The sequence below is a fragment of the Magnolia sinica genome, chromosome 8, assembly GCF_029962835.1.
Source record: "Magnolia sinica isolate HGM2019 chromosome 8, MsV1, whole genome shotgun sequence".
Taxonomy (NCBI): domain Eukaryota; kingdom Viridiplantae; phylum Streptophyta; class Magnoliopsida; order Magnoliales; family Magnoliaceae; genus Magnolia; species Magnolia sinica.
This window is the reverse complement of record NC_080580.1, coordinates 23,924,404-23,996,492: the sequence shown is the minus strand read 5'-3', so window position 1 is coordinate 23,996,492 and position 72,089 is coordinate 23,924,404. Positions and strand designations below refer to the sequence as shown.

General features: G+C 40.6%; 1 protein-coding gene and 2 long non-coding RNA genes across 4 annotated transcripts; 1 reads left to right on the top strand and 2 right to left on the bottom strand.

The window, feature by feature from the left end:
• Window positions 1-22,864: 22,864 nt before the first annotated feature.
• On the bottom strand, window positions 22,865-24,379 carry LOC131254177 (protein FAR1-RELATED SEQUENCE 5-like). Its single transcript, XM_058255178.1, has one exon. The coding sequence runs from the start codon at window positions 24,377-24,379 to the stop codon at window positions 22,865-22,867; it is 1,515 nt and encodes a 504-aa protein (XP_058111161.1).
• Window positions 24,380-24,434: 55 nt separating this feature from the next.
• On the bottom strand, window positions 24,435-54,725 carry LOC131253102 (uncharacterized). Of its 2 annotated transcripts, none has more exons than XR_009174917.1 (3): window positions 54,409-54,725; window positions 24,754-25,216; window positions 24,435-24,616 (listed from the first exon to the last, which is right to left on the bottom strand). It is a non-coding gene; the product is annotated as an uncharacterized LOC131253102 (long non-coding RNA). The 2 variants fall into 2 exon arrangements; XR_009174916.1 differs by having other exon boundaries at window positions 24,754-24,999.
• Window positions 54,726-56,332: 1,607 nt separating this feature from the next.
• Window positions 56,333-57,620, top strand: LOC131253104 (uncharacterized). Its single transcript, XR_009174919.1, has 2 exons — window positions 56,333-56,689; window positions 57,032-57,620. It is a non-coding gene; the product is annotated as an uncharacterized LOC131253104 (long non-coding RNA).
• The last annotated feature ends 14,469 nt before the right edge of the window (window positions 57,621-72,089 follow it).

The following is a 72,089-nucleotide window of genomic DNA, read 5'->3' as shown; positions in this document are numbered from 1 at the left end:
CGGTACCCTTCTTAACCTTCATTTCATATTGATTGGTTGTTAATTAGTTTAATTCCATTGTTTACTTTGTCTCCTAGGCATTGTTTGGTGATGGAATCCATTCTAATTTACACCTGTCTGATCTCTTGAAAACTAGATTAGATGAAGTTCAGTCTTGATTTTCAGGTTATATCTTCCAATTGGATGAAGATGGGACTCGAAGTCTAGTTGAGTTCATGAATCGACCGTAGATCTCCCTGATCTTTACAAGTGAATCCTCTGAATCCCTAGCTTCCTTCCTCTGAATCCCTTAAGTTTTAGATTAATATTTCACTATTATTCCTTGAAATCATTTGATTTAGATTTCATCTTAATTTAGTTCTAGTTCTACTTAGTTTCAGATAACGTACAGGTGGCAGTCCCTTGGGATTCGACCTCGGTCTCACCGAGTTTATTACTACATCACAACCCTATACTTGGGGAGTGAACACCATCTGACCCTCTATCATATGTGGATCTCCCAAACGGGCCACCCGAATATCATAATAAATCGATCATTTCGAAGATCTTAGGGTGTATTCCAAGACTACCGGCTAACTTCCCTATCAGGTGTATAAAACATTATTTTTTGACTTCGGAGTGGTATTATCCGTTAAAAAGACATCTGAGTCATCTATGAGTGATCAAAGCTCAAGCTTAGGCGTTAGAAAGAGCGTGAAAAATAACATGAAATTTCGTCTCATTTGCACGGTGCAGTCAGGAGATACGGACGACAGAAGATTTGACAAAAGAAAGGATAGAATTGTAATTAAGGGGGATGCCAAGTGCATGGCATTGTTGGACGATTTTAATGGAAGTTTTAACGGTGAGTATTCTCGCTACTTGGTGGGACCGTGTGGTCCACCTGATTAACTAAACCACTTCATTTTTTACAGAGTTTCTTAAAAATGGCATGACAAACCGGATAGACAAAACAAATCTTCAGAATAAACATGTACGTGGGCCCACATGATGCCACAGCCAATTACGTAAGGCTTTAGGAATGTGTAACGGTTGTTGGGAAACATCTACTTATCAGATGGATTGTGGCCCACCTAGAACTCGGTTCTGCCTCATCTTGTTAGTGATAGCTTAAAATGACTATAAGGCCCGTATCCTAGACCGTACCGTTCCATAGGCCTCCACGCTCGAATTCCGGCGACCCTCGACCTGTATTCGATGTTTGCCCCCGATCCTAAGCCGAGTCCTGCATATCGAAGTCGACTTGACTTGAAACTTGTACCCTACTGACCGCGCGTCGCCGCGGTTCCAATGCCGCGACTCGCGCATCGATCTGATACCCGGTCCAGGAGATGTGGGCCCACGTTCATTCTGAAGAAATGCCGCACATTGCAGTTCCCCAGAGAATTTATCAAATCAATCACATCAATCAAGTCAAGTACAATAGGTACAACACCCATGCCTCTCTTACCAACAAGGCATGGCACCCCTCTCTCTCCCATCCCCAAAGTCAACCTTCCTTACACACCCATCCCTCTCTCCTTACATCACCCCTCTCTCTCTCATTTCTCTCTCATTTTCAAGCAACTCCGATGGGAGCAATCGTCCAAGCTTCTCATGAGAGAGCTAAGAGTGTGGCCCACCTTCCTATCCCAAGATCTCTCATCCCCACCATCAAAACTTCATCGTCCTCCATCAAGATCGAAGCCTAGGAGCCTAGAAGTCCAGGGAGCTAAAGAAGAAGGCCGATAAGTGGGTAATCCACCGTTGATTTTATGATTTGAGGGCCCACATTCAATGGGATCCATTTGATGTAGGCATTGTAAGAAAGGGAGGGGCCCATAGTGGCGAGCTCCCTCTGCTACTCCGATCTCCCTCTCTTGCTCTCTATCTTTCCCTCTCTCTCTATTTTTTTCCTATTGCGGCCCACCTTGAAGGATGGATTAAATCCATACCATGGACAGTGGAAACCCCACCATGATGTATTATCCACATCGTCCATCCATTTTTTTTTTGCCAGATCACGGCCCCACCTCGTGCTGGGTCATCTAGACTGTCTAGCCTTGGATGTCTGCTAGACCATATAAAAAGGAAAAACAATATCAGCTTGATATTCTGGTGGGTCCCACACGTGTGGACGTCCCAGACGTGTGGACCCACCTCATGTGTGAGTTGAACCCAAGCCGTCCATCAGTTAGACGTCCAGCAGCATGTAGCTGCTGGACCGTCAGCTAGATCTGCGGGTCCCACTAGATATGGGCTAGATCCACCGTCTAGATGTTTGGACGGTGGAGCACTATGATGTATTCAGAAGTCCACCCGTGCATGTGGACCCCACCTATGGGAAGCCGATTGGTTGATGATTGACGTCAGCGAGTTGGTGGGGACCACCGCGATGTATTTTTTTTTAGCCGCACGTCTTGCTTGGATGGTGGAAGCCACCGTTGATGTATGTATTAAATCCAATCCGTCCATCACGTGGGACCCACCATGCAGATTGACGTTAGCAAGTTTTGGGGTCCCACATGATGTACATTTTACCAGCACATCCACACCGTCCAAGGCTTGGAAGTGAAGCCCAGATGATATGTATATGCACCGTGCTGCTGGAGGGAAATTACAATGCCTGATTGATTTTAAATCTGGTGGACCACCACGTGGACTCCCTTGATGTTTGTGTTATGATCACTGTCCATCTAAGGGACCCACCAAATGTATGGATTTAATCCATACCGCCAAGTGATTCTGTGGACCCCACTTTGATTTATGCATTTTATCTGGATCGTCTACACATTTAGCGATTTAGACTATCTCGACCGTCCTGATGGTACTGACCCATCTGGTGCATGCATTTTATCTACACCGTCTATTCATGGGTCCACCATGGCATGCATTTCATCCTCCACCGTCCAGATGTTTGGGACGGTAGGCCTGCTATGACGCATGTGCTGTCCACACTGTCCAGGTGGCTGGACGGTGGGACTCACCTTTAATGAATATGTTGTATATCCACACTGTCTACCAGGTGGGACCCACCTTGTTGCTTGTATTATGTATCCATAACCGTCCACTTGTGGACAGTGCTATATGGGCCGCACCATGATGTATGGGTATATCCCCACCGTCTGTCCATTTTGATGGACGTGTAACCCACCTTAATGCATGTATTTTAGCCACGCCGTTCATCTGTTTCATCTGCACCATACCTAGCCTCGTGGGACACCATGATATATGTGTTGTGCATCCATGATGTTCATTTGGTGGGCCCATTTGGAAGGTGCAAGCCCACCTGCTGGCCGTGCAAGGCCCACCCAATATGATATAATTAGGCCTATGAGATGCAGCTCACTTGATGTAATGAGGGCCCATTGATATATATATTTGAGGGCCATGTGCAGGGCCATCTGTTGTGTATTTTAGGCCCACGTGATACGGTTCATTGTGATTACTTCTGGCCCATTTGGTAAGGCCCATTATGATGTATTTACGGCCCATTCATTAAGGCCCAATATGATGTATTTGGGACCCATGGGTTGAGGCCCATTGTGATATATTTAAGGTCCATGTGATGTGGCCCATTTTGATGTATGAGACCCTTGTGTAAAGCCCATTATGATTGTATGAGGCCCATCACGAGGCCTTTGTGTGAGGCCATGGGCCCACATTATGTATGGCTCTATGTAGGCCATTTCTTGGGAGCAATGTTAGTTGAATGTCCACATTGATGGGCAATGATGGTTGGATGTCCACATTGTGACCTTCCCTTAGGCCTTGTTAGGCTCATTCTCATTGATTCTGATTATTGAGGCCGATTTTGATTTCGATTGTCAAGGCCCAATGTGATGAATATGTGGCCCATATTTGAGACCCATTGTGATGTGTATTCGGCCCGCATTTGAGGCCTAATGTGATGTATATGCGGCCTGTATTTGAGGCCCGCAATGATGTGTATTCAGCCCGTGTTTCAGGCCCAATGTGATGTATATGAGATGAGGCCCATTGTGATGCATTTGAGGCCAGGGGATGGAGCCCATTGTGATGTATGTTAGGCCTCATGTGAAGGCCCATCGTGATGTGTATTAAACTCTTGAGTGAGGCTCATGGTGTTGTATATTTAGCCCTTGTGTGAGGTCATGGGTCCACTATATGTTAGGCTCTATGTGGGCCATTCCTTGGGGGCAATGTTGGTTAAATGTCCACATTGTCGAGGTCGATTGTCGATGCCAGTTATTGATACCGATTATGAGTATGTGACAGCATAGCATTATGATACATGCCCAAACGCATCATCTGCATGTTTGTTATGGGATGTGGTTGACCATTGCATATGTCATTGGGCAGGTTATTATGAGACTCCCTGATAGGCGGAGGTTATCTCACATGAGCGCACGGTATATGCAGGATTAATGCATGATTGAATTGTATGACTCATGCACCTTGCATTGTGTGTGGTGATTACTATACGCCCTAGCGACATCAGGGCCGTAGCCTCCACAGGCATATCGTGGATGGTCAGATGGGACACCATAAATCTGTTATTAGCATCAGGCTGCCATAGATGGCCCTGGTTGAAAAATCTTAAACCCTCTCGGTACCAGAGGATGCACCAACGTCGAGACTGAGTGGATACATGAGCGCATGAGGGTCATATAGGCCGTGTCTCCCACTATATTGTGGTCGGTTGGGAGGAGGTGTGGATTTACCCACCTAAGGGAGTAGGCATAGCTAGGTTGAGTTTGACCAACTCGTGAATGGGTCCGCTATCGACGTGCTAGGTAGATATTGGCTGATTACTGGTCATGCGGATAGTGAGGTCTCTTCCACTTACCTAGTTGTGCCCTTGATAGGGCGGCAAGCTGGTGTAGAGTGTACTAGACCTCAGTGATGATCACAGAGATGACCAGTACTGATATGTGAACTTATTGAGTAGGAGTTACATACTCATTTATTCATTCATTCACTATCCACTTGGGCTGGTAGTGCGCAACTATTTGTTACGTGTACATTCGCAATGGCTAGGATTTCAGTTGCGGCGCGTGACTAACCTGAGATCAGGAGTTTACCACATTGAGTCTGACTATCCAAATTAGGTATGAGATTGGTTTGGATAGAAGTCCTTTGTGATGGAACCCATAGCCTACGATACTACGTACTATCATCCCGACTTTACACTCCAGCATAGTCATTCCATTCGCACCGCATATTGCATTACATTCACGGCATATGGTATTTTGGGTTACTGTGTTTCTACATTTATATGGTCTAGATACGGCTGACGGTATTCGTAAACTCATCAGGAGTTGTATATTGCATTGCATCCTCAGCATCTGATATTTGGCTCTTTATGACTCCTCATTTGCATAATTGATCTATATTGCGTACTCTGATATTGTTTGACTCATGGACTTGTCAGTATTTTCGCTTACTCTGATATCGTATGATTCATGATCTTACCAATATTTTCGATATTGTATGATTATGACATTATATTGAATACTTGACACTTACCTTGTGCATACACTTACACCACCCTCTAAGCTTTCTATAAGCTTATGCATGATAATGCATGCAGGTGATGTTAGGTTGTAGCAGCGTGGAGCTTGGAGCATGTAGCTGACTTCTGGAGTTTTGATTTTGACATATGTATTTTCCTTTTAGCATTGTATTCAAATATTTATATTAGTGGATATATGATGATGATGTTGCCTTTGTGATTTGGGTAAACTTGAGGTTATGCTTCTTACGAGATAAATGTACGTTGCAAAATCTTCATTGTAGGATCTCAGGATCGGAACCTGGCATATAGGCGCTGGGAGCCGAGAATGGGGCACTATGGAGGCTGTCGGCACCGGATTCGGCAATCGAAATTCCTGTGAATTCGATTTCCGGGTTCAAGGCATGACAAAACATGACATTAGAGCATAACTTGAGAATAATTAAAGATAACATCACATATCTGCTGATAGCTACCCTGCACTCTATGATTGTTGAGAACTTAGCATGGTTAGATCCCTGAGTTCGAATAACTTAGAGATTTTCTAACATAGCTTCCTACCATTGATATTGTGAGGTTGCATGGTATTCCGGTTTCAATCGTTTCTGATCCAGGATTCGAGGTTCAGTTGGATCATCATAGTATTGATGATGCGTCTTAGGAGGACGAGATCCTTTTATAGATTAATTATGCCTTGTCATATATACTTGATGATGTTTTCTCTTCCCTTGTCTGTTCTGTAAATTTCGAGAATGAAATTTTTATTAGGTGGGGAGTGTTGTAAGGCCCGTATCCTAGACCGTACCGTTCCATAGTCCTCCGCGGTCGAATTCCGATGACCCTCAACTTGTATTCGACATTTGCGCGTGATCCTAAGCTGAGTCTTGCATATCGAAGTTGACTCGACTCGAAACTTGTACCTAGCGACTGCGCCATCGCCGCGACTTGCGCATCGATCAGATACCCGGGCCAGGAGATGTGGGCCCACGTTCATTCCAAAGAAAGGTCGCACGTTGTAATTCGTAAGAGAATCTATCAAATCAATCACATCAATCAAGTCAAGTACAATAGGTACAACACCCATGCCTCTCTTACTAACAAGGCATGACACCCCTCTCTCTCCCATCCCCAAAGTCAACCTTCCTTACACACCCATCCCTCTCTCCTTACATCACCCCTCTCCCTCTCATTTCTCTCTCATTTTCAAGCAACTCCCACGGGAGCAATCGTCCAAGCTTCTCATGAGAGAGCTAAGAGTGTGGCCCACCTTCTTATCCCAAGATCTCTCATCCCCACCATCAAAACTTCATCATCCTCCTTCAAGATCGAAGCCTAGGAGCCTAGGAGTCCAAGGAGCTAAAGAAGAAGGCTGATAGGTGGGTGATCCACCATTGATTTTATGATTTGAGGGCCCACATTCAATGGGATCCATACCGCCCAGTGATTCTGTGGACCCCACTTTGAATTTTATAAGCTTTAGATTAAGATTTCACCATTATTCTCCTATGTTCTTCTGATTTAGATTGCATCTTCTTCTAGTTTTAGTTCTAGTTACTTTCAGATTACGTACAAGGTTCAGTCCCTGTGGATTCGACCTCAGTCTTACCGAGATTATTACTACATCGCAACCCTATACTTGGGGTAGTGAACACACTCCATTTGTGAGATACACCATGAAGAACTTGAAAATACAAGTGTGTGAGGACCCGCACATATACGCACCTCATATGGGCTTGAGCCCTTAACCCATGGGTCCATTTGGAGAGAAGATCCAAGCCATTTAGCCTGAGGTGGTTAGATCTATCCATTTATTTATTTCTTTTCTTTTTGTATATTAAATTGGGCCTCACCATGAGAGTATGGTGGTTTTTGGGTGGCCCTTTTAAGAATGTATGGGAATAAAATCCCTTTAAGGATGCATGGAAATGAAATCCATCATTAAATCCCATGATGACCACTTCTATATATGTATTTTAATATGATTCTCTTTTATATGATTTTTTATGGGGCTCAAATTTTGTGTGATAATAGTTTACTTGAGAGAGAATGCATGTACCAAATTTGGGGTCAATCCAATATGTGTAACCCATTCATCTGATTTATGCAATGTGGCCATCCTTGTTGTCAAATGCAGTGGTCAACATTGATACTCTTATGAATGATTCAGATTTAAGATAGTTACTGAGATCCAATTGTGCCCAAATTTTGTGTGATGATAGAATGCTTGATGAAGAATGTATGTTTCGAATTTGGGAACAATATGATCTATTTGACCTAGTCATCTGATTTATATAATTTGATCCATGTTTGTTGTCCAGAGTGGTGGTCGGCACTGATACCCCTCAAAATAGACCCGATTAGTGGGGCCCACAGATATATGATAGATCCAACATTTTATATGGTGATATTAGACTTGATGGACCATGCATGTACCAAATTTGGGGTCAATTTGATTGGTCTAACACATTCATTTGATTAATGTAATTCATACTAGATTTGTTTTTAGTGTAGTAGTCAACACTAATGCCCTCTTGAATCACCCAGATTTATGGTATCCAAAAATCTCTAATTGGTCCCAATTTTTGTGTGGTGATATTATACTTCATATAATATTGTTCACTCCCCAAGTATAGGGTTGTGATGTAGTAAGAAACTCGATGAGACCGAGGTCAAATCCCAAGGGACTGAAACCTGTACGTTATCTGAAACTAAGTAGAACTAGAACTAGGCTAAGACGAAATCTAAATCGAATAAATTTAAGGAATAATGGTGAGATAATTATCTAAAACTTAAAGAATCCAGAGAAAGGAAGCTAGGGATTCAGAGGATCCACTTGTAGAGATCAGAGAGATCTTATGCCTGTTTCAAGAATTCAACTGGACTTAGAGTCTATCTTCATCCAGTTGAAGGGTGAAAGGTATATGAATTAGAATGGATGATCTTGGATTGTTGTAGACGCGGTCCACTGATGTTTTTCTTCTGCCGTCCATCGTACTTTTGAACAGTGATCTGCCTTTCTTTATGTGCATGAACCAAAAGGAAACCTAAACGTCGGTTACACCTGCCCTATGAATTCAATGGACGGTCTGGATCGTTCATTTGAATGATGAATGGGGCCCACTAAGCAAAACCGACGGGCGTCATTCGTCTGCTGTTTCCTTTCGCAGGAAGGAGACGGGTCTCCTTCCTTTGACCGGTTGTCCTAGTCCGGTGCACGTCGAGTGCACTTGTTCACTGTGAACTGTCACTGCCAGTGGGGTCCACTCATGATGTTTCTATCAAATCCGCTCCATCCATCTATTTTACAACCTCATTTAAGGGGTTAAGACTAAAACTGAAGTACATCCAGATTTCAGGCGGGCCCCAAATCATGATTTTAGGTGCTGAACTGTCCGTCGGGCCACTTCCACAAGGATCCAATGGATAAAATTTGATGTGTACGGTTAAATTATGGTCCTCAGGCCATGTATGAAGTTTTGAGCTGAACAGATTTTGAGAACCTTGTGATCTTGCATTCTGGCTGACTTTTCGGCCACTTGAGCTTTAGTTTCTTGATTTTCTCGGATCTCTAGCATGTAAATCCGTCAATCTTGGTCCCCTGGAGTCCGTCCCATGCTCTAGTGAATTCTGAGGGTTAAATCTCAGCTTTTAGCACCTACTTCAATCCAAGCTATTAAATACACCCTGTATCACAAACACGATTAAATCGGGTTCTTAAATAGTATCCTGCTCATAAAATCTAGTAATAACTGGGGTCTAATATGCAATATTTGACCCTCAACACAACCCTCAACCAGCATTTTGCTAGTCCCGAGCAAAGTATGCGAAAAATAAATTGAGATTTCTAGGACGATTTCTAAGAACTCGAGTGATTTTCGAAAACAATCCAGATACCAGAAGTCTAAAATTCATGAATGTTGGGTATTACATTCACCGATACTCAAGCGCACAGTAGACTTCATAATCATGATCAAAGTATTAATCCAACAATTAGCAAAAATTTTAAACATTAAGATCCATGAGTGTATAATGTAATCTCCGCTTTATCATTAAGGTTCACTTCTCTATTTCGTGATATCATTGGTAACTAATAAGAGAATTCATGTCAACCAAAACCTAAACCCAAAACCTGCCCCATAGATCAACCTACCAACTTGTGATTTTTCCATCGATGAGCAGGGGAGTCGAATCCGCACCTATAGGGAGCAAACCCATGGTGAAGACCATTCACCCAATCCTTTTCCGAATGTCAAATGTGGGGAATCGAACCTTCACCTACAGGGAGCAAACCTATGGTGAAGACCATTCGCTCAACCCTGGATATTTTCTTTTTCTTCAATTCTTCTTGTTCTTTTTCTATTGATCATGATAGGCAAATTTTCCAAGCTGGTTTCTTACATGCTTAGTGATTACCAAGTTAACCCTTCAATATCAAACTGAAACCTTAATGTGAAAGCAAGATGTGACGTGTGAAATCATGACTCAAACAATGTTTAAAACTTCTAATCATGGATTAACACTTCAACTTAACTATGAAATCTAATAGATAACTGATTCCAAGAGTCATAAATTACCAACTTCTCGTATCTTGGAATTCTAAATCAAGGATATCCGTCAAAATCACTTCGAATTCACACGAATTTTCAAAAAAAATTTAAAATTTAAAATTTTCACAATTTTCACAATTTTTGCTCAAGACTAAGAAAACACTAATTAGGTAACTTAATCTCCCACCCCCAACCTAAAATCTACATTGTCCTCAATGTAAAAGATGTGAGCATGCAATGCACATGAGATAATGAAATTGAGAGAGAAGTAATGGGAAGGTAGTACCTGGATAACGAATCGAGAGAGATGTTTCCATAGAGATCAGCATGAAAGCCGGTCAGCATGAAAGTGAAGACACGAAAGCAAACTATCCTAAAACAATGCAAACTAACCTAATGGCATAAAACCGTCTATCCTAGAACGGCATAAAGCAAACTACCCTAGTCCTATGAAAGCAGGGAAAAACTACTTGATCATGCCGCAAGGTTCCTCTTCCGGCCAATATCTTGATAAGTTTCTCAGTAAGTTCCTCAACAGGATCATCCAAAAGCCCTTTTTGCAATAGGCTTGGACGCCCTGGAGTATGACTTTCCAGAGGAACTTATGTACCTCATAAGAAATTTTTCGTTGAATTGCTTAAGGTATCCAGAGTATATACGATTCACCTGTGACCGAAGAAGTTTCAACGTTAGTATCCCATGGTGAATCAGAGACTACAAGTAAATAAAGTTCGAAAAACTTCGCAAGAAGTGATGTAGTCTCAACACATTCCGAAGTATCAGACTTTGGTTCCATTATCAGCTCCTCCTCCTTTAATGGTAAGCATTTAGGATCAAGGGAAGAAGGGGCTTCAGAATAAGGGTTCTCTCGGTCATTGATGACTACCGAGATGTTGTCTTGCAAGGCATTTACTTTGTCTTTTGACATGAGATCATTTAAATATGCAACGTGTGTTAAGCAATCATCCAAAGAGTTGAGAAGTTCAGCTGAGCGTGACTTATTTTTCATATTGGAGCTCATGATGATCTGCCCAAGGAATTTATCATCCTTAAAAGTGGATGAAGGTACGCTCTCTTGCTTCAGTCCTTCACAGACAGATGGACAAACAATAGGCGAAGAATTGATGTGAAGACTCTGGCCATTGAAGCTTCTCAGTAGAGGCATTGAATCGTCTAAAGTGTATAGCTCAGATTGTGGCCTCAACTGGGTAGTTTCAAATTCCAGAGTCATATCAAGCAAATCGTCCATCACCCGAATCATATCATCATTCAATTCAGGGCAGTGGTCCAAACATGCATCATAAGGGTTGGAAGGGTCAGTTGAAATTGGTTTATTCTCCACATTCAAATCAGTCATGTCAGACAGGTGGAGTAGATCATTATGGTTGACAACTTCCTGAACCTCTTGATCATTGGCAGGGGCCACACTTGAGATTGAATCCCAATACTCATCATCGTCAAGTTCCGTGCAGTGTGCACTTGGGATGGGATCACATTCCTCACATTCTATTCCTAGATTGGGTTAAGGTTCGAATAAACTAACCTCTACCTCATCAGTGTAATCATGTGTGTCATGTGAGTGAAGTGTGTCACTATCATTATATTTGAAAGACACCCACGTCTCTTGATCATTCCTTTGGACAATCATCGAGATCGACTCATCGGAAAATTGAACCATATGATCATTAATAAACTCTAACTCTTCATTCGTAATTTTAGTTTCTTCCACAAGCGAGTCAGGATCACTTTTCTCGTATTGTGTTTCTAGATTGAGTTGTAATTGGGACGAATGAGCCTCTAATGCCTGATCAATGTGCAATGCCAGTGCTTCTATTATTTTTCTAAGGCCCGAAAAATCATATATGTTGCCCTGAAGTGTCTCCTCTTGGGTCATTTCTGATTGAGTTTCAAAGGTAGAAGATCCAAGAAAATGTTCACTAGGGTGTATTGCTGGTTCATCTTTTCAATTTTGATGTTTTCACTGATCATAGTCATACGGATCATATGTGGGAGAATCTGGTGGTTGGTAGTACATATTATCACTCATAATATAATCACGCATTATTTTCTTTTTGTCGGATGGGTGATAATAATTCTCACTCGCATAGTTATGATAACCCCAACACTCACGTACTGTTTTGTTAATCCGTGGGGTGTAATGGTTCTCCTGCACATGATCATGTAAAGACTTCTTAACCAGTAGATCTTTATATTCTGATCGGTTCTCGATGATAGTTTCAGAAAATTTTTGAGACATAGGTTGATTTCTATCATAATCATCATCCCAATATATGTTATTCTTCTCAGCATACTGACGTTCCCACTCGTGCATATACATGGTAAAACCCGAACTCCGAATCTAATTCTAAGAAAAACAAAAGAAAAGATCCTACAACAATATGGAAAGTAAGAGGAGAAGAAGTTAGAAGGAAGGTACCAAGTTAGAAATTCATATGTTAAGATCCTGCAAAAGAAAACAAAAGAAATTAGTTCCTAAAAATAGAAATTCTAAAATAAATGAAAGCCTAGAAATAGAAAATTCCTAAAAATAGAAAGTTAGTTTCTAAAAAGGAAACCTAGAATAAGAAAGTTTCTAAAACTAAAATCCTAATTCTAAGAATAGAAGAAGTAAAGAAATCAGAAAGAGATTACCAAATTAGAAGTTTATGTCAGGATCCTACAAAACAGGAAAACAAATTAGTTTCTAAAAATAGAAAAAATTCTAACCTAAAATTAAAAAAATACTAATCTTAAACTAATCCTAAAACTAGTTAATCTAAAAAAAAAACGTAACCGTTAGTCCCCGGCAACGGCGCCAAAAACTTGTTCACTCCCCAAGTATAGGGTTGTGATGTAGTAATAAACTTGGTGAGACCGAGGTCGAATCCCAAGGGACTGAAACCTGTACTTTATCTGAAACTAAGTAGAACTAGAACCAGGCTAAGACGAAATCTAAATCGAATAAATTTAAGGAATAATGGTGAGATAATTATCTAAAACTTAAAGAATCCAGGAAAAGGAAACTAGGGATTCCGAGGATTCACTTATAGAGATCAGAGAGATCTTACGCCTGTTTCAAGAACTCAACTGGACTTAGAGTCCATCTTCATCCAGTTGAAGGGTGTAACTATGAAAATCAAACTGAACTTCCTTTGATATAGTTTTAAAGAGATGAAAAGTATATGAATTAGAATGGATGATCTTGGATTGTTGTAGACACGGTCCACTGATGTTTTTCTTCCGTCGTCCATCATGCTTTTGAACGGTGATCTGCCTTTCTTTATGTGCATGAACAAAAGGAAACCTAAACGTCGGTTACACCTGCCCTATGAATTCAATGGACGGTCTGGATCGTTCGTTTGAATGATGAATGGGGCCCACTAAGCAAAACCGACGGACGTCGTTCGTCCGCTGTTTCCTTTCGCAGGAAGGAGACGAGTCTCCTTCCTTTGACCGGTTGTCCCAGTCCGGTGCACGTCGAGTGCACTTGTTCACTGTGCACTGTCACTGCCAGTGGGGTCCACTCATGATGTTTCTATCAAATCCGCTCCGTCCATCTATTTTACAACCTTATTTAAGGGGTTAAGACTAAAACTGAAGTGCATCCAGATTTCAGGCGGGCCCCAAATCATGATTTTAGGTGCTGAACTGTCCGTCGGGCCACTTCCACAAGGATCCAATGGATAAAATTTGATGTGTACGGTTAAATTATGGTCCTTAGGCCATGTATGAAGTTTTGAGCCGAACAGATTCTGAGAACCTTGTGATCTTGCATTCTGGCTGACTTTCCGGCCACTTGAGCTTTAGTTTCTTGATTTTCTTGGATCACTAGCATGTAAATCCGTCGATCTTGGTCCCCTGGAGTCCGTCCCATGCTCTAGTGAATTCTGAAGGTTAAATCTCAGCTTTTAGCACCTATTTCAATCCAAGCTCTTAAATACACCTTGCATCACAAACACGATTAAATCAGGCCGTTAAACAGTATTATGCTCATAAAATTCGGTAATAACTGGGGTCTAATATACAATATTTGACCCTCAACATAATCTGTATGTACCAAATTTAGGATCAATTCAATTTGTTTAACCCAATCATTTGATTTATGCAATTCAAATCAGATTTGTTGTCTAGTGCAGTGGTTAACATTGACACTCTCCTGAATGGCCCAGATTTATGATGTCTACAGAGATCCAATTGAACCTAATTTTTATGTGGTGATATTATACTTGATAGAGCATCTTTGTACCAAATTTAGGGTCAATTCGATTGGTCTAAACTCTTTATTTGATTTATGCAATTCAGACCTTGTTTGCTATCTAGTGTAGTGGTTACCACCAACCCCCTTCTAAACGGCCCAAATTTATAGGGTCCGTATATATCCATTGAATCCCAAATTTTATAGTATGAATGTAGACCTTATAAATTAATGTATGTACCAAATTTGAGGCTAATTTAATTTGTATAACTCCTGATGCGGGCCCCACTATGATCTTTGTTTGCGATTCAACCTGTCAAATGGTCACATAGACCTACACAAAGGAACCATACAAATATCAGCTTGTCTTAAGACTTTTTGTGGGACCCACTGATCGTAAACTGAACTTTGATATTCACATGCCACCTGAACATTCACATAGTTATTTCTACTAAGCTAGATAGAAGAATTAGCACTATTATCAGTCATAACATTAAGTTTAAACCAACATTAGATACATAACCATTTTCTACAAAGGTACCTTTTTTGATATTATACATTTCCCATATTTGAAAACTAACTTAAAACCCATTCTTGTCAAGTGTAGAAGTGGATACAAGATTCTTATGAAAGTCCGATACATGGGGCATGTCAACTTTTGCCTTTTATATATATATATATATATATAAATGAAAATGTCCCTTGCTTCCTTAACCTTCTCATAAAAGAGAAAGACACCTTCATCGTATTAAAGGTGCTTGGTGGCTCCTGAATATATTCTTCACTCATTTGTGTTACAAGTAATGAGTGCTTTGGTGATGACCTCCACAAATGGCTTAGCAACATGAGCATGATCTTTCTTCTTCATGTCACATTTGCAGAATCTATATTCATTTGCAAAGTGATCTTTTTTTTTTTTTTTTTCCACATACATAATATCCTTCTTTCTTCCTCTTATTTTTGTCAATTTTCTTGTTCTTTTGGGCATGTGAGTGTTTTTTCTTTGGTGGACTAGACCTTCGATTGTCTTGCCCCTTTTAATTACTCTCAACAAGGTAGGCTTTTGTCATGGATTCTAATTTCAGAAAATGCTCGTTACGGTTCCTTGCCTCTTCTTCAATTCGCGTGTGAATGATAAGTTCATTCAAATCATATATTTTCTCTTTTGCTTTAGAGAATTTTTATACTCCTTTCAAAATGATGGAAGTTTTTCAATTATAACTGCATCTTGGAAAGCCCATCAATCACCATACCTTCAGATGAGAATTCATGGACAATCTTTTATAAATCATGCACCTGATTTATTATAGATTTATCATTAGACATATTAAAATCAATATAGTGACTGACTACATATTCCTTGTTCTGACATCATCTATTCTAAATTTCTTTTCAAGGTGATCCTATAGATCTTTGGCAGATGAGTGATGACAATAGATATCATAGTTATCATTCGCCATTACATTGATAATATAGTTTCGGTATAGGTAATCATTGTTCTTCCATTTGGATTGTTCATAAGGATGTTGCTGGTTTATTGCCTCAAGCAATGGGGAAAGATCCTTGATTACATAAATCAGCTTGACGGAGGTAAGATAGAATTCCATTTTCTACTGTCATCTTTTAAAATTCTTCCCATAAAAAGTCTCGATTCTAGAATTCTCAGAAACAACTACCATATTAATTGAGATTTTGAAGGAAAAACCTGTCTTTAAATCGTTAGTTGTAATAAAGAAAAAAAAATTACAGACAAGAAAAATATAAATATGATTTGAAGAGCTTAGGCACATTACAATTGTTGTCTTAAAGATAGATTTGCTCTTACAAGAAAGATCATTGATGCACTGGGTTTCAGCAAATGTCTTCGAGATACAACTCTCTTCCAAGATGAACAACTTCGATCGGGTGCACACACGATCTCAGCCACACAAACCTAAGATTGTTCTTGTTAATTTGCCCAAATTTGAATAAATGTAGACAAGGAAAAATCGAAGAAGAACCAAAGAAGAGAGAATGGAGATTGAAATTTTTTTTCATGCAGTTGGAATAGAAGGACGAGAGGCCTTTATAAAGAAAATAATTGAACCGCAAGGCTCAAGGTGCATGTGGGTAGCACAATAATATTATGTTGGTGCATGTTGGCTCATTTATTGTTGCATCAGTACATGATGGCTCTCTTCCCATGTGCACATGCAAAGATGTTACTAGAGTAGAGAAACAAAATAGGCCGAATCAACCACACCGCGTCAAGGTTAGGCTCATGGCATACTATTGGTTTTCAATACAAAGGATTAATTAGGAGTTCTAAGATAAAAATTTATTTTTTCTATATTCTTTCTAACGTGGGACTAAACCCAACAAATGAAAGGAAAAATAGTTTTTTTTTTGTCATTTTTAAAATTCATTTTTCCTAACATTTTTCACACACAAGTACGTGTTGAGCCGAGATGAGCTTGGGCCCTGTGTGTGTGTGTGTATTTTTTTTTTAATTTTAATTTTAAATTTTAATTTTTATAATGGGCCTCCTTATTAAAAGTCTTTTTTACTCTTTAATCTAACCATTCTTTAACATTTCAAATTCTTCTTAATTAAGACCCATTATAGAATTTCTCCAAGCGTTAATTATTCTTCCTAATTGCAATTAGTTTATAAATGCCTATTTTGCTTTTAAAAAATACAAGAAATCTATAGCTATGTCCTTTTGAGGTTTCTTTTTTCCTCAATTGAGCAGGTAGCCCATCTGTCGAGTCCCTGGACGGACTGACAATGCATCTAGGGTCGATTTTCACACGCACAATGCGAGTGTGACTTGTATCTTGAGGGCATGCTGCTGGAAACCACAACACCAAAATCTAACGATTAGTGGGTAGAACTTGTCCTAATTAAGTTTCAATAACTGTAGTTGCATTTGTAACTTACAAAGAAAGAGCATTCATCTTACCTTGACGAGAATCCATCGTCTAGGCATTCTCTACTCAATGTGACTTTAAGACAAACTTGTACCAACACCATGCATGATGCATTTTTATTGAGTCATGTAGGAGTAATAGGAGATTACTATCAACCTTAGTCATAGGAAATTCATATTCATGAAAAATGCCTTGTGTGCCTGTTAAAGGTAGGATTATGGTGAGAATAAGTTGCTTATAGCAATCCTTAATGCAGAAAAGCTAAACCGATTGAGAATTTGTTCTGAAAGAAAAATGAAACTCAAATCTTATTCAATGGCAACGTGAACACTTAGGCAATACAAGTGCAGTATTTAAAATCAAATTACAATGATTCAGTTGTAAATCAAATAAAAAAGGAATCCCATGAAATCTGGTTTTAGACGTTTGACAATCTGTTCTACACACCATTTGTTGCAATGACAGCTAGATAACTGGGCTTGATAACAGGGAAAGTTGTTATGTTGACAGCTTGATAACAGGAGAATTTGATAACAGAGAATCCCTCTTTACTTTGGGATTTGCTGAACTGCCATGCAGATTTAAATGCAAATTTGAACTTCCCAACTTTATAGGCTCGATTGGATTGCCATCTTGGTCTGAACATGTTGCCGTTAGAGCTCCAAGATTACTCAACTTCTCTCCACTAATTGAGGCTAGATTGTGAGAGTCTTCACCCTTTTTTCTCCAAGAATCTCGTGTATCCTTATTTTTCCATTGACTCTCACAATTGTTGGTAGTGCTGAGCTGTGATAGGTTGTTAATACTTAATAGCGGGAATGAGTTGCTTATGGAAATCTGACGCAGGGATGAGCGTGATGAGGTCGATCACTGTCTTCCTCAAAAGGATAACTACTCCGAATCCATGGAGCTTCTCTGGACTCCTCACGGAGATACCTCAAATCCATGAGGGAAAACAAGAAAATAGAAATAAATTCTAGAAAATTTGAAATTTCATTGGTAGATAATAAAAACGAATTTATAAACCTTTAAATAATGATACCAAACCTTGCAAGAAGTCAAAGAATCAAACTCCAACTCAAACTCCCTAAAATTCATAACTTGCTATAAATAGTAAATTTACTATTTTATAGTAAGTGTGGCTTAACCACGTTATTCTCCTATTTTTTCTAAGCAATTTTCATGTTAGACACAACTCCTAAACTCAAAGGATGAAGAATTATAATCAAACTAAAACTTACTATAAATAGTAAAAATGGAAATAAAATGGATTTTCGACCGTCAATCTGATAGAATCTCACAAATTCGGTGTGGGCAACCCCGCATAGCCGGGTTGATTGGCTTTAGCTTCTCCTACCCAAAATCTTATATGGTATGTCGAGTAACTTATTCCGATTTGCGAGATACGCCTATTGTAAGGTTCTGACAGTCCGGATCACCTCCACCTCCTATTGGGCCTTCTCTGGTCCATCTTGGACATGAAAGTGTCCGCCACTCGCTCTACATCACAATCCTTAATAGCAGCTACTAAGAATGTGATTTTCCCTTCATCGTAGACAGCAATGTGGATGGAAAACTCTAACATCCTTTGAAAACCGCTAGTAGCTTGCTTACTTTGGGGATCTGGAGGTTTTGAGGGAGATCTTTTTCTCCCCATGTGGCATGCATTCAAAGACTGTAGCTGGAGAAGAACTGAAAGAAACAAGAATGTCAGAAAAAGAAAGGATAAGTTAAATAAAAGAGTAAGTTGAGAGAGAATAAAAGTTAAGGTGGATGGAATTATAAAAGTTACAATAAATGCATATGTAAGGTATTGTCCCTGGATTGGGTTTATTCCATGTTTTCTAATACTATGTTTGGAATGTATGCATTAAAAAATAAATCTTAGGATTTACTTTCAAATTGCATATGGATTGAACCTGTATGAAGCAAAAATCTGTCATCCATGGGATTAGTAATCCCATCTCACACTTTCCAACACAAGGCTCATTTTCCAAAGCCTACAAAGTTAATTTTAATCCCATCTCACACTCCTTCCAAACATGCCATTCCGAATTTTAAAGTGGGATTAGTAATGCAATCCCATTTAATACAACTTAATACCACTGTCCAAACAGGCGTGTGCTGCTTCATGTTCGCCATACCTAAAGAAGATAAGCTCGATCCAAAACTAACGTGGGTCATACTATGAGAACAATGTAAATTCATGGCTAAAACCTCTAAATTCACTTGATGTTGGCCACCTAAGTTTTATATCAAGCTAATTTGTTGATTTCGCTTCATCCATGTTATATGGCTTGCAAACAACATGGTGGGGCTAAGATGGTTTCAGTGGTATGCGTCCCATTCCACTATTTCCTATGGTGCAACCCATTTGAGTTATTGGTTTCGAGTGCTAAAATTATACATAGGAAGACAAAATTGCATATCTCTAATTTATTAAATTTTGTTAAGATGGGCTAATGGTTTAGGGAAACAAAATAAGAGGTAGTAAGTTTTGATTTTGACAATGTTTTGTTGAAATAGTCGAATTTTTTAATTAAACAACTAGTACAATCTTATCCTCTTTTAGTTGGACACATTTTGGTTGAAAATGGCTTCACCTCTAATTATTGCTCCCTTTTTTTGTGAAATGCGCATATTGTTTTTTCTCCAAACATGTTTATTTTTGCATAAACAATTTTAATTTTAAAGAATTGTTTACTTAAGAGTTAATTTCACAATTGCCAGAAGCAACCCCAATTGGACTCTTTAAAGGTTTTAAACAAAATTTTACGATGTCCTCAATGGTGTGGCTGGGATTAAGGCAAAAAATAGGTGGGAAACCTAGCAGATGGATTGGATCTCATGAACATAAGGTCATTTGCACTTGAAATTCCAGAACCCGTAATACATTGAGAACCAAAGCCCATTATGTGTAGAGGCTGCCAATTCTCCCTTCTTAAACTATGCTTCAATCTCACGGATGATTCTCTCATGCATTATAAATTTTGTGATTTACAGTATGCAACTTCCTTTCGCATTGACGCCAATCTGATGTGCATAAACTACCATTTAATGCATGGTATCAAGCATACAATTTATAAGATTCAGGTGCTAATTAATCTGGATAAATACTAGTCCACCCCAAGGATGGGGCGTAACCGAACATTGACCTATAGTACTACCAAACTTGGCTTGAAATCATTTCATTCTCCCCGTTCAATTGTGTGGCCTTTGTAGCTGCGGAGGCTAGACCAAATTCCCAAAATGCTACCAGCAACATGGCTTCCAATGACCAGGCTTTATCAAATATAATTTGAATATGGCCCTTAATTTCTTCATTAAGATAATGGACTATTTATAATATCCTATCAAGGATAATTTATGGCATGGTCCATCCACAGTGGGGTCCCATGAATCCATGGTCTGGATTATTGAACTATGGTTCAAAGCCTGTAATTCCTCTTTTAAGAAAGAAGCCACTGCTGTGGTATGTTGAAACAAATCCCTGCAGCAATTCAAACCAAAAAAGAAAAGGAGGTCAAAGCATAAGCAATTTGTACATCACTTACTGTAACTTTTTCAAGCTAATGATTTCCTTTACATCCACTTAAAAGAAAGCGTTTATTCATTTACATCCTTTACAATAGACACTGCCATGATAACTTCCATCCCCCACAAAAAAAAAAAAAAAAAAAAACACCTCCTAACAAGGATTGAAAATCTGTTTGGGTGTGTACACACTGGTAACCACTGAAACATGCCCGCATCACCCCATATTGCCTCGCATCGGGCTGTTTCAGTCCCTTACAAGCCCAACACGACCGTATCTTCATAGATGAAACCAGTTTGTATCAAGCCGTACATGCAAGTCTCGGACAATACTGTAAACCTTGGCTCTTACGAAATCGATTTCCACAAGCATCCTCAAAACAAAGCTCGATACACAGCCAACCAATTACTCTGCTTCATAAGTTTTGAAAACCGACCATCAAATTTTGCAATATATATGGAAAAGGTTTGTTTGTCAACAACTGAATACATTCAAAACAGCCATTTGTTGCAATGAAGCTCTCATAGCATCCTCTAAAATGCAATTAAATCATTTACGCTCTCTAGGCAAGCATTGCCCTTTGGACGCTTGAGATTCCTGGAAAATTATAATTCAAAACATCCAGAATCTACCAATGCATATCAACTATTATTTATAAAAATAATAAATAAATAAATACAATTTAAAATTAAATTTTTTTTTTTTAAAAAAAAAACACTAATCTTAAAAAAGTTACCACTACAAGTGTGATTAAAAAGTTTAACTGGTCATGTGAATAGGATGGTCAGAAACAAAAGCAGGGATGCAAAAAGGACCATTTAAAGGTACAGGAACAACTGGGACACCAATAGGACTATATGCACGAATGCTAAGGGGTTGCAGCGACAACCTATCACAAGTAAGAAAAAATCAGTTAAGAGGGTTCATAAGAGTTTATACACTAGTATTTATTATTAAACCTAACAAACTAATTACTTACGGAAGTCTGGCAAAATATTGAGGTTGTTGCCCAACTGCACACCCATACCAACCTGGATTGCCTCTTCCCATATGGACGAAAAAAGTAACAAGAGTAAGTAGCCACGTAACCACAACAATTGTATTTTGCATTAGTTAGCCCTAAATGCATGAATTTCCATTCCTTCGACCATGCCCGAGTGGGGTCATGTATTTGTTAATCTTGAGATCATGTTGCAATTACCCAATAATGGAGGGGTGTGAGAGCCCATGTAAGCACCTAGTTGTGCATCCCTGGTTTAAGCAACCATCACAACATGAGATTCTATAATATAATTGTTAAAACCTCTATATGCATGTACATTGGATGAAACGTAAACGTAAAGACAAAGGTGGTCATCATGCAACCTTTGTGGCCCTGCATCAATAGCTCCATGCTTTTCCAAATCACATCCTACTGTATTTTCAATGAAAGAACAAGCAACCCTTGTGGCCCTGCATCAATAGCTCCATGCTTTTCCAAATCACTTCCTACTGTATTTTCAATGAAAGAACAAACAATATGCACTTACAACTACTATGGAAAGAACAACAAACAATAAGCACTTATAACTACTATGGAAAGAACAACAAACAATAAGCAGTTATTAGTCATTACTATAGAAAGAACAAACTATTTTAATAAGACAAAATAGATTTCTTTAAGGACAAACATATCGTAGACTTACTCACAGACCTGTAGCAACACTACACTGTGTAGTCTGGGTCACAAACGGCCGCTTTGTGTGGTCATGTGCCTCGCAAGTGCCACACCGTTTTTCCTTTTCGTTCTCCTCAAACGAAGATTCAAGTCGAGCTGAAGATTGCCCTTCTGTTTCCACACTGTGGGAGTCATTTCGGGTTATTTGATCTGTTGAGCAATCTGTTCCATTCCTCAGTACTGCTACTTCCTCCAAAGCACGTTTTAGCGCGTGCTTAGCCATGTTATATGTCGACAGAAGTTGCCCCTTTTGCAAAGGTAAGTAATTGGGGACAGAGATCATTGTACCACAACGAGGTACATTTATCACAATCATCTTGCATATTAATTCCCACCTCATCTAATACAATGCCGGACTTTGCATTTTTTGTCCACCTTCTTAAAATATAATGAGATGGGAGTGTCATGACATTTGACATCCTGAACACCAAGAGAATGTGTCTGCACAGAATGCCTTCAACTTCAAACGTACGGCAATCGCAACTAGCTCAAGTCTCCAAAGTGTTAAAGGTGACACTGTATGTTGTGATGTTTTCTTCTGAAGATCTTTCAATCTTCTCTTGATATTTAGTCACCTTATATATGCAACTTGTGTCATTCTCTTCAACTTTCTCTGCAATGTATTGCTCTCTTTTGTCCAATTCCTTTTTAAACCTTTCAAACATTGATATCGTATATATTTGTGCTGCCTCTTTTTCCATGAGTGACAGTGACTTCAAAACTGGTTCACTGTGAATTGCCTTGAAATCTTCCTCAATTTCAGCCCCACGGCGATCTTTAAGTGCTCTTTCATATTGATTAACAAACTCATGAAAAGTGGTCTTTGCATGAACATAACCATAAAAAAAGTTAGTCATAGACTCACTTCTTTTTGTCATCAACATGTTAGCAAAGAAAGTATCTCGCAGAAATACCAGCACCCATTGATGACGTTTATCATACATTGATCGGAGCCAATGATTGTCACTCAAATTATAATCTATTAGCAATGACACCCAACGTGATTCAAAATTTTCAATTGAACCTTTTGTAGAGACCACTTTAGAGAATGCTTTTGCGAAATCATTACCTTTCCTATATAAATGTGATAAATTCTTAGCCACATTTTGAGAGATGTGGCACAAACAAAAACAATGACGTATATTTGGTAGCACCTTTGCAATTGCTCCTGCTATGGCTGCGTCTTCATCTGTAATTATAGAGACGGGATGGCGCCCATGCATTGCTTTCAACCATGTCTGAATTAACCAAATAAATGAAGATTCCGTCTCATCTAACAACCATGCACAACCAAAAAAGACAGGCTGTCGGTGATGATTTACTCCTGTGAATGGTGCAAATGGCATACCATACCTATTTGTCTTGTATGTCGTATCAAATTTCACCACATCACCAAAGCAATCATAATCCATCCTTGCTCGTGAATCGACCCAAAACAAAGTTGTCATACGATTTTCATCATTTACTTGAAATTCGTAAAAGAAATTTGTATCTTTATCTTTCATTCGCACACAATAGTCTAATACAACTTGTTCATCACCTGTTTTAGGAATATTCTTTCGCTCAGAACCCATCCAATTTTTGCAGTCTCTACTGGTGATTCCAATATTTCTATTTCTTCCTATTTCTTCAGTTAAATAGGACATCACGACATTTGTTGGTGCGCCTGCATTTCTCAAATTCTTTAATTGAGCTGTCACAATATCACCAAAACTTCTATGCGATCTAAGCAAATGAACCATTGGGGAAGCAACAGTTTCATGGTTATGCTCCTCAACAAACTCCTTTACAATCCATTTACCATTCTTTTCCTTCACTGCTGTGCGTGATGCCTTACAACCTACTCTTGTAATTGCTCTTTCCTTCCTTACTCCATTGGTTCTACCAAAATGTCTTTTATCACGATAGCCTTCTCTCCAGCATACCCATTGACAGAAATATATCAAGCCATCATGCTTTCGGACATGTTCCTTTCGAATGCTAAAATCAAACACGCTTAGCATATGTATTATAAAATTTCATGGCATATTCTTTAGAGTCAAACTCCAGACCCACCAGACAAGGATTTTCCAAAGGCGTGTCATGTCCCGTCACTAGATCTTCCATTTTATCACTCTCCTCTGTACATTTTGCAACACTTTCGATTTCACGGTCCATTTCAGAATTACATGATTCTATCAATTCATCATCCTCACTCTTTGAAGATGCATCATTCTGATGTTCCACAATAGCATTTGTGCCTACAAGTTACGTACCATCACAACAAATAAATTATGAAAATGATTCTGACATCAAAGTAAAACAAACGAAGTATTATCTCTATCTATCAAGCTGCGTGTAATAATGAAAACAAACTAAAACTAACACAATATACTACCTGTGGTTACTTCTGGACATTGGGAGTATGAACAAGGCATCTCATCCAATAGACACTGAGTTTGGGACCCTCCATCCATCTTCTTCACAATTACATGAGACCCCTCTAGCTTCTGATACAACTGGTAGTTAGGCCCACCTCTGAAACCTCAAAAAAGGTAGCAAACCTGATCAACCTCGCCAGTCTCAGATTTCCTGTCTTGGATGCTTTATCAAAGTCTGGTCCTACATCAAGGCCCACAATCTCCTGGATCCGAACAACAGAAATGAAGTCAATTGCAATGATAAATTCAAGAGAATGATGTTGGGAAAGTCCCAGGCTGAGCTGGCAGAACTTCCAAGTGTTATCAAGCTCCACTTTCCCAAAGTACCCAAGTACGATGTAATCATGAAAGTGGGCCTCATATTCAAAGATCGTTCAATTATGTCCGTAGATTGTATTCCAATGTTCTTACCAAGATGAACTGTCAAAAAAAAAAAAAAAAAGAAGCCAAAAATCTGATTAATGAAGTGAGAAAAGAAGACCCAACCAGTCCACTTATCCAGCTGGGCAACATGACAACTTTAAATAAGGACCATTGGTTATTATATCTTAACTCTGCATTTCTTCTATGGGTATGGCCCAAATTATGACTGGATCTATCTAATATATATATATATATATATATATATATATATATATATATATATATATATATATATATATATATATATATATATATATATTAAAAGCTGGCACTGAGCACACTATTATCCTCTGGCCAGCTTGATACATGGATTTGGACCATCCTAGAATAAGCATTGGATGAAGCTTTTTTTTTTTTTTTTTTCAACTAATTTGGTAATGCGGGTATTTATCTCTTCAAATTCATGTATTTTACAGGTAACTTCAATGTGACCTCACATATCCAAGGTGACCACAACCATGCCCACAAATGTCTTCCCCGTGTACAGATTAGTATGCACCTAGGAGGTGGTTTGTTACGTTTAGAACCTTATACATATTAGTATGTAATTACCTCATTAAGAGTAGATAAATGTGACAATGTAATCACCATTTACTAGCTATTGCTTAGGACCATCTTAATAGCAGAGATGCATGATCTCCATTTAGGCTTTTTTTTTTTTTTTTTTTTCTGGTTCTTTGTTTAGCTAAACCAAATGATAGCTTGCTTATCCACATAATCAATATTTAGGATGAAATGATATGGTAGAGCAATCCTTTCGCCATTCTTGTGGCAGAGTAAATGATGGATCAGAACCATGCACCAACTGAAACTCAGCATGGCTGGACTATTGTCACGCCCCAGACTCGGTAACCGAACTTACAAGGAATACGATAGCCGGTTTTGGCCGCAACAGCCTCCGTAGTACCCCATTCTTGGCTCCTGAGGTAGATTCTGATCTTGGGATCCCACAAAGAGGATTTCCATAACTGTATAACCATTTCCAATATGAGCATATCCAAGATTACAACAAGTATATCTGAGAATAACAAAGGCACACATCACAAAATTCACTATGAATTTGAATTTTTACAAGTACAAAGCAGAAAAGGAATACATCTTATAGCAAAAGAAGTAGGAAGAAAATCTGCAACACTGGGGGGTTCTCAACTCAACTCTAATCCAAGCTCTGCCGCTACGATGCTGATCTAGGATCACCTGCACGCATCAATCGTGTATAAGCTTATAGAAGCTTAGAGGGTGGTGAAGGTGTGTGACAATGGTGCATAGAAGAATAATAGGAGATACAAGAGGGGAAACATAATCAATGATAATATCACTAGCCTTATTGAGGCTTAACATGAATATAATGCAATGAGTACTGGGTGCCTTACCAAGGCGATGCATAAGGAGGGCTTATACAGCCGATGCGAATGCAATGCGATGCGAGGTGATGTCAATGCTCTTATCCAATCCACATATCAAGTACATTTCCAATCATAAGGAAATCACCGGGGTTTAGTACATTGCTAGATGACTGCCGCTCTCCAGACCCGCACAGTCAAACGAGTGTGAGAGACCTCACTACCCGCTTGTGGATAGCCAATCGCCAACAAGGCTTGATGGCAGCGAACCTATTTTGAGCTGGTCAGACTTAGCCTAGCAACGCCTTCTTACACCAGGCAGGTAAGGCCACATCCCTACCCAACCAACTACACGATAGTGAGAGTCGCAGCCTAACGGTACGAGGCCCTCGTGCGCTCATAGTTTCCACTCGGTCACCGCGTTGGGGCAGATCCTTGGTACCATGGAAGTTTTGGGAATTTCACCCATGGGCATCCTATGCACCTTGTATGCTCAAGTACCATTTCCAATGTCCACACACACGGCCATCCACGAATGTCCCTGCGGAGGCAAGGCCCTGATGAAGCAAGGGCAGTATCATCATGAAATGTGATGCTAATGCATGAGTCACGCATACAGATCATGCACTAGCTTCAAGCACTTGATGTGCATAAGGGGAGAAACTCCATCTCTCTATCATGTCGACCCAATGACCACACACAATGCAATCCATTTACGCAGATGATGCATATGGGCCATAATGGTGTAAACGCGCTACTCAACGGTGATGATGTGGATCATACTCCTCCTTCCCAAGGAGGGATATGGTCTAAATACATACACAAGTACTCTAAGGAGAAGTCCCCTAGTGGGGGCTCAACACTTTAGGGTAACCCACAAGCTAAGAGGGTCATAAACCCAAGGAAGAAGTGGTCCTAATCAAGGGCCTAAGGTGAACCTTCAACCACCTATAGGAACCCTATGGGCCTACCTTAGGGCCACCAAGGAGGACATCCAACCTCAACTGGGTCCCAAAAGGCAGCCCACTACGCATATAAAGCAAAACCCAAGGCTTAAGCAATCCATGGCCTGGTGGGCCATACATTAAGCCTAATACTTAGGCAGCATGATGGGCCCTAAGCAAGGTTTGGGCCCAACCATAAAGATCATAAGACTACTCATTGTGGTGGGTTTAATGGGCAGCCCATTATTCCAACATATGGGAAATCCTTACATTTAAAATAAGTAAGTTGGGCCTCACATCTTGGCCCAAGTATGGATTTATTTTAATGGGCAAGCAAGGGCCCAACTACTTGGATATTTAGCCCATAAAATCTATCACAATGGCATGATAAATGTAGGCCCTAGGGGTCCAACGGGCCTATTGTTGAAATTCCAGCCCACCCACAATCTGGCTTGCTGGAAATTCAAAAATTAATTAATTTATATATTCATTTTAATTCCTGGTGACCCATACATGTCACAGAGGGTCCACCAAATGAAGGGGGTAGATTAAACACATAAATCAGATGAGCCATGCTGCTGGACTGGACGTCCAGTAGCAGCCCAATGGGCTGGGCGTCCCATGTGTAGGTAGCTTTATGGGCCTGGGTATTTGGCCCAAAAGCTCATCCAGTGGGCCCCAATTGGATGCTACTGAAGGGGAGGATGATCACGTCCCATATGGACCCCACATGGATGAACGGTGGGATATAAAATACATTAAGGTGGGCCCACAAAGTGGCCTGGACAGCTAGCCAAGGCTAGATGTCCCAGCCTGGTGGGCCACTCCAGGCCGCACTATGGTCGGTATAGGAGCCCGATGGCCCTAAAAATTTACAGGGTGGTCCTTCCATGGGTGGGCCACACCTCTACAAAATTTTGTGAATTTTGGATGATTAAAAGTATTTTAATTAATTTAAAGAAAACAGACTGTCCAGAAAATCTGTTTGACCTGGACGTCCCAGCCTGGTGGGCCAGTCCAGCCCTTGCCCTGGTGTGCACAGGGATCTGTTGGCCCCAAAAATTGGTAGGTGGGTCCTACCATAGGTGGGCCACCTTTCTGTAAATTTTCAGAATTTTTGGATGCTCAGAAGTATTTTAATTAAATTCGGAATTACAATCTGTCCAGAGTGAAATGTTGCTGTCCATGCAATGTTTATCCAATAAGGTGGGCCCAAACTTCATCTAGGAGGGGAGGGATGGATGATTAGTATTTTTCCTATAAAATACAGCAAGGTGGGGTGCACAAAAGTGGCCCACCACTCGGAAAAACAAGCTGGAATTTGGGTTTTCCCCTCATTCTTTTGGGCTGGACAGTCCAGCAAGGTGGACTGCCCACCCCTCTTTGGGCCCCCCTTTTGGGTACCATTTCATGGGCCATCTGAGGTGTGATCCACCATACTTCAAGGTGGGGTCCACACCTTCATATTACACCCCACAATCATCAAGAAAAAAATAGTAGAATCATAGATTAAATCCATACCAAACATCAGCTAAAGCAGTCCCATGTAAACAGTCCAGATTTTTGGATAGCAATACATGGCTGGACGTATCAGCCTATATCTCAATAATCTCAGCAATTAAAAGGGTGTGTGGCCTTCCTTAGTGGGCCCCACACATGTCCAGATCATGAACTAAGGTCAGGACACTTGCATGCATTAATTTAGGGTGTCCAAAAACTATGGAATAAGGTGGTAGGGGCGTCCCGCCCTTGCTGAATTTTGGGACGTCCTAGGCCCACCAAGTGGGCCACACACATCATCATCCGCAATAATAAGAGAAATGGGAAGAAGAAATACAACCCGGCCATCGGGGTAGGGCCCTGCCACTAATGGGCCCTCCCAAGATTCAATCTCATCCATACAACTATGTAGAATGTACATGCAACAATAAACCAATGCATGCATGATCCATAACTAAAATGGGTGGTTGGGATGTCATCCCAACATGACTTCTAGGGTATAGATGCCCTTGGAATGAAGTAGATAATACAATACATCATGATGGGGTCCATGGAGAATGGCCCCATCATGTATCATGACATGCATGTAGGATGGGACAAAGGGCCTCATCCATGGGGTCAAATGGGATCCCCACCATGGATTGGTGGGTCCCATATGATCCATTTATAAAGAAAAGAAAAGATTAAAGGTCAAGAAAGAAACTAGAAATTTATATTCACCCACATGCAAAGCAAGACTCCAAACTTCTACACCAAGAAGATCTTGAGCCTAAGAAGAGGTTTTAATGGTGGAAATCTATTTCTAATGGTGGGATTGGAAGTATGTTGGGAATTAGAGGGCTAGAGAAAAGAGGGAGAAATGGACGTTGGGAGAGGGAGAAGTTGCTAGCAAATGGAGGGAAATGAAAAAGATAAAGAGAGAGAAAGGGGTCATGATGAGTTTGTAAGAGAGGTCATCATTGCATAGGGAGGAGTTTACAATGCTTAGGCTTTAGGCTAGGCTTGTGTAGTGTGTGTTGAGGTGGGTAGTGTTTTCCATAGAATGTGTGGTGTGTAGTGTGTATAGGGATTTGTGCCAAGGAGGTGGTTCACATGCATTGCACAAAAGTGGGTCACATGATTAAGGGTCATATTATGTAATGTTCATAACTTTTGATCTATATATCGGATAGATACATAAGACACGTCGTTGGAACCACAACGACGATGCGAACAAGATGGCATAGGTCTCGGGTCGATCCGAGTCGGGTCTACGTGACCGGACTTAAGGATGACCGCAAATACAATCCAAGGGTCGCGGGGCGCCGGAATTCGACCAGTAGGACCGCAGGACCACAAGAAATGAAATGCATACTCACACATGCACATGCAAGAATTCGGGTCGGGTCTTACAATCCTCCCCACCAACAAAGAAATTTCGTCCTCGAAATTGTCAAAACCAGAACAATGAATGCAAAATCATCATCATGTATATATCTCAATCAAGGTGTCCCGTATCGGTATCGGTTGGTGTAATGGTGTCCTCCGAAACCGATACGGATACGGGGGGTAACAGCGATACAGGGGCGTAACGGAGCAAAAATTTTTTTTTTCCCAAAAAAATATGAAAAAATATGGATTAAATCCGGAATATTCTAAGCATTCCAAATATGCATGCATTTATAAATTGGAACATGTTTATGGTGGTGTAACGGTCCACTCTTTGGTGAGAAGTTGTATCGGACTGTCTGATGAATTTATGAACCAGATAACCTGAATTTGACTACAAAATTCATATACTTAATTTTCTAACTATCTACTATCAATGATAAATATATTAGAATGAATGTAATATGAAAATAACTTACATTTAGGTGTTTGCAATTATTTTTGAGGGCCAAAATTCATGCGTAAATAGAAAAAAATATAAAAATAAATAAATAAAATGGCACCCCAAATATGTAAAATGCACATTAACATGTTCTACTATGATTAACACATCATATGACATCATTAAAACAACAAAAGAATCATTAAAAAATGATTTTTCGAATTTTCAAAAAAAGGGCCGAAATAAATGCGTAAATAGAAAAAAATATAAAAAATATATAAAATGGCACCCCAAATATGTAAAATGCACATTAACATGTTCTACTATGATTAACACATCATATGGCATCATTAAAACAGCAAAAGAATCATTAAAAAATGATTTTTTGAATTTTAAAAAAAAGGGCCGAAATAAATGTGTAAATAGAAAAAAATATAAAAAAAATATAAAATGGCACCCCAAATCAGTAAAACGCACATTAACATGTTCTACTATGATTAACACATCATATGGCATCATTAAAACAGCAAAAGAATCATTAAAAAATGATTTTTCGAATTTTCAAAAAAAGGGCCAAAATAAATGCGTAAATAGAAAAAAATATAAAATGGCACCCCAAATCTGTAAAATGCACATTAACATGTTCTACTATGATCAACACATCAAATGACATGATTAAAACAGCAAAACAACCATTAAAAATTGATTTTTCGAATTTTAAAAGAAGGGGCCAAAATTCATGCGTAAATAGAAAAAAATATAAAAAAAATTATTAAATGGCACCCCAAATCTGTAAAATGCACATTAACATGTTCTACTATGATTAACACATCATATGGCATGATTAAAACAGCAAAATATATTAAAAAAAGTATAAATACCTATTTTTGATGAATTTCTGAAAATGACCCACCGAGCTTTGATTCAAGAAAATCCATAATATAATGTGTTTTTATTTCAAATACCTAGCCAAGGTTGGTCGAAATTAGTAGTAGAAAGAGTAAGAAACAGTTTGGAAGCAAGAAGTTTCAAAAAAACAACAAAAACAAAGCTTAAAATGAAAAAAAAAGTTACCATTATTCGGCCCGATACGGGCCTGTTACGGGCCCGTATCGGCCGATACGGGTACAAAATCGGGTAACGGCCGATACGACCTTGAAACACGTAACGGTTCCCACCGTACGTATCGGCTGTTACGGCCGATACGTAACCGTTTTGGCACACCATGATCTCAATCATCAATCACAAGAGAAGGCAATACAAACAATGCAAACAATCAATCAACGAACAAATGGGGATAACGCTCTCTAATCCCGGCCTCACGCTCCCAAGACGCCTCGGCCTTCGAATGATGACCTCATTGTACCTTCACCAAGGGAATGACCTAGGTCCTGAGGACCTGCTCCTTCCGATCAAGAATACGAATCGGCTGCTCGATATAGGAAGCATCCTCACGGACCTCGAGTGGCTGCCAATCGATCACAGGAAGTGTCCGACCCACATTTTCGCAATATAGAAACATGGAATACGTCGTGGATCGTGGACAACTCAGGAGGTAAGGCAAGCCTATATAGGCCACAATGCCCAAGCGCTCGGTAATCTCAAAAGGTCTAATGAATCTCGGGGTGAACTTGCCCTTCACACCAAAACGTACCACGCCCTTCATAGACGAGACCTTGAGATATACCATGTCACCAGTGTTCGTAATATCGATACTATCGGCCGATATTATCGTTATCGATGGTCGGCAATATGAAACCCCTAAGATTTCCCTCAGAAATACAAAAAAATACGGAATCTTGTGTATCGTGCGATATATCGCATAAATATCATAAAATATCATGCGATATTGCCGATATCGATGATATATCGGCATTTATCATGACTTTTCCCTTGATTGCATACACAATATCGTCGGAATATCTTCATAACCACCTACGATTCCAGAAATTCGAAAAATAAAAATAAATAATAAATAGGAAAAAATCTCTTACCTCAAATCTGCCTGAAGTGGCGGCCTTCGACTAGATTTGGTGGGCCAATCGTCGACAATGTCGGCCGGATAAATAACCCTTTTTTTCTTCTTCTTGATAGAATCGCTTTGAAAGAAATCAGATTTTCATCGAGGTTTTTGGGATTTGGGTAGGGATTTTGAAAAAAGAAAGAAAGAATAGCTAAATTTTTGGGATTTTGAATGGATTTGAAATCGCAGGCGGGTTGCGCCTTTAACGGAGAAGAAGAGTCGGTTTCTTCTTTTGAGTAAATCAGACTGCGTACTGAGTTACGCAATACGCTCCTATGGTACTGAGTAAATTCTGCTGGGCCCACTATGAATTCACGTGGTTTATCCACGCCGTCCATCCGTTTTTGCACATCATTTTAGGGGTTGAGCCCAAAATTTAAGTATATCAAAAGCTCAAGTAGACCATACCAAAGGAAACAGTGGAGGTATTGATTTCCACCGTTGAAACCTTTCTAAGGACCCAGTGATGTTTATTTGTCATCCAAACTGTTCATAAGATCAAACCGACATGGATGAATGGAAAACACAAATTTCATCTTGATCTAAAACTTATGTGGGCCCCCAAGAAATTTTCAATGGTAGAATTCAATTCACACTGTTTCAGGTGGTGTGGTCCACTTGAGCTTTGGATATGATTAATTTTTGGTCTAAAGCCTTATAATAATATGATAAAATGGATGGACGGAGTTGATAAAATGAATGAATGACGGTGGGCCCCACAGAGTTTACTCAGTAGGCAATACGCTTCCGATTTTGGAGCAAATTACCACTGTAAAACCACCTTTTATCCAGCGTCTTTTATGAAGGATCCAAAACTACCTTCCCAACTTAGACCTTTCATGTACGGATAGAGCATTTGAGGATGAAAATACCCCTGCTTTTCAAAGTGATTTTATGTTTCTGTGGACCTATGGCTACGGATTATAACTGTAGCCACATGGGTGACCTAACCGTAGGGCCCACCTCTATAGATGTATTATACATCCATGCCATCCATATGTTCTTCCATATTATTTTAGGATATGATCCAAATAATGAAGGTGAAAAAAGTTTTAGGTAGACCACACCACTATAAAAAGTGATCATTGAACTTCCACTACTAAAAGCTTCCCAGTGTCCACAATAATGTTTATTGAACATCCAACCTATTGATAAGGTCATACAGATCTGGATGGAAAGAAAATGCAATATCAGCTTGATCTAAAACTTTTATGGCCCATAAAAGGTTTTAAATGGTTATTAAGAACTATTTCCTATGGTGTGGTCCTACCATTAAAAACTTCCTAAGGCCCATTGTTTCTTGTGGTGTGGTCCACCTAAGAATTGGAACTACTTCATTTTTGGGCCTGTGTCCTAAAATGAATTGGCAAGAAGGATGGACAGTGTAGATATATCACACACACATTGAGGTGTGGCCCACATAATAATAATTGTGTCTAATGGTTTTCTTTTAACAATTAAGTGTCCACTAATGAGATATTAGAAATTTTTTGCCCTAAGAATAATTGTGTTTTTATACATCTCTTGATACATTTATAAATATTATGCATTTTATTTTAATACAGTTGCCTTAGTTCAATCAGACAATGCTTGGCTTAGGATCTTATACAAAAGAAACCTATTGTGTGCATTTTATTTTATTTTTTGCAATGTTATGATTTAAAACTGTATTAAGATCTTTTTTGACAATCCCTGAAGTTTCATTGAAAAATTCAACCATTTTCCCAATGTTTCCCCATGTTTCCCAAAAAGTGCGATAAATTATGTGATACAAACGATATCTCCCGTGCGATAACCGATACATATTTGTATCCCAAGGGTGCGATACATAGCGCGATACCGATATTTCGAACACTGCATGTCCCCGACTGCGAACTCGAGGGGTCGACGCCAACGATCAGCAAAACTCTTCTGCCGGCTCTGAGCTGTGCGCATCCTCTGCCTGATAACATTAATAGCCTCCGACGTCTGCTGCACAAGCTCGGGACCTAAGAGATGACACTCTCCAACCTCGATCCAACAACTAGGAGATCTGTACGGTCTGCCATAAAGTGCCTCAAAAGGAGTCATGCCGATAGTCGCTTGATAGCTGTTGTTGTATGCGAACTCGGTGAGGCGCAAATGCTTATCCCAACTGCCTGCAAAGTCAATCACATAAGCTCTGAGCATATCCTCAAAGATCTGGTTGACCCTTTCGATCTGCCTATCCGTCTGTGGATGATAGGCGGTGCTGAGATGCAGAAACTCCTTCAAAACTAAGACGTGAATCTGGAGAGTCGGTCTGAAATGATCGAAACTGGGATGCCGTGCAGTCTCACTATCTCCTCAATGAACACCTTTGCAAGTCGGTCCATTGACCAGGAAGCACGCACCGGAATGAAATGAGCCGAATTCGTCAGACGATCGACGATAACCCAGATGGTATCGTGACCGCGCTGAGTCCTCGACAAACCTGCCATGAAGTCCATCGATACATGCTCCCATTTCCACACTAGAACGCTCAACGGCTGCAAGAGGCTAAGGGGTCTCTGGTGATCAGCCTTGACATGCTGGCATGTGTCATACTCGGCTACAAAACTAGCAATCTGGCGCTTCATCCCTTACCAAAAATACTGCCTCCTCATATCACGATACATCTTCTTTGAGCCCGGGTGAATAGTAAATCTCGATCGGTGTGCCTCGGCCATTAGATGACGGCGCAACTCTAGCATGTCCGGGACACAATCGGCCTCTGAAGCGTAATCCACCATCGGAACCAATCTGCCAGTCTAACTGCTCCATGGATGCGACCTCTGCTCGGTACTCCTGAAGTGACTCGTCTGTCTGCTGAGCCTCAATCACCCTAGCCACCAAAGAGGGTTGAATCGACAAGCTCGAAAGCTGAACAATAGAAGAATGCAGACCGAACTCAAAGTCATACTCTGAAACATCCTCGAGCATCTACCACTCACGCACCATCATTTGTGCTACCAGGCCTCGTGATTGACGGCTGAGCGCGTCCACCACTACGTCTGCCTTGCCCGGGTGGTACTGAAGATCAAAATCATAGTCCTTCAACAGCTCCATCCATCGCCTCTGATGCAAGTTCAACTCGGACTGCGAAAATAGGTACTTCAAGCTCTTGTGATCTGAGAAGAGCTCGAACCTGACCCGATATAGATAATGCCTCCACACCTTCAGTGCGAAGACGACCGCTGCAAGCTTCAAATCATGGGTGAGGTAGTTCAGCTCATGGACCTTGAGCTGGCGCGAGGCATACGCCACTGGCTTCCCTTGCTGCATCAGTACAACACCCAAGCCAACTCTGGAAGCATCGGTGAATACGACAAAACCCTCACTCCTATCAGGAAGAGTGAGAACAGGAGCGGACGTAAGGCGGTCCTTCAACTTCGTAAATGCCTCCTCACAGGCGTCACTCCAGACGAACTCGATTCCCTTCCGTGTCAACCGGGTTAGCGGTGCAGCAATACGGGAGAAACACTCGATAAACTGTCAATAATATCCTGCTAGACCAAGGAAGCTACGGATCTCGGACGCGTTCGTGAGCTGGCCCCACTGACGCACTACATCTACCTTTGAGGGGTCCACAGCGACACCCTCTCTCATCACCATGTGACCGAGAAACTTCACCTCCTCCTGCCAAAACTCGAACTTCTCTAGCTTCGCATACATCTGGTGGGCACGGAGGGTCTCAAGTACAATCTGCAGGTGCTCAACATGGTCCTTCCGGGTCCTCGAATGCACAAGAATATTATCAATGAATACTACCACGAACTGATTGAGGAACGGCCGGAAGACCTCGTTTATCAACTTCATGAATACGGCGGGCGCATTGGTCAGTCCGAACAACATGACCAGGAACTCGAAGTGACCATAGCATGTCCGGAAAGCCGTCTTCGGAATGTCTTCCTCTCGGACCCGAATCTGATGGTAACCGGAGCGCAATTCTATCTTGGAAAAATACTGTGCACCCTACAACTGGTAATTGTAAGACCCGACCCGAGTTCTTGTATGTGCATGTGTGTATGAGTATGCATTTCATTTCTTGTGATCCCGCAGTCCTACTGGTCGAATTCTGGCGACCCGCAACCAAGGTGTCCCGTATCTGTTACGATATGGTCGCATCGACCGATACGTAACGGTAACGGTTGACACCGTTACGCGATATAGGGTCGAAACGGCCATTACAGAATTCTGTGACCATAACGGCCGTTACGAACCCGTAACGGCTGTTACAGGCCTTTTAAATAATTAAAAAAAAAACCTTACCTTTTTCCTTTCTTTTCTTCTTCTTCTTCCTTTTCTTCTTCTTCTCGGGCAGCTGCGGCTGCGGCTGCGGCCTTCTTCTTGGTCTTCTTCTTCTCTCTCTCTCTCTCTCTCTCTCTCTCTCTCTCTCTCTCTCTCTCTCCCTCTTTTCTTTTCTCTCTTCTTTCCCTCCTTTTTCTTTTCTTTTTTCTTTTCGGTTTCCCTCTCGCTCCCCCTTTTTTTTTTCTTTGCAGGTGTACCACGCACCAGCTGCTGTAGGTACGTGTCACGCTAAGACGAGCGCTGACACTCCTCGAGCTTCGAGTTGTACGAACGGTTCGAAGGAGATCAAAGTTACATGGGCTCCACAGTGATGTATTTATTATATCTATTCTCAGATATCAGTTTAGAGCACTACCAAAAAATTGAATTATATCCAAAGTCATCTGGACCACACCAAAAATAGCAGCGGCCCACCGTAACGTTTATTTTCCATCCAATCTGATCAGACCTGAGTGGGCCCCACCATGATGTATATATTTTATCCATGTCATCCATCCATTTTGCCACGTCATTTTAGGTCAGGATTCAAAAAATTGGTAATATCCAAATCTCAGGTGGACCACACCATAGGAAACAGTGGTTATAGAATGCTCACCATTAAAAATTTCTTAAGGTCCACTGTAATGTTTATTTTCAATCTAACTGATTAATTGGGTCACACTGACGTGGATGAAGGGAAAACACACATGTCAGCTTGATCTAAAACTTTTGTAGCCCCCAATAAATTTTTAATGGTGAACATTTAATTATTATTGTTTCTTATGATGCAGTCCACCTGAGCTTTGGATGTGCCTCATTTTTGGGCTCATGCCCTAAAATTATTTGGCAAAATGGATGGACAGTGTGGATATAACACATTCATCACAGGTGGGGCCCAAAAAACTTTGACACGTGTGCTACACTTCACAATCCAAGTCCTGCCTAATTCAGACCTTAAAAAATTGTACACGAGACATATATTAACTTAAAATTTAGCAATTAAATTATGAATTGCAATTGCTAACTCACAGTGCCAAAATCAAATTGTTTGAATAGTTTTAATTGTTAATTTGTGGACATTTATTTTTTAAAATAGGACCTTTTGATTTTTTCATGATTCACTATCCAATAAATGTCCACCAATTTATAAGTAGGATAATGGCAATAAATTGCATGAATTTGAGGCTAATTTGGAGCATAGATTGGTCTTCCAAGTCAGCCCCAAATTGGCAACACCATCTACCTGAATTTAATTTCATTTTTTTAAAGAACTATTGGGAGAAATGATATCAAGTTGTTAAGTATATAAATTAGATATTTAGAAAATTAAATATATGAATTTTGTAGTCAAATTTAGGTTACCTGGTTCAAAAATTAATCAGACAGTCCAATACAACTTCTCACCAAAGAGGGGACCGTTACACCACCATAAACATGTTCCAATTTATAAATGAATGCATATTTGGAATGCTTAGAATATTCCGGATTTAATCCATATTTTTTCATATTTTTTTGGCAAAAAAAATTTTGTGCCGTTACGGCCTGTTACACCCCCGTATCCGTATCGGTTTTGGAGGGCACTGTTACGCCAACCGATACCGATATGGGACACCTTGCCCACGACCCTCAGATGTGTTTGCGGTCATCCTTGAGTCCAGTAATGTAGATCCGACTCGGATCGACCCGAGACCTATGCCATCTTGTTCGTATCGTCGTTGCGGTTCTACCGAAGTGTCTTGTGCGTCCATCTGATATATGGATCAAAAGTTATGAACATTACATAGTATAACCCTTAATCATGTGGCCCACTTTTGTGCAATGCATGTGGACCATCTCCTTGGCACAAGTCCCTAAACACACTACACACACCACACAAATTCTATAAAAAATACCACCCACCTCAACACACTACACAAGCCTAGCCTAAAGCCTAAGCATTGTAAACTCCTCCCTATGCAATGATGACCTCTCTTACAAACTCATCATGACCCCTTTTTCTCTCTTTAATTTTCTCATTTCCCTCCATTTACTAGCAACTTCTCCCTCTCCCAACGTCCATTCTCCCTCTTTTCTCCAGCCCTCTAATCCCCAACATACTTTCAATCCCACCATTAGAAATAGATCTCTACCATTAAAACCTCTTATTAGGCTCAAGATCTTTTTGGTGTAGAAGTTTGGAGGCTTGCTTTGCATGTGGGTGAATATAAATTTCTGATTTCTTTCCTGACCTTTAATCTTCTCTTTTCTTTATAAATGGATCATATGGGACCCACCAATCCATTGTGGGGATCCCATTTGACCCCATGGATGTGGCCCTTTGGCCCATCCTACATGCATGTCATGATACATGATGGGGCCATTCTCCATGGACCCCATCATGATGTATTGTATTATCTACTTCATTCCAAGGGCATCTAGACCCTAGAAGTCATGTTGGGATGACATCCCAACCACTCATTTTAGTTATGAATCATGCATGCATTAGTTTATTGTTGCATGTACAATCTACATAGCTGTATGGATGGGATTGAATCTTGGGAGGACCCATTAGTGGCGGGGCCCTACCCCCATGACCGGGTTGTATTTCTTCTTCTCATTTCTCTTATTATTGTGGATGATGATGTGTGTGGCCCACTTGGTGGGCCTAGGACGTCCCAAAATTCAGCAAGGGTGGGACACCCCTACCAACTTATTCTATGGTTTTTAGACACCCTAAATTAATGCATGCAAGTGTCCTGACCTTAGTTCATGATCTGGACATGTGTGGGGCCCACTAAGGAAGACCACACACCCTTTTAATTGCTGAGATTATTGAGATATAGGCTGATACGTCCAGCCATGTATTGCTATCCAAAAATCTGGACTGTTTACATGGACTGCTTTACCTGATGTTTGGTATGGATTTAATCTATGATTCTACTATTTTTTCTTGATGATTGTGGGGTGTAATATGAAGGTGTGGACCCCACCTTGAAGTATGGTGGATCACACCTCAGATGGCCCATGAAATGGTACCCAAAAAGGGGGCACTGGATTTGGCGATCGGGATTCCAGTGAATCCGATTTCCGGATTTGGGGCATAACAGAAGTTGCTATCAGAGCATAACTTGGGAATACCTGAAGATAACATCACATATCTACTGATAGCTACCCTTCACTCTATGATTATCGAGAACTTAGAATGGTTAGATCCCCGAGTTCGAATAACTTAGAGTTTTTCTGATATAGCTCCCTACTGTTGAGATTGTGAGGCTGTATCGTATTCCAGTTTCGATCGTTTCTTATCCAAGATTCGAGGTTCAGTTGGATCATCGTAGTGTTGATGAGGCATTTTGGGAGCAGGGGGCTGAGATTCAGAGGCATTGTCCCCATCTCTTAGGTGTCTGATTATGTTGGCATGCTGTGTTCGGATAGGATTTCCCTCCCTTGGTAAGCTTTGTATTGGTTGTTTTGTAGTTTAAATTTCGAGGACGAAATTTTTATTAGGTGGGGAGAGCTATAAGACCCGTATCCTACTCTGTACTGTTCCGTAGACTTTCGCGATCCTTCACATCGAATTCAGGCAATCCGCGACCGATGATCGACATTTGCGCACGACCCTAAGTCGTACCCCGTGGATTTGAGTCGGCTCAATCCGAAACTTATACCGTCACGACCGAGTCGTTGCCGCGGTTCGAATGCCACGTCTCGTGCGTCAATGCGACGCTTAAATCATAAGTTGTGGCCCGCACATTATAATAGCTGTGGACCACACATTGTGGGACCTACCCATATAACACCATTCCCTAGGAGGGTGATGTCATGTCCTTACACAAGTAATAATGGCTCCTCTTCTTAAGTCAACACCTCCCCTTACCTAGGCATTTATGATGGCCTTACATCATTATGACAAGCCATAACTTCTCTCTCTCTCTCCCTCCCTCTTTCTTCCTCATTCCCCATTGCAATAGCCATGGACGTTCAACCCATCCCAAAAATCTACCCCTCTTCCACCTTAGATCCTCACCAATCCAGCCTTTATAGCATCATCTCCACCGTTGAGGAAGCTTCGTAAGGGCATTAGAGCATAAGGGTAGAAGTTGAAGGGGAAGATCTTGAAGTGGGTGCTTCTTTCTCTCCCTCTCTCTTTCATTTTTTTGTGTGTGGTGATGTGGCCGTGTGGCCCACCCGAATGGACCCCACCATGAAGCATGTATTTTTCCCAAGCCATCTAGTAGGTGGGGCCCACCTTAAATGTGTGTTGTATGCAAACCGTTTGGGATGCTGGATGTGGCCACGCCGTGAAGCGTGGACTGGCAGTGTGTTGTACTGACCTGCAAACCACAAAAAATATTAGCTTGGTTCAAAGCTTTGGGGTGGGCTGCTCATGTAGGCCCCACCTTGATGCTTGAATCTAATCCACGCCGTCCATTCCATCTGCCAACTCATTTTAGGCGTTGAGCCAAAATATGGAGCTAATCTGATTTTCTGGCGGGCCACAGCTTAAAAAATTATGGTTTTACTGTTAAAATCCATTCTGATGTTTCCACGCACCAAAACATGTTGCATATTGGGCTCATTTGGACGGTCTTGAGCCGTAGAATCCAATGGGTGGAGTGGATCCACCTGATGCGGGCCCCACATACGAAAAACCGTGAGAAAACCAAAAAAAAAAATGTATATAACATATATGCAGCAGGACGTTGCTGCTGACTGAGGACGCACAGGCAACGTTCTGCACTGCTGTGGACGGACGGGCAGGGCCGTGGGCCCCACTACAGGCCCCACCATGATATATGTTGAACAACCACGCCGTGTATTAGGTGAGTCCCCTTTGGGAAGCAAGATCCTCCAAAAATCAACTGATCAAAGAACTCAAGTGGTCCACACCAAAAGGAGCAGGAGGTTGAACGTTTACCATTGAAATCTTTTGGGTCACGGAAGTTTTGGATCTATATGAAAATTGTTTTTTTCCCCTTAATTCAGATGTTTGTGACCTTGTGATCGGATTGGATGGAGAATAAACGTCATGGTGGGCCCCACATGGGACCCACTTCTATGAAGTGGATTGGCTGGAGTACCGTGTACAACAGCTATAATGCCAACAAGTTCAGTGGGTCTGAACATGAGGCACGTGTTATATCCATTTTGTCCAGCCGTGGACCCCAGTTGCTGCTGTGTCAGATCCAACCGTCCATCAGCAGCCATAGCTGCTGTAAGACGGCAATTCTGTGGGCCCTAATCACAAGGTATATATTATATTCCACCGCCCATTCATTTCCGGTGGGTCCCACACATGTGGACCCACCTGGCATATATATTTCATCCAGATCGTCCGACAAATGACGTCCAAGGCTGGACGTTTGCATGAATGGTAATATAATATTAAATATATATATAGATAAATAAATTAAATAATATATATGTGTATGTATATATATATATATATATATATATATATATATATATATTATAAATATTATATTTGGTGGGCCACACCACGTGGTCCCACCTGATGTACATGTATAATATATATATAATATTATATCTAGTGGGCCCCACCACGTGGCCCCACCTTATGTATATGTTTCACCAATCCCATCCACCGTCCAGACCCCTGGACGGTGGGATTCTCGTGATGTATGTGTTGTACATACATGCTATCCAGCATGTGGAGCTCACGCGTGATGTATCTGTTTTATCCTAGCCATCCATCATTTAGCTGATGGGACACCACCGTGAGCTATCTGTTTAATCCATATCGTCCAGAATATTTGGACGGTGCTAGAAGATGTTTGGGCGGTGCTATGGACCATGCCATGTTGTATGTATTTCACCCACGCCGTCCACCTATTTGGACGGTGCTGTGCTGCCACACCGTGATGTGTTTGTTTCACCCATACCATCTAGATAGTGCTGGACGGTGTTGGACAATGTTTGGATAGTGCTGACCTACCTGGACACTGTTTGGACAGTGCTGATCATCATTAGTGGGCCATGTGCCCCATAGAATGATGTGTACAATGATACACATGATGCACCTGCAACTATTAAGGTGATTCTAGATGTAATCCAAGCTCCCACTTGTTGTATATGAGGGCCATTAGTGCGGCCCATTGATGTGGCCCACTCGTTGTATATGAGGCACATGGTGATGTATATGAGGCCCATATGTGCGGCCCAATGTGGTGTATATATGGCCCATGTTCGAGGCCCAATATGATGTATACCCGGCCCAAGTTTTGGGGCCTATTGAGATGTATCTGAGGCCTGTGTATTGCGGCCCATATGATGTATGTGAGGCCCATGGGTTGCGGCCCATTGCAATGTATATTGAGGCCCATGGTTATGGCCGTTATGATATGTTTGAGGCTCATAGTTGTGGCCGTTATGATATGTTGGGGGCCCATGGTTGTGGCCCGTTATGATGTGTTTGTGGCCCATTTGGTAAGGCCCACTGACATGTATTTTCGGCCCATGGGTCGAGGCCCATTGTGACGTATTTCCAGCTCGTATGCGGTGGCCCATTGTGATATGTTTCTGGCCCATTTATTGAGGCCCGACTTGATGTGTATAAGGCCCATTAGTGTGACCCATTGATGCGGCCCACTTGTTGTATATGAGGCCCATTGGTGCGGCCCAATGATGCGACCCACCTGTTGTGTATATTAGGCCCAATGGTGCGGCCCAATGTATCGACCCACCGTGATGTGTAAGGCCCACCTGTGATGACTATTTGAGGCCCACTTATTGGATATTTGGGCCCACCTTATGTTTGACTCTATGTGGACCACTGCTTAGGAGCAATGTTGGTTGAATGTCCACATTGATGGGTAATGATGGCTAAACGCCCACATTGTAACCTTCCCTTAGGCATAGTTAGGCCAATTCTCATCGATACCGATTGTATTGGCCGGTTCTGATTGTCGAGGCCGAGTATCGAGGCCGATTCCGATTTGTCGAGGCCGATTGTATAGGCCGATTTCGATTTATCGAGGCTGATTGTATAGGCCGATTTCGATTGTTGAAGCTGATTGTATAGGCCGATTCCGATTGTCGAGGTTGAGTATCGAGGCCAATTCTGATTTGTCGAGGCCAATTGTATAGGCCGATTCCGATTGTCGAGGCCGATTCTGAGTGTCGATTTCGATTACCAAGGCCGATTGTCGAGACCTATATGATGTATATGCGACCCATAGTTGAGGCTCATTGTGATGTACTCGTGGCCTATGGGCAAGGCCCGTTGTGATATGTATTAGGCCCATGATGCATGGCCCATTTGATGTATTCGAGACCCATGTGCAGGGCCCACATGTCGTGTATTTGAGGCCCATGAGCAGGGCCCACCTGTTGTGTATATGTGGCCCTTGAGTAAGGCCCATTGTGTTGTATATTAGGCTCATGTGAGAGGTACACTGTGATACGTATTAAGCTCTTGAGTGAGGCCCATGATGTTGTATATTAGATCCTTGTGTGAGGCCATAGGTCCACTATATGTTAGGCCCTATGTGGGTCATCCCTTGGGGGTAATGTTGGTTAAACGTCCACATTGTCAAGGCCGATTGTTGATGCCGGTTATTGATACCGATTATGAGTATGTGATAGCATAGCATCATGATACATGCCCATACGCATCATCTACATGTTTGTTATGAGATGTGATTCACCATTGCATATGTTATTGGGCAGGTTGCTATGAGACTCCCTGATAGGCGGATATTGTCCCATGTAAGCGCACGGTATGCGTAGGATGGATGCATGGCTGAATTATATGACTCGTGCATCTTGCATTGCATTTTGTGAGTATTGTATGCCCTAGCAACATCAGGGTCGTAGCCTCCACAAGCATATCGTGGATGGGCAAATGGGACACCGAAAATGTTTGGTTCTAGCATACGGGCGCCATAGATGTCCCTGGGTGAAAATTCCTAAACCTCCGTGGCCAGGAGACGCCCCAACGTTGAGACTGAGTGGATATATATGAGCGCATGAGGGCCGTATACCAGTAGGCCGCGTCTCCCACTGTGTCGTGGTCGGTTGGGAAGGGGTGTGACCTTACCTGCCAGAGTGAGGGGGCAATATCTAGGTTAAGTCTGACCAGCTTGAGGAATGGGTCCGCTATCGACGAGCCGGGCTCGATATTGGCAGGCAGATAGTGGTCTCTTCCACTTACCCAGTTGTGCGCTCGGATAGGGGCGGTAAGCTGGCGTAGAGTGCAATAGACCCCGGTGATGATCCCAGAGAGGAACCGTACTGATATGTGGACTTATTGAGCCGGATTTGCATACTCATTCATTCATTTATTCACTATCCACTCAGGCTGGTGGTGCGCAACTATTTATACGTGTACCTTCGCAATGGTCAGGATTTCGGTTTGGGCGCACGACTAACATGAGATCAGGAGTTTACCACATTGTGTCTGACTATCCAAATTTAGGTATGAGACTGGTTTGGATAGAAGTCCCTTGTGGTGGACCCCGTAGCCTGCGATAATACGTACTATCATCCCGACTTCACACTCCAACATAGTCATTTCATTCGCACCGCATATCGCATTACATCCGCAGCATATGGCATTTTGGGTTACTATGTTTCTGCATTTATATGGCTTAGATATGACTGACGGTATTCGTGGACTCATCAGGATTTGCATATTGCATTGCATCATTAGCATCTGATGTTTGACTCGCTGTCTCCGCATTGCATAGCTGATCTACATTACTTCATCAGTATATGATATTGTTTTTATTTTATTCCTGCATTGCATAGCCTGGATAAGGCTGATGGTATTTATGGGCCTATCAGTATGTTTTCGCATTACTCTGATATCGTATGATTTATGAACTTGCCAGTATTTCTAATATTGTATGAATTATGAGCTTGTCTGTATTTCCGCTTACTCTGTTATCGTATGATTTATGATCTTGCCAATATTTCTGACATTGTATGATTATGGCATTACATTGAATGCTTGACACTTATCTTGTGCACACACTTACACCACCCTCTAAGCTTTCTATAAGCTTACGCACGATAGATGCGTGCAGGTGATGCTAAGTTGCAGCAATATTGAGCTTGGAGCGTGCAGCGGTCTTCTGAAGCTTTGATTTTTAACATATGTATTTCCCTTTCAGCATTGTATTCAAATGTTTATATTAGTGGATATGTGATGATGATGTTGCCTTTGTGATTTTGGTATACTTGTGGTTATGCTTATTATGAGTTAAGTGTACATTGGAAAATCCTCTTTGTAGGATCCCAAGATCGGAATCTGGCGTATGCACGCTAGGAGCCGAGAATGGGGTACTACGGAGGCTGTCGGCACCAGATTCAGCGATCGGGATTCTAGTGAATCCGATTTCCGGATTTGGGGCGTGACATTGAAGGTCCACCTTGGGCCCTTGATTATGATTGCTTCTTCCTTGAGTTTATGACCCTCTTAGCTTGTAGGCTACCCCAAAGTGTTGAGCCCCCACTAGGGGACTTCTCCTTAGAGTATTTGTTTATATATTTAAACCCTGTCCCTCCTTGGGAAGGAGTATGATCCACGTCATCACCGCCGAGTAGCGTGTTTACACCATTATGACCCATATGCATCATCTGCTTGAATGGATTGCATTGTGTGTGGTCATTGGGTCAACATGATAGAGGGATGGAGTTTCTCCCCTTGTGCACATCGAGTGCTTGAAGCTAGTGCATGATCTGTATGCGTGACTCATGCATTGGCATCGCATTTCATGATGATACTACCCTTGCTTCATCAGGGTCTTGCCTCCGCAGGGACATTCGTGGATGGCTATATGTGTGGACACCGAAAATATTACTTGATCATACAGGGTGCATAGGATGCCCATGGGTGAAATTTCCAAAACTTTCGTGGTACCAAGGATCTGCCCCAACGCCGTGACCGAGTGGAAATTATGAGCGTACGAGAGCCTTATACCGTTAGGCCGCGACTCTCACTGTCGTGTGGTCGGTTGGGTAGGGGTGTGGCCTTACCCGCCTGGTGTAAGAAGGCGTTGCTATGCTAAGTCTGACCAGCTCATAAATGGGTCTGCTGCCGTCAAGCTTTGTTGGTGATTGGCTGTCCACAGGCAGGTAGTGAGGTCTCTTACGCTCGTTTGACTGTGCGGGTCTGGAGAGTGACAATCATCTAACAGTGTACTAGACCTTGGTGATTTCCTTATGATTGGAAATGTACTTGATATGTGGATTGGATAAGAGCACTAGCATCATCTCGCATCGCATTACATTCGCATCGGATGTATAAGCCCCCCTTACGCATCGCCTTGTTAAGGCGCCCAGTACTCATTGCATTATATTCATGTTATGCCTCGGTAAGGCTAGTGATATTATCATTGATCATGTTTCCCCTCCTGTATCTCCTATTATTCTTCTGTGCACCATTGTCACACACCTTCACCACCCTCTAAGCTTCTATAAGCTTATGCACGATTGATGCGTGCAGGTGATCCTAAAACAGCATCGTAGCGGCAGAGCTTGGATTAGAGTTGAGTTGAGAACCCCCAGTGTTGCAGATCTTCTTCCTACTTCTTTTGCTATCAGATGTATTACTTTTCTGCTTTGTACTTGTAAAAATTCAAATTCATAGTGGATTTTGTGATGTGTGCCTTTGTTATTCTCAGATATACTTGTTGTGATCTTGGGTATGCTCATATTGGAAATGGTTATACGGTTATGGAAATCCTCCTTGTGGGATCCAAGGATCGGAACCTGCCTCAGGAGCTGAGAATGGGGTACTACGGAGGCTGTTGCAGCTAGAACTGACTATCGGGTTCCTTGTGAGTCTGGTTATCGTGTCTGGGGCATGACAACCATGGTCAAATTTCGCTCAAAAAATAAATAAATTTAATAACCGTAGCATCAGATTAGTGGGCTTCAATGAAATGCAAAAAACAGTCAACAGCTTATGTTCAGATGAAAAGTTTTAAATAAAGGGTGGATAGGATTGTCCTTCTATTTAGGTTTTTGAATCATAGGCCATCCAATGGAAAGCCCACACATGGAAAGTCCCAATCCACCATCTACCCTACCACAAGCAGAATGGAAATTCTGCCTCTACCACGGGTCACATGAGTTGATAAGTAGGCTATTGGAAAAGGTATCCTATCTTTGAAAAGTCATCACTACCAAGGGCATGCTACCATCTTTGCTACTCATGGGTGGATCCTCAGCCAAAATCTTCGAAGACATTTAAGCTTTCAATATCTTGTTTTGATCAGTATTTGAAGTATCGGTACGGTTACAAGTTTCGTTGGTTGGGGATATGGAAAAAATTTCGATACCGCCAATAACCAGATATGCTGGGAAACATTGGAGAAACATGGAGAAAACAGTAGAATTTTTCAGTAAAACTTCAGGAGATGCCAAAATACATATATTTGCATATCTATAAATAAAAAAATTGCAAAAAGAATGCATACATAATAAGTTTTCATTTAATGAGAGCCTAAAAGCATGTGTTGTCATAAGAAATCAGTCCATCCATCCAAACATCCATCGATATTTTAGAATATTGACAACACAATAAAAAATATTTGCGATCAATTGGTGATACTTAGCGATACATCATCTATGCTTGGAAATTTTTTAATACTATCAGTGTTATCGGTATTGCTACATGTGTTATTGGTATCGCTGAGCTGGAGATACGAATAACATCGGGGATACTTCGAACAATAGTTATGATCAACTACAATTCTTCAATTTAGTTTTATAGATTCTATTTAGACATGTGATATTGCAATAAAAACCATAGAAAGGAGGCAACAATTAACAAGGATGTTTCGAAAGCTGGGGGAGGGAAGGAGATGCACATGGATCGTTACAATGGTACTCTCTCTCTCTCTCTCTCTCTGAGAGAGAGAGAGAGAGAGAGAGAGAGAGAGAGAGAGAGAAGTTTTTTCTTGCAAATAGGTGCTAGTGGTGGTTAGGGGAGTCCAATATGAGAAAGATGGAGAGTGGATACGAGCTCGTTCTTGGTGGGTTTGGAGAGGAATTGAATATTAGATAAGAAAGGGTTTGGGCTTTGAGAGATGTTTGGAGAAAACAAAAAGGAGAGGGAAAGAGATCCTGCATGAGATTTTTGGAGGGGTTACTGGCCCACTTCGTAGGGAGAGAGGGAGAGAGGGAGAGAGAGAGAGAGAGAGAGTCGTATTGGAATATTTCAACCCTTTCATCATTTAACTCTTTTCCTTGATATGGAATGTTTCCTTAATTGTTGCTTTTTGGGCCATAGTTTGAAATTTTAGGATCTTCCAATCTTGCAGGCATTGAAGACAACCACCACCCACAGTGCTGCCCATCAGGTAAACACTTTGGATCATGAAAAGATGACCCAAATCCAATAGCTACAGTCCTTGCATATCCCAAAACACTACTTCGGGATATTGTAGCAAACCTCTTTATAAAATCACTCCTCCTTCTAAAGATGTAGAGGAGATTCAAACCATTTAGAAGGAGAAAACTTCTATCTGGAAACTCTGTATGGAATAGCTCCTCATTCTAAAAAAGTGAAGCAGAGTTCCATCTAATTGGTAAGACAAGATCATACAAAGTGCAAAGGCATGGTATGCCCAATTCGGTGCATGTGAGCCCCAGCGTATGGATCCAAATCAGTTATCTGATAGGCATCACTTATGATGGGGGAAAAGATACATTTTAAAGTGTTGCTGAAATTCCAAATAATTTCCCGTGTGCAACGCATGTGCACCTTACTAGTAAATTGAAAAGAGCATAAACACCAACCATATAATCAGTAGACAACGCAACTTGCCCAAAATAGTTCTAGGAAAGCAAGAACATAAATACCAAACCTAATGATTAATCTTCAACTTTCTTAGTTTTGCAGCTCTGACAATGTCAAAATTACTCATTGATCTTAATCACTTGATCTTCATTCCTCTTTTTTTTCTTTTTTTTTCTTTTTTTTTTTCTTTTTTTTTACCGAGAGAGATTCTTCTTTTCCTTCTAATTAGTCATCATTGCAGATAATTTTTTTTCGTGTACCAACACACAAGTCATGAAAGAAATTTCATGTGACGGAAGAGAGAAGTAATACAGATCAATAAATCAAACAGGCTACCATGGTAGAGTGTTAATCGCATGGTGTACCAAAACGGTTATGTAAAGTAACGGTGGTAACCGTTATGCATTATGGGCCAAAAAGGGCTGCAACAGCCGTTTCAGAAAAGATGGCCCATAACAGCCCTTAAACAGTTTCTTTTTTTCTTTTTTTCTTTCTTTCTTTCTTTCTTCTTGTAAGGGCCGTAAATGGCCCGTATCATAGCAGTAACACCAGTGGCCGTAACAACCGCCATTACCATTATGGAACACCTTGGTTAATCATGATTCAGGATAATCCAGAGAACTTCAGAAAATAAAATTAAGGAAAATATCAGGGAATGTCTCTTAAAAACATAAATTAAATTATCTTCTTGATGAAGGTTTTTCCTGGGTTTGTTCTATGTTCTCGAATGATTTGTGAAATTTTCATATTACTGGCAACTAAGTAGCAAGTCATGAATAGTTCATGAGCTATTCGATAATTTGTGAAGTAGTTAAGGAATCTTCTTGTCCTGAGAAATTCATGAATAATTTGTGGTTGTATAAAAAAGGTGGAGAATTTTGTACAGCCTCTCCATTGGCTTAGGCACCATGCGGCCTATGCCGCAATGCTCTTCGTTCTCTCAAATTGATGCAGAATCGATCTCCACATTTATTTCCAAAAAAGGTATCAAGATTAGTTGTAGAAACCTTCTACCCAACTTGACACTCTTGCTTATTTCGCACATGCATTTCCAAGCATTTTTTAGAATTTTAGTATCCGTTCAACTAAGATTTCGAGACAATACACCTACTGCCTCAAGATCCTTATTTAGTAGGATGGATTAATGGCTTCACTATTTCCATCCATAATCAGTGCCAAGTGACCTTAAATTGACATAGAAGTAGAAAGGCACCCACATCCCTATAAAAGTGGATGGGTGAATGATATCTTTATTACCATTCATAATCCATGCCTAGTGACCTTTTCACTACCAAAGCACTATGATGAATCCGTTTGATGTGATGTGATGACTATGAAAATACACTACATTTTTGGGTCAACCAAGGTGTATGATCAATGAACGCACCAAGATGGTAACACAAACACCTACATTTTTATGCATATTGGAAGGAACTAGGAAGACGGCATTAAAGCCAATGAAGAACTCTCTCTCTCTCTCTCTCTCTCTCTCTCTCTCTCTCTCATGACAACAGGGTGTCCCCAAGACTAATCCCTGTGGATGCACGCAAATTACCCACAAACCACGTGGGAGCTAATCGAACTCATGTCTGTGGGGAGCAAACCCACGATGCTAGCCATTCGCCCAAACCCCGTGCAAGTCCTTTCATGCTCTCTTGCCCTCACCTTGAAACCAAATTGTGGCAACCAATCAAAAGCATTGGGCCGAACCACAAGCCATGGATGAAAATTCAAAGCAAGCATTTCTACCAAGTGGAAGACCTCACCAAAGACATGGGCAATACAAGTACACAATAGAAGTGCGGTGATCTATGACACTATCCCATGAGAGAGGTGTTGAGCCAACAACTGTCATCACAAACTCCCACCAAAGCCAGCGTAAAACCTAGCTCAATCATACAACTTGAGATTGAGCTGACAATTGTTCTCACCCTTCCTCTCTCTCATTTTTGCAAGCTTGAAGACATCTTTCTCACCTTCTCTTTCTCTAATCTATTGTAAAGATCATCATAAGCGTTGTGTAGCCTTTATATATATATATATATATATATATATATAGGGAAAAGGTTCTATGCGGTTGAGCTCATGGGAACTTCCCATGAGGTTGAGCTGCGAGGGCCTCACCATGATGTATGTCGAACATCAACACCGTGCATTTGATGGGTCCCCTTTAAATAATGGGATATCCCAAAAATCAGCCATATACGAAACTCAAGTGGGCCATACCATCTAAAATCATGTGAAGACATGGCTAAAACATATAAAAGCACTTGGTGGGGCCCACTTAAAATTTGGATGCGCCTAAAACTTGGTCTGACCCCTCATCCAAGTGGGACACATAATGGATGGGCTGAATTTGTGAACCAGTTCTCAATGGGCCCAACAAATGATTATGAATGTTTTAATGGAGGGTAATCCCTCTCAACTTTTGTATGTGGTGTGGCCCACACAAGTCACGGATTAACTTGAATTTTAAGCCCTAGGCCCACCATGGAATGGTGCATCATTCTGATGGGGTAGATGTTCGACACACATCACGGTGGGCCCACACAGCTTGACCTCATGGGAAGATCCCATGAGCTCGACCGCATAGAACCTTCGCCCCCCCCCCCCCCCAACACACACACACACACCTTAAGTGTAGCCTTACTACTTTCGTAGCAATCTTTTTGACATTTTATATTGTTCAAAATTTTCATCATTTCTAGTCTATTGCTAGGCTTTGAAACATGAACATTTCTCATTAACAGCTTTCTGTACATTGTCATTCCACACCACATTTCCTTATATAATTGACTTTTATCCCTAGATACTCATAAAGCATTTTTTGTCACTTTTCTAACACATTCAGCCATCTCAATCCACATAACATTTACTTCTTCCTCGACATTCTAATCTCCTTCTTCCATTAATTTATTTTTGTATAACATTGTTTTCTCCCTTTAAATTCCACCACATAGTTTTTGGAAACTTATTAATTTCATTTCCTTTCTTCGATCTCCTAGTGTAAACATCCATAATCATTAACCTAAGTTGCATGGTTAAGCTCTCTTGATATAACCTAGCAATCCTTATATATTGATAATTTTGTCTTCCAAAGTAGAAAGAAATCTAGTTGGCTTATATATGATCCACTTTTAAAAGTTAGTTCCTCTCTCTTTTTAAAGTATGTGTTTGCTAGAGCTAGCCATAGCGGAATCAAGGAAAGCATCCCCTACTCATTAGGTCAAGAGGAATACCTAAAATGATTTGAATAAAGGTGGTGAGGGAATTTATGGTGAAATAGGATTCGTAAAACTCACCCCAAATAGCATGGACAAGGCTTTGATGGTCAATACATGCATGCATACATACACATAGGGGTGCACTTGCATGGTACCAGTACTAGTGGTACATGATTGCTGTGGGGCAGATGTGGTGTGCATATGACATCCAACCCTTCCAATAAGTGTTCCCTACAATGATGGTCAGGCACCCGAAATATCACTAAGCCATCAGGTGGGCCACACTTTAGAAAATAATGAAAAACACCCAAAAACCTTCAAGTTCAAGTGATGGGGCCCACCTGGTGGTCAGATTCACCTGAATTTTGGGGTGTGCTCATGGTGCGGTGCACATTTTGCATGGGTTGGATGCCATACACATGCCACATGAATCAATTGAAGCAAGAAAGCAGCTGAGTTTTGAAACTATTCAAGTTAACCTGCCCAATTCAAGAGTCAACTCACTGAGTTCTTCAACAATGAAAAATGCCCAAAAACCTTGAAATTCAAGTGGTGAGGCCCACCTGATGGTCAAATTGATGTGAATTTTGGGGTGTGCTGTCGTCATGGTGCGGCCCACCTGATGGTCAAATTGATGTGAATATTGGGGTGTGCTGTCCTCATGGTGCGGCGCACATTTTGGGTGGGATGGATGCCACACACACGCCACATGAACCAATTGAAGCAAGAAGGTAGCTGAGTTGTGAAACTATCCAAGTTAACGTGCCCGATTCTAGAGTTGAATCACTGAGTTCTCCAACAAGAATTGACCCCTCTTAAGGTGTGTTTGGTTGCACCAAATTAGACTGTTTGATCACTTGAAGAGGGTTAAAATGTCATTTTGAAATGACTTTAAAAAAAAAAAAAAAAACGATTTTTTCTATCAAAATGTTTTATAATCCGGACCGGCTAAGCGGTTTGACTGGGTTAGAACTGACGCAGGATTCTTTTGGGTGACTCGAATTAAGACACCTGATTTTCGAAGACCTTCCTAAGGAAGAGTCAAACCATACGACTTGGATAGTCTCCACCACAAGATCACAGGAGGCGATGTGGGTTGTCAACAAAGACGGAAATTCCACCCAAAAAGTATCGAGAGAGAGAGAGAGAGAGAGAGAGAGAGTGCTAATAAACAACAAGAACCAAAAATAAATAAATAAACAAATCTCGTTTTCTGAGAGTGCTAATAAACAACAAGAACCAAAAATAAATAAATAAACAAATCTCGTTTTCTTAAATGATTTCAATGTTTATCAGAGAAGGAAACGCACCTAATAATGGGTTCTGTATTGTCGTGGGCTGCGTGAAGATGTAGGGATTTCCCAAGTACCGCAGTGTAGGGAAAGATATATCACCGCTGCAGTGGCAGGGAGAGAGAGAGAGATTTGAACTTCAGCAAGACGAGAAGGAAGAAAGAAAAGCCAGAAGAGGGGTTGATGCCCTAGGGTCTGAATCGCACTCTGAGAGGACGGGTGGACGGGCTTGGACTTTCAGCTTGGCCCATGGACCGGTCTTGGGCCTGGATGATTGGCCAGTCAAGTTCGGGCTTGGCTGCGGCTTAGTTCATTTTAACCCAGCCCGCCCTGAGTTTACGTGTACATGTGTTCTATTCCACAAATAGGCAGTTCCCATCATCTACGCATGAATTTGATTGATTTTCGACAGGTTAGGTTCGGCCGTGTCCAAGAAATCCAAGGTCAGGCCCACCTCGGCAGTGTAGGGCTCTCTTTGTCCAGAGAAAAGAAAGAACCACCATTTCAGTGGTGCTGCATCTCGCTTCCTCTCTCTCAGAGTTCTTTCCACTTCTCTCTCAAATCTCTCCCCTTCCTTCCCTACCTGTCTTGGAGAAATACCGCACCAAATCATTTCTCACACTCGGGAGCAAATTTCAAGAGGTAATGTAAAGTTTTTAAAATTAGAAGATTTAGAATTTGTAAACATCTATGGATTTAGAAATTTTAAAATTTGGGAGGTTAGAGATTTAAGGAATTGGGGGTTTAGGGATTTAGGGATTTGAATGTGTTGGAAGAGGCAAATTATATGTTTTATGGATATATTTGCCTTAAATTACTTTTTAAGTACATATTTTTTATCTCTTAAAATAAATGAAACTCAGTAACACCCTGATTTCTTCCCTTTAATACAGATGGTAAATCTATCACCTTAATGCTCAAACATACTCGTTTAATTGAAGTATAGTTTTTCCCTTTAACACCTCTGAAGATGGCATTTCATAAATTCTTATTTGATCATGGACTCTGGATCTTTTTAAGGACAACTCAATCAAAAGATGCTTTAACTTTAAGCTCAGCCTCATTACTCCAAAGTTGGTTTCAAGTGTTTTTAATTTCATTCAAATGCTTTATGATACATATTGCTTAATCCTAGTTTATTCTCATTTGAAGAAATTTTCTACTTATTCATGGCATTCATGAAGGGCATATCGATCATGATATAGAGACATTTCTTGAACCTTTTTCCTAGGATATCGTAAATTTAGTTATATGGAAGGCAAAGTCAAGTTTGTCCAGATGTATTATAACTTCATGAGATTTATCTCTTAACAGTAGAACCTCAAGGCCTAGCTCATGGCTAGTGCAGTTTCATTTTCCTCTCCCAGCATTAATGATATGAAGCAAAAAAAAAATAAAAAAGTAAAAAAATAAAATAAACTATGCATCTTTTAAGACCCATGAATAGAGGCAAGAGCGCGTTAAACGTTAGTTACCTGATGAGATACTATCAACAGACGTAGTGAAGATTAATGATACAAGGTTACATCTCTTATATTTTCCTACCATTCACAAATTCTAGCATGGCTATCTTAATGCTTATATCATTGCAATGTTGACTCAAATAGCACTATGCATATTCTATCATGGTAGTTGGGTTTGGCACAAGTACATGATGTGCATGGTACTAAAGCTTCTACACTATTGAAGTGCCTTTCTGGCACCCTTCTGGAAGTGTGATGGAATAATGTCTAAGTGATACTAGTGGTATTCACCACAATGGGTACTCGAACCCATGACCTCGTGTTGAAACTCTTGTGAGTCTACCACCGAGGCATGAATAAAGACCCAGCTAATCGAGTCATAGCATGTATCTATTGCACTTTGAAAAAGGAATAATTTTTTTGAAAAAGAATGTTTGGGTGGCACCATCCAGACGTGTGAACATATATTTTTTTTTTTTTTTTTTTTGTAATTCTTCTTTTGTTTTATATGCTTGAGGGAATAGAATTTTTTTATTAGTATAATTTCTTCTTTGCTTTGTAATATAACTTCTTCTTTGTATTGTTGTTATTACATGTAGGTTGGTTTTAGATTGTGATAATGGCATCATCTAGTGAAAGCGCATCTGTAGTGGAATGTTGGCCAATTTCTGATTGCAAATCGATGGTGTTGAGGCTTTGCTAAGAGAGGAATCATGCACCAGGATTGTTTCACTAAGGGAGTTGTGTACCAAGTTGGTTCAATTGAAGGAAGAGTTGCGATTGAGTTGGTTCAACTGAGGGAGCAACAACAAATGCATTTCTTAGAGTTCCTGCGAGTAAATATCTATATTGTACTTTTTATTTTCATCATCATAGTTATGACTGTTGTGAAAATCGATTAAAAAATAGAAGAAATGAACTTGATTTTGTGAAATGTTATTTTGTGCAGATTTTTAGTTCTTTTCTTGTTAATTACCTAGAAATGATTTTGCAACTCTCACAAAATATGACTCTCATATGTTTTGGCCTTCTTACAATTCACAATTAACAATTGGATTCGCTTTCTTACAGTTGGATTCACTTTCTAAAACATTATTTTGAAGCTTAAGCATATCAGAAAGCTCATGTTTCTCCTTTTCCTAATGCTTTTTAATGGCGATTTGCTATGTCATTGTTAGAGGGGACAAATCTATGCAACTTTTGGAGAGCGGGTTGAAAGTGAAAGAATATGAGCTGTTGAGAAGGAACTTCAGTGACACTGGGAGCTTCAGCTTTGGAATTCAGGAGCTCATTGACCTTGGGATCAAATATGATCCATCGATGGACATTTACGGCATGGACTTCTTAGTATTGGAACAACCTATTTATGGCATGGACTTCGAAGTAGTATTGGAACAACCTATTTATGAAATGGACTTATACATATTGGAACAACCTATTTATGAAATGGACTTATACATATTGGAACAACCTATTTATGAAATGGACTTTTATGTAGTATTGGAACAACCTATTTATAGCATGGACTTCTAGGTAGTATTGGAACAACCTGGGTACTGGGTGGACCTTCACCAGAGGTGCAAGTCTTGTGTTGGGATCCAGCATCAGGTAACCAAGGAGGATGTCATGAAATGGTTCTAGGCCAAATATGAGGGTGTTATCCTTGACAAGTAAAACAAAACTTCCTAGAAATCGATCCATTTATTTTGAATTTTGCAAGTTATGCTTACATGATGCTGACAAGGAAATGGAACTCTTTCATTCTCTTTTCTTCACTTTTTGTGTGTTCTTTACAGAGATTTGGATAAGGTCAAGTTGCTTTGTAGTAGCTCAGTTGGAATTAGTTTTATTTTTCTTGATGATTTTGTTTGTGTTGATGATAAAAAAAAATTAAATCCAGATATGGAACATGAAATCAATAGGCGAGTATTATCCTTGACAAGTCGCAAAACACCGTGGCTTCCTAGAAATTGATCCATTTATTTTGAATTTTGCTAGTCATGCCTTCATGATGCCGACAAGGAGATGGAACTCTTTCAGTGAGCGAGTAGTCAGAAAATGACCAATCAATCGAGAAATTGCTTGCCACTCTCCATGACCACTTCGGGTCTATTAATTGTGTTAGGTGGGCCAAGCATGGCTGATACGTTGTGTCCAGTTCTGATGATCAAGTGATTCTTATTCATGAGAGAGCCTGGGTTAGGGACCACTAAATTTGGCAGTGGAGAACCTCCTGATGTGGAAAATTGAAAAGTGACGATGACTTTAAGGGGCCATAGCACATATCTGGCAATCAAATGCTTACATTCTTTTCTTATCTTACCTTCCATTGATGCAGTTTCAATGCTACACCCAATACCATTTACATGTACCACATCTGAGCCATGTAACAGCCTGAAATCCCATAGGATGTAGAAAGAAAGAAAATCAACTGTAGACATCAACTCTCACTTGTTCCCTGTGTTGTTGCGGATGCCTCAATGAAAAAAAGAATGAAACAAATGTTGTGAATGCCTCATTGAAAAATAGGGAAACAAAAAAAATAAAAATTGGGCCTCACTCACCATACATATAAAAAAGAAAGGAAAAAAATCCAAGTAACTCACCTTCATGTAGCGTTTGACAAGTGTTTTTTGGAAGATACCGATTTAATACATATTTTAAAACAATAGTTTAAAAAAAAAAAAAAAAAAAAAACTTTGTTGATTTGAATTCTCAATATACAAGCATTCGGGTGGGCACCACAAAAAGATCATGCCTCACCTATCATATATCACACAAGATCAAAGTTCCAATGTCTATAGGATTGAGAAAAGGTGATCACATCCCAACAAAAACCTAGACAAATATCTTCTCTTCAAAAAAAAAAGACTTTTCTCTACAACCAAACAGATGGGCCCTTGGCAAAAAGAGGAGGGCCACACTTAATCAAGAACTACTCAAATCGTCCAAATATACAACCTATTCGACAGTTGCAACTCACAAAAGAGCTCCAAAACATTCATGAAACAATCATATAAACTACCTCAGCGCCAATGGTCCAAAACATTCGCCTGAGCCATAAAGTAGAAATTCAGTCACTTGAATTTGTTTGCACTTCATATATGTAATTGAAATTAAGCTATCAAAATTATTGCATTGTGGGAAAAATGAATATATATTGAAATTAAACTATCTAAACAGTCTTTTTGTTTAGTCCTTACTAAAACTATGATATTAATTTAGGCAGAAAAGCTATCTAGTGTGCTCACCTTGGAAAATCCAAATAAATTCATCAATTGACATCTTTCATATATGCTCAAGCCGCAATGTTAGAATTGATTTGGAGGGATATGGCATGGATTGATACTCAGTATCATGTCCATTAGACAGAAGTAACAATTATAGGATTGTCCTAAGCCTAATGTACTGGGCATATCTTTAATGGATGATGCTGACCTTTCATTTTCACATGCCACTAGCTGTATGGTTTGGATCACCTGATCGGTATGTTTTTTCAAGGCAGCCCATGAAACATGGATTGGACCTAATGAATTTGATAGGTGATGTGGATGCCATTGTTTTAACTTTGGAGGGTTCGAATGCCCATGATATTTGCGGCCATTTTGAAAATGGTGAATCTTCAGGGCTTGAGTGATCATTATACTCACGACCATTTTGAAAATGGTGAACCTTCAACTAGCATATTTATATGCTTATCTAGACCCGCTTTTTCCCTGGCCCATTTGTGGATGGAGCAAAACCCAAAAACTGCACTAGAGAGAAGATAGTTGCTCACATTTGACAAAATATTCAAAGGTATCTGATGCTCTTCCCACCGATTAATTCTTATCAGATTGTTGCGATGACAACTGCATAAAAATTTCACATATAAATAAAGAAGATATCTTAAAATATGAAATTTAAAAAGGTATGTTCAATATTTTTCCTTTAAAATGATCAATTTTACCTGGTTACACACAATGCTTTGTTGAGAAGATAATTATGGGTTGCTTGAAAGAAATTGTTGATTCAAGTTGATAATTAGGTAGCCACAAGTGGCCAAAGGGTCACTCCTGGGTCCAATAGGATCACTCCCAAGATTAAAAAGGTTTTGTTGAAACATGTTAAGATTAGTTAGTTGGTACCCTGTGTGAGGCAATAATGATGCATTGATGGATCTACCAGGTAATCCAAGAGTTTTCGCCACCTTTATCTTTGATCTCTAAGAAAAGTAAAAAATGAATTAGAAACTATAACAATGTAAACATATGTCATGACAAGCTTTACAAAACAAGTTTCGAGCGATACCTGATTGAAATGACTCATTGGGGTGAACGTAAATTGATAATATGAACGTTTAAATGCTTGGGCCATTTCCTCTCTCTCTCTTGATTTGCTTTTTGTTGAACAATAGGATTTCATAATCTTTTCTTCCATAATTTATCTAGAGGATTTTTATATGTATGACGACTGCCCTAACTCTAGGCTTTACTTTAATCCCACATACGGTTCGTGAACTCAAACTATCTATAAAAGTAAATTCTTTTTCAATCGATTCACAGCATGCACCTTTGGTATCTACACTTGCAATTGGTTTAGGACATGCTCTTTCAATATCTACATTTTCAGTTGGCTCAGATCATGCACTTTCAGTTTCGGTATCTACACATTCAGTTGGGTTTGAGCATGCACATTCAATATCTACACTTTCATCAATAGCTTGATAAGAGTTTAGTGGAAGTTCATTGATCCTTTTCATGCATTCCTTCACTTCATCATTACATTTATCAGAATATCTATCAGTAAATTTGAAGACCTCATCATGGTCCCCAACTACTGCCACAATTTCAAGAAGTTTGCGAGACATATATTTGGCACCAAGGTTCCAATATAGGTGCCCACAATCTACTGACATGATAAGTATATGTGCCCATAATTTGTTGGCACCAAGGTTCCAGTATCTTCAACTACAACTTAACCACAAGAAGAAGGCTACAGTAATGAGATAAGAAAATGTTCTAGACCTATATGCAAATATTTCCATCTGAAGTTAAAGGGGGAAAAAACTATACTTCCAATGAAAGAGCACATTTGAGCATTAAAGTGATGGATTTACCATCTGGATTTAAGTGAAGAAATCAGGGTATCACTGAGTTCCATTTCTTTTATGAGATGAAAAATATGCTCTTGAAAAGAAGTAGTTCAGGTAAGGCCAACATATCCATACAAAAATATAACTAGCCTCTTCCAACACCTTCAAATCCCTAAATCCTTAAACCTCCAATTCCTTAAATTCCTAAACCCCCAAATTTTACATTTCCTAAATCTTCTAATTTCAAAAATCTTGTATATTACCTCTTGAGATTTGTTGCAGAGTGTGAGAAATGATTCAGTGTGGCATTTCTTCAGGATGATTTAGTGTGGCATTTCTCCGAGAGAGGTAGGGAGGGAAGGGGAGGCAAATTTGAGAGGGAAGGGGAGAGAGATTTGAGAGGGAGGAAGCGAGATGGAGCACCACTGAAATGGTGGTGCTTTCTTTTCTCTAGAGAGAGAGAGAAAGAGCCCCACAGAATGAGTTTTTTTTTTATTTATTCGGGTCGAGTTCTACACAGCCTAACAGCTTGTAATGGTGTTGTGGACTTCCCTCAAATATTATGAAAATTCACCAGTGATGTAATGAGATTACCATGGTTGCGCGTGTGAAAGCTTGGCAGAGCTGAGGAATGAAGGCTATGTCCCAGAGGGGGGTGACTAGGATCAATTAAAAAATTTCATCTTTTAATAGCCAATTGACTACTTAAGCTAATATGCAAGTTAAGCTAAGCAAGACAATTAACTCTAAGGCTTCCTAGCCAATAAAGGGTCTAATCACATAGATTAGAAATGATATGCCAATTACGTAACTAATCTATAAACATGATATTGTACATGTGTGTGTGGGATGTGCTAACTATCAATTCCTAATATTCATCAAATCATGCGTACATATAATTAAACATTCAATCACATAAGCATAATTTCAAAAGTGCGCAAATACAATCCAAAACACAAGGACATGTAGTGGTTCGGTGTCCTACTCCACTCCCAGCAGTCACACTCAACCCATGAGTATACCACATTTCACTATTAGAGGTTTTAAATCAGGTTGACCTCTAACCTTTACAATCCTACATAAGGACTAGCTCTCACAAGAGACTTTATATGGTTTTCTATGGGCTTGCCACAAACCCCTGTCCTACACAAGAACCTACTGACGTACACTCCCGCCGGAGGCTCCCGCAAGAGACTTTAGTTAGTTTTTCTTAGACTAACAAACAACATCGGTCCTAATCCAAGGATGAAAGCTCCCACAGATACTAACACATACACACATGTTCGGTGGCCTATATAATGACTTGATTTAGGCCCTACACAAGAACCTGAATTTAGGCCCTACATAAGAGCCAAGGTCCTACATAAGAACCTAGTCGAGTTTGGGTCACAAACTCTTATCCTCAATCCTACACAAGGAAAGAGTATACAAACTCTTACAATTGACAATTTACTTATCGAATTGAGCCCCTTTTATATCGTCGTCTCGGGTTGCTTGATCGATGCTCTCCTGTGCTTTAATCATCTCTCCTTTGCTCCCCCAATCATGATGTCGATGCTTTACTAAGGCTTTAGCTCCAAGATTTAAAAAAAAACCTTGCATGTAGTGCTCCTTTAAGGTGACCAAGGTGATGGGAGGTTGGTTGAATCTTCTACAACTAATGGAAAGTTGTAATTCTTAGGGGATTTACCTAGATGGGTTTTTTAGAGGATTTAGACAATGATATGCCTATAAAGGTTGAGTTTAAACTCTAGAAAATGAAAGAGTTCAAGCACATTTTCAAGGTGAAAGTTAAAATCCTTATTAAACTGTTAATCTCAAGGAAGATGCCGTAGAACTCATTTGGTTTAAAAGCTTAGGATGAGGGATATGATCATGGAATCACCTAATGTCATGCCCCAAACTCGGAAACCGGGCTCATGAAAATTTTCGATCGCCGAATCTAACGCCGACAACTTCCATAGTACCCCATTCTCGGCTCGCGGCACCCATATACCAAGTTCCGATCTTGGGACCCTACAAGGAGGATTTTCAATATAAATTTATTTCACAATAAGCATAACCATAAGCATAACTCATGAACAATAACAACAAGACACCATCACAAAATCTACTATGATAAAAAACTTTAAGTACAATGCGCATAAAAGGAAATATAATGATGATAATAACCAAAAACTCTTGAAGCTCTACGGCATGCTCTTGTTCCTGCTCAACTACGGCCTGGCGTCACCTGCACGCATCAATCGTGCATAAGCTTATAAAAAGCTTAGAGGGTGGTGAAAGTGTGTGCGCAATATAAGCATGCTCAGAATGCGATATCAAAGTAATGCGGAATATGCTGGTGAATCCATGAATGCTAACAGTCATACCAAGGCTATGCGATACAAGGCATGAATGTTATCGGCCATACCAAGGCTATGCGATGTAAGGCCTACATAGCCAAGGTCATATGCGAGATGCAACTCAAGCATACCAGTCCTCCTCAGGGACTACATATCAGTACAACTCATCTCTGGAATATACAGTCCTCCTCAGGGACCACATATCAATACAACTCATCTCTGGAATATGTATATCACCGGGGTCTAGTATACTCCACACTGGTTGTCGCCTCCCTAGCCATGTAACCAAGTGAGTGAAAGAGACCTCACTACCCGCCTAGCAATATCACCCGACTTGTCAGTAGCGGACCCACTTTCGAACTGGTCAGACTCAGCCTAGCTTAAAGCCCCCTCACTCGGGGGAATAAGGTCACACCCCCTCCCAACCGACCACAACACAGTGGGAGGCGGCCTATTAGTATATGGCCCTCATGCGCTCATGTATCCACTCGGTCTAGATGTTGAAGTCATCATCTGGTACCATTGGGTTTAGGAACTTTCACCCAAGGACATCCTTCGCGCCACATGTAAAGATAAGATTTTCGGTGTCCAAACCTGTCATCCACATTATGCCTGTGGAGTTGATGTTGTTAGGGCGTACAACAATCACAACACACAATGCAAGATGTATGAGTCACACAGTCCAATCATGCATCAATCCTGCGCATATCGTGCACTCATGTGGGACGGCTCCACCTATCAGGGAGTCCCATAAGCAACCTCCCCTATAGCATATGTAATGGCCAATCACATCTCATAACAGTTATACAGATGATGCATATGGGCATGAATCATGATGTTATGCTATCATATACTCATAATCGGCATCGATAATCAGCTTATATGCAAGGCGGGATCCATGAGCAGCCGATCGACCCTTGACTGTGGATATACCAAATCCGATAGCAGGGATCCATCCATCTACGGCGACGATGAACTCTCCTCATACCAAGATCGGGCCTAGATGGCCTACCTACAATTCTGAGGATCCGGAATAGGCTTCCTTCACCATACAATCACGTGGCCCGCTAGATGCCCTAGGAGGCCTAAAGGAGTCCTAAATGGACTCCAAAATCAAAACAATCCTACTAGCAACCAATGGGAGCCCAACATTTTGGGTTAGCCCAAGAAGAATAAATGGATCATGCAATATCAATGGGGCCCAATGATTTGGGTTAACCCACTTAGAGAATGATGAGAATGGGCCTAACAAAGGCCTAAGTGAAGGTCATAATATGGACATTTAACCATCATTGCCGATCAATGTGGACATTTAGCCAACATTGCTCCCAAGGGGTGGCCCACATAGAGCCAAGCACATGGTGGGGCCCATGGCCTCACATAAGAGCCCAATATACATCACAATGGGCCTGATATCTGGGCCTCAATTACATCACAATGGGCCTCGCACCTGGCCTTAAATACTTCCCAATGGGCCTCATCATATGGGTCTCATATACATCACATCGGGCCACACCATATGGGCCTGATATACATCACATTGGGCCTCACATATGGGCCACATATACTTCACAATGGTCCTCATCATATGGCCTGATTGCATCATAATGGGCCACACACAAGGACCTTATAGACATCCCATTGGGCCTCATCAAATGGGCCGCAAATACATCATATTGGGCCACACACAAGGGCCCATGGGTTAGGCACAAGGGATGGGTAGTGAGCTTGCAATACATACATCAAGGTGGGCCTAATGGGGCAGCCCATAACCCAGGAAAAATGGATGGGCAGCCTAAATCATACATCATGGCTGGCTGCACAAATGGACGGCATAGATACACAATACATACATCACGGTATCCCTCACAAGGATGAAACACATACATTCAAGGTGGGGGTCCTACCTGTCCAGTAAAACAGACAGCGTAGATGGAGTGGATATAGAATAAATACATCAAGGTGGGTCTCGCCTATCTAGAACAGACAGACGGCTGGGATAAAACCCATATCACACGTGTATCACACCGTCCTGATGGACGGTGCAGATATAGACTGCATACATCAAGGTGGGCCCACCCCACATGTGCAGCACGTGTGGGTGGGTCCCACGTCCTAAAAAGGATGGTGTGAATAAAACACATACATCATGCTGGCCCCACAGCATCGTCCCAATCCATGGACGGTGCAGATGTAAAATACAAACATCAAGGTGGGTCCCATCCCACACGTGCATCACAAGTGGGGTGGGCCCCACACGGTTGCCCAATGGACGAACGGTTTGGATATACACGTACATCATGGTGGCCCATAGACATTGCTGATGTCTGTCAGTAGTGGGACCCACCGTCCTGTAAAATGAACGGACGACAGGGATATAAAATACATATATCAGAGGTGGACCCCACCCCACACGTGCTACATGTGTGGGTGGGTCCCACTCGTCAGAAAAACGGATGGACGGTCTGGTTATAACACTACCTCGTGATGGGACCCCACAGAATTTACTGACATCAATTGTAGCATCCAGTTGCTGGCTGTCAAACTGATGGATGGTCTAGATTGCAACATATGCACGAGGTGGGTCCACACGTGTGGGACCCACCAGCAGCTTTAAACAAAGTTGATATTTGTGGTTTCCTTCATCCAGACCTATCCAGCAATGGATAACAAGGTGGGCTCCACCAACTGGATGCTCAGAAAAATCTAGGCAGCCTGGATTTTTTGTCACATCGGGTGAGCCACACACACACATATATCATCATCATCATCAAAAGAAAGGGAGAGAGAGAAAGATAGAAAGGAGAAACGTGTGATGGAGGGACCCCGCCACTATCGGTCCCTCATTACATGCATCATACATCATACATCAACATAAAGAAAATCTGAACAGCAATATAACATGAAAATCTGAGGTGGGGACACCATCCCCATCATGCAAATCAGGGGTTTAGATGACCCTTAAAGGCATGGATTAGAATAGAAACCATCATGGTGGGGTCCATGGAGAATAGACCCACCATGGGTCATGTATGCAAGAAGATGGACCAAAGGCCACATCAAGAGGATCATGGAAGATCTCCACCATGGATTGGTGGGTCCTTCAAGTCCCCAAGCAAAGAAAAGAAAGAGATCAAAGGCAGAGAATGAAATCTAACCCTAGAGTGCACCCACCTAGGATTCTTGAACTCCTTCCACCAATGGCTTCCAATGCTCCAAGGAGTGAGATTGAAGGGTTGAGATCGATTTTTGAGGGTTAAGTTTGGGGGTGGAAAGCTTGTAAAGGGCTGGAAATTTTTTTTTTTTGGGAGCTCTCTTCTCTCTTGCAATGGAGGATGAAAAAATGAGAAGGAAAAAGGAGGGAAAGAGAAATAAGAGAGAGAGGGAGTAGCTAGGTAAGCTCTCTCATAGGTAGGTATGATTAGTTTGGGGAAGAGAGGTGGCTAGGGTGGTCACTGCTTGTAAGAGAGGCATGGCTAAACTCATCATTGCCTTGTAAGAGGCATGGATCTATGGAGTAGGGTGGTAAGGTGGCTAGGTGTAGGAGTGATGTCATCCTCATAATGACCTAGGAAAATGTGTCATGGGTTAGGTGGGTCCCGCAATGTGTGGTCCACGGTCATGATCATGTGCGGCCCACATCTCATGATCTAGACGTCGGATTGGCACACAAGATGTGACGTTGGAACCGCGGCGACGGCGCGGTCGTAATGGCATAGGTATCGGGTTGAGTTGACTCGGGTTTAAAGGATGGGACTCAGGGTCGCGCGTAAATGAAATTAAAAGGTCGCGAGTCGCCAGAATTCGACCAGGAGGACCGCGGGATCCTACGGAACGGAATGGACACTAGGACATGGGCCTGACACCTAAGCTTCTATTATACCAAAAACTCATCCAAATGCCCAAGAACTGAATATACTTTATAAGAAGTTCAAGTTCCAATGGTAAAAAAATGGGTAAATAACGACCCTGTCAATGGGATCGAATGGTCTTCGATGCCATCGAGGTGAACCTTCTTTACCATCGAGAAAATCATATAATATGATTAATTCTCACTGGACATATCCGAGTTACTTAGTTGATGTCACAAGTGGTGTTCGATGCCATCGAGGTGAACCTTCGATGCCATTGAAGGAGGTCTCGATGCCATCGAGAAAATTAGATAAAATGATCAATCTTACTTGACCTATTTAAATTATCTACTTAATGCCATCGAGGGGGATCTTCGATGTCATCGAAGACCCCTAGAGATCTGCTCGATGATATCGAACACCACTTGAAAGTCTGTTGTTTTAGGCGTATGATTTCACAGTAGTTCCGCACCTCTTTTAGCCTTACTTATCATGTTCTAAACATATTTCTAAGGCTAAAGGATAGTTAACAAGGTTTACCTATTAAGCTAATATCATCTAGAGGTTTAAGGGTTGTTTTGGATCAAGGGTTAGGGTCACCAAGGCACCTCATTTACCTGTTCTTTGATCCTTGATGCTCTTGTGTCTTCGGTCTTCAGCTTCCAGATGCTCAAGTATAAGGACTTACGTGATTGACAAACAAATGCACAAATTAGTGCACTAACATATTAGTTTTGTGGGCCCCTACATGGTTAACCAATAGAAAGTGGACATGACCGGCCCATCTCTTTAAGTGTCCGAGTGGGGGTAGGATGCAATCCGCGTCCGAGTGGGGGTAGGATGTAATCCACGTCCTGGTGAGGGTTGGATGTAATCCGCATCCTAGTGAGTGTTACCCTTACCATGGGGCCCACCCTGATGATGTGTTGTATATCTATGTTGTCCATCTGTTTCTCCAGCCCATTTTAGGGCAAGGTCTAAAAAATTAAGTAGATCCAAATCTCAGGTGGACCATACGATAGGAAACATTAGTGATTGAGTGCCTTACCATTAAAATTTTCATGGGGTCCATCGTAAGGCTTTTGTGATGTTTATTTGCCATCCAGCCTATTGATAATGTTAAGAAGGTCCGATGAAGGAAAAATACAAAGATCAACTTGATCCAAAACTTTTATGGCCCACAAAAAGTATTTTATGGTCGTTCATCACTGTTTCTAGTGGTGTAGTCCACATGAGATTTGGATCTTCTTAAAGTTTGGGACCTCATCCTAAAATGAGATGGAAAAACAAATGGATAACATGGATATACAACAAATACATCAAGGTGGGCCCCACATAGTTAGGGTAACACTCGCTAAGCTGTTAGCTGGGCAATAACTAATCCGCTCCCCCCAGTACCAAACGCAGATTGTGTCCTAACCTCGCCCATCTGTAGGCACAAACGAGCAGTTCTGCGGGTGGCCCACCGTGATTTATCTATTTATCCACGCCATCCATCCCTTCTCTCAGATCATTTTAAGGTATGTGCATAAAAATGAGGCAGATTCAAACCAAGTGGACCACACCAAAGATAACTCTTGCATTTAATGCTTTGTGCATTTAATGCAACCCAAGCTTATCATTTGGTGTGGTCCACTTGAGCATTGGATCTGCCTCATTTTTATGCACAAACCTTGAAATGATTTGAGAGAAGGGATGTATGGCATGGATAAACAGATACATCATGGTGGGCCCGCCCGCAGAACTGTCCGTTCGTCCTTAGAGACGAGCGGGGGTAGGACGCAATCTAAGGCCACCCTTAGGCAAGAGATTGACCAGCCAATCTACATATAATGTGCTGATGTGGCATTTATTTGGGAATATTCAAAACATCCTCAAGTCGTTACATGCGAACAGGCCTTGAGCAGAAATACTGGTAAGGTTCCTTCACTAGGTGTGGCCAACCATCAACATTCAACTCATATAAGTACCCACTTGATGAGTGGAATAGCATTATTTTTTACTAATAATATTCACATTGGGCCCAGATCCATGTGATCAACATGGGTGGTTTCAAAATCTTCTCACACGAGCCATCCATTATCTCTCAAGAATTTACGCTATAGTTTAGTACGATCGTTTCATCGAATGCATGTTTTCAAATTCTCTACTCGAATGCATGTTTTCAAATTCAAACAGTTCAAATCATGGCTTCATTGGTCATTGCCCAGGACTAATGAAGCATCAATAATCATCCAATTAGTGGAAATCGAAGGACATCGAAAAAATTAAAAAAATATTAAATGGCTCTTTGGATGTATAAAATTGGTTGGGTGAAGTTTATGAACTAATAAGTTAAGTTTCGGCCTATTTTTCATGTCCTTTAAAATCAATTTAATTGGCTAAAATAAATCATCCCATCAATTTAATTGCATAAAATAAATCATCCCATTAATGACCATTATAAATAACTAATGGGTGTAGGATGTGCAATACATGTAAAAAGGGGTGGCCATGTAAGACAATTGATAGAGGGGTGGAGGAGCTACAATAAAAGGTTAGTTTATTTGATACTTGGTAGAGTATGATACCTGATAGAATGCACCACATGTTATGGTCTACCAAGTGGATAACTTCTAATTTATGAAGGACTTTGGACATCGGACTAGTTCAGTAGATTCATCCTGTTGATTCTGATACCTGATAGAATGCACCACATCTAATGGTCTACTAAGTGGATAACTTCTAATTTATGAAGTACTTTGGACATCGGACTAGTTTAATAGATTCCTCTTGTTGATTCTGATACCTGATAGAATGTACCACAGGTTATGGTCTACTAAGTGGATAAGTTCTAATTTATTAAGTACGTTGGACATCGAACCAATTCAGTAGATTCATCCTGTTAATTCTAATATAAAGAGATATAGTAGAAAATCCAAAAATAATAAACCAAGAATAATAATAAAAAAATCTGAAGAGTTGAGGCACGTTACAGTTATTGTCTTAAAGACATATTTGCCCCCACAGGAAGATGATCCCTAATGCACTTAGTCCCGGCAAGTTTGCCTCCTGAATACAATAACTCTCCTTCAAGATGACCTTGATCAAGTACACTCACGATCTTAGCCACATGAATTCAAGAAAGCTCGAATTGAATTGCCCAGAAAGTTTTCAGAGAAAAAAATATAGATGAGAGATTTTTTAGATAAATTGGCAAAGGAGAGAGGATACCTTTATAAAGGAAATGTAGGTAGTCGTTGGGACTTAAGGCATAACAAGCGGCGTAATAAATGTAGGTCGGCACATGATAGCTCAATAATTATTATGTAGTTGTTTAATGGCTCTTTATCTTCTTGTCCATGAGTAGGACAAAACATCCATAGAGAAAATAAAAGTGTTAACCAAAGATACACCACACCGCATCGCACCTTGCCTCGCTACTCCACTATGACCATGTCGCGCACGCGCATGTAAGGTTGCTCCCATGGCATACCCTTATTTTATAATATAAAGAATAATTCATGGGTTTTAATATAAATGCTTAGTTTTCCTAATAACTTTTCAATATGGAATAAAACTAAACATAATTAAAGCAAGTTGATTAACAAAGTAAAACTAAAATTTCTAGAATTTTCAAATCTATTTAAAAAAACCTTTTAAACTAATAATCTCCCACAATTCGAAAAATTAAGAAAACGAACAGAAAATCAGTTTGGTAAATTAGCAAAACGAAGTGTATTAGTAAAGATCTCTAAAAGATTTGAACTTTGCCTAGTGTAAACATGTTTGATTTGTTGGGAGGAAGTAATATAAAGTTTTGAACTAATTCCCTACAATAATAACCCAAACACATCACACGCACAATATTTCAGAGCAACTTAGATTTTTAAAGCCAACAAATTATGGTCATGTGTGTTATCCCAGTTTCATAAGTCCTCTAGAGAATGTCCCAATTTACATAAGAAGCGGCCCCACTTCCACACTCATATAGGCAAGTCCATCAGGGATATACCTGCAGCTAGTCATCCCATTGTATTACAACTATATAACTCATTAAGGACATAGTCCAACCTTCCTCGCTATAGGTTATGGCACTACTACACAATATGAATGGAGTTCTCAATTTTTATATATCGTGTTGATACCAAATCACTCAAGGAAATATGTTGTTACCCATTGAATGTAGTTCTTGAGATCCCCACTCATATAGGTTGTATTCCCATTATCAATGGTTTATTTAAGTGGGACTCCCCATTCCCCTCGATGTGCTCATCACTAACTCTTTGTCTAGCGCTTTAGTTAGTTGATTAAGTATATTCTCTTTGAACCTTATAAAGTCAATCGCAATTATCCCATCTCAGATCAATTGCTTGACTGAGTCGTCTCAGACGTTAATGTCTAAACTTACCATTATAGGTTCTATTGTTTGCTTAGCTATCGCAACTTGGCCATTACAATATAGTGCAATTGTTGTCACTAGTTTACCCCACATGGGTATATCTAAAAGTAGATTTTTCATCCATTCAACATCTTCATCGACAGTTGCAAGAGCAATGAATTCAGACTCCATTGTGGGTTAAGAGATACACATCTTCTTGTTAGACTTTCAGGATACTACGACTCCTTCAAGAGTAAATACTTAGCCAATAGTGGACTTGGATTCCATTGAATCTAATATTCAATTTGCATTGTTGTACCCCTCTAGTACAACTGAATATCCGGTATACCTAAGACCATAGTTGTAAGCCCTTTTCAAGTATCTTATTAATCCATTTATGACACTCTAATGATCTTCTCCAAGATTACTGACGTATCTTATTGATGTATCTACTTAACTTACCAGTTGCATATGCACTATTGGGTCTATTACAGTTCATTAAATATATTAAATGCCTAATAACACTAGAGTACTCACATGTGATATACTATCACATTTGTTTTTTTTACACAATTTCACATATGGATCAAAGGGAGTGCTAGCAGG

Bases quoted from the DNA above. Each gene is read 5' to 3' on its own strand.
- LOC131254177 (XM_058255178.1), bottom strand. From the start codon at position 24,379: ATGCTAAGCGTGTTTGATTTTAGCATTCGAAAGGAACATGTCCGAAAG.